Source organism: Bos indicus x Bos taurus, chromosome 5, assembly GCF_003369695.1.
Source record: "Bos indicus x Bos taurus breed Angus x Brahman F1 hybrid chromosome 5, Bos_hybrid_MaternalHap_v2.0, whole genome shotgun sequence".
Taxonomy (NCBI): Eukaryota; Metazoa; Chordata; class Mammalia; order Artiodactyla; family Bovidae; genus Bos; species Bos indicus x Bos taurus.
In genome coordinates this window covers 115261768-115318872 of record NC_040080.1, presented here as the reverse complement: position 1 = coordinate 115318872, position 57105 = coordinate 115261768, and the positions used below count along the sequence as shown (strand labels likewise).

Sequence of the window (57105 nt, the reverse complement as noted above, 5' to 3'; positions counted from 1 at the left end):
AGATTGTCGTTTTAGTTAGAGTACACTTAAAGAATTAAACATTTCAGATATTAGGTATTTTCCTTAAATGCCAGTAGTTCTCTTTAAGAGTTCCCTCAACATTATTCAGAAACAAAATGCTATTAAGGAAAGTTTCAAATAGCCTGTAATGTTATATTATGGTCATAGTAAATAGTTGGGGAAATTGATGAGAACGGTTAAACTTAAAAAGGTAGAGTTAGGAAATTTTAATCTCTTTTAGGAGATTTTATTTTTAAATATACCTTGTATACATAACAGGATGCATGTATACCTTCTAAAGTCCTGTACAAAATTATCTGTAGTGTAATTAACAACATGTCTACAAACCAAAGAACTGGTGCATTCTGGCTTTTTTTTTTTTTTTGGTCTGAAGACAAACAGAAAAAAAGAAGAAGAAAAAGAAACAAACAAAACAGATTATTCAACTAATTCAGTTTTTTAAATCACTTATGTTAAATTGTTGACTTCTATGTACTAAATAAATGATCTAGATCTTTTACTTCTCAACTAAAGCAACCACCAATTTCCCTCAGCTGTAATATTAAAAAACATAATATTTTTATGCTGTAAATGTATTTTTACATGATTGTAAAATGTAAATGTATTTTAACATGATTGAGAGTTACACTGTATATACTGCCAAATATCTAGGAATTTCCACATAGTGAAGGGATCTTAAAAGAGAAGCCAAGTGATTTTATATTTCAAATCTGCTTGTGTTACTCAAGGTTTTCCAGAGAAACAGAAGCAACAAGTAAGGAAGTAGGGTATGGGTAAAGACAGATAGAGGAGAAATTTAAGGAATTGGCTTACATGATTTTGGTGGTTAGCAAGTCCAAAATCTATAGGGCCTGCTGGCAGGATGGAGGTTCAGGACTTGCTGCTGCCTTCTTAAGTCTGACATTGGGAAATCAGGCAGAATATCTACATTGCAGTCTTCTTTGGGAAATCTGTCTGCCTTTGACTGGTTGGATGTAGCCCACCCACACTGCAGAGGGTAATCTGCTTTACTTAAAGTCAACTGACTGTAAATGTTAATCACATCTAAAAAACACCTTTGCAACAATATCTAGACTAGTGTTTGACCAAATACCAGCCACCACAGTCTAGCCACACTGAGACATAAAATTAACCATCACAGCGTTGTTCAGCATCAACATGGTATGAATACTCATTACCATTTTAGTAAAATAAATTATTGCTATTTCCCTAACTATTGCATTTTTAAATTTGAGTTCATAATTAATTACACTTGCAGTTTGAATAGGCTAAATGTAAATTGACATATATACATAGTATACTTTTCTGTTTTATTATTCTGTTTGTAGATTTTTAATTAAACTTTTTTCAATAATTAAAATATCTTTTGATTTTTAATATAATTATTCTATTACTCCTTTAGACTCCTTAATTATCCAGGAACATATAAGTTTCCTTAGGTAGATGAATTGAAATTCTACCGGCCACACTTAAAAATGAATTTTTACAGAATTATACCCTCTGAATTTGAAAAAAAATATTTGTCAGGGAGTATTACTTTAGCACTGCTACAGGAGCTTGTAAGTAATGGCAGTTCTCAGATAATGGGATTTATACATGCAGAGCTTTCCATCTATGCTGAAGCTGTGAGTAAATGTTGGGCAGGTGAAGTGCCTCTGCCTTACCAGTGGGGCTTCCCCTCATTAGCAAGAAGAGAAAATTCTGGACTGAGATATCTTTTCCTTGTGATCATAACCATAGGCTCTTGACAGGATATCTTAAAAGGCCTGGCATCACTTTAATTCTTTTACTCTGAGCAGATGTTGCTCTTAATAGTGACCATAAGTGACCCTCCAATTTTGCAGTTTGGAATTACTAGACAAACAGCTCTGTACTCAGTCTTTTCAAATTACTGAGGGCAGTTAACTCAGGGTTTGAACAGTGCATTATTCTGGGGATCGTTTTGTCCTACTAGGCTATGTTTGAAGTTTCCAGAAGTGATCAGACTCATCAGTCTTAACTGGGCCTATTGTATCCCATTGTTACCCCTTGAAGGATGGTGAAAAGATGGTTTAAACAGTAGTCTCTGTAATTTTTTGATTATGCATCCCTATTATTAAAATATTGTAGAGTAACTAATATTCCTGGTTCTCCTTGGGACTGAGGGGGGTCCCTAGGACATAGGAAAACACAATAAACCCAGGACATTCCCTTACAAATCAGGAGTTGATACCCCTAAGCTTGAGCTAAAAGTATGAGTATATCATTTAATTATATGTATCATGTGTGTTTTTACAATAGAGTATTATATGTTTTAATCCAATCCAGTGTTTTAAAATATACAAAAATTGAACCCGAAAAGGATGACATAAAAGTGAATTTTTAAAAACTACTAAAGAGAGGACTTTCCTGGTGGTCCAGTGGTTAAGAACCCGCCTTGCAAGGCAGGGCATGCGGGTTCCATCCCTGGCCAGGGAACTATGACCCCACAGGCTAAGGGGCATATGGGCCTATGTGCCATAACTGCTGAGCCCACGTGCTGCAACTAATGCCAATGCAGTCATATAAATAAATAAAAATAACTGCTAAGGAGATATTTAGGCTAGGAAGATGAGTCCAACAATCAACAGTGTGTGCTTGCCCTTGTATCTTTACAACTGTAACTGATCTGCAATATTTTCTCAGCTATTTTTGCAAGACATATGATTATCTGGTGATGGCTGGCTAGGTTAAAACTAGGTAACAATCTCTAATTAAATTCACCTCAGTTCACATACTGGCATGAAAGAAACAAGTAAATTCCATCACCATCCCTCACAGAGGAACTCCCATTTTCCCCTCAAGAAAGCTCCACACCACTTGACATTGCTGCTGCTGCTGCTAAGTCACTTCATTGCTGCTGCTGCTGCTAAGTCACTTCAGTTGTGTCCGACTCTGTGCGACCCCAGAGACGGCAGCCCACCAGGCTCCCCCATCCCTGGGATTCTCCAGGCAAGAACACTGGAGTGGGTTGCCATTTCCTTCTCCAATGCAGGAAAGTGAAAAGTGAAAGGGAAGTCTCTCAGTCGTGTCCGACTCTTCGCGACCCCATGGACTGCAGCCCATCTGGCTCCTCCATCCATGGGATTTTCTAGGCAAGACCACTTGACATTCCCCCTAGTCAAAAACCAGCAGGAACCCCTCTGGAGTTGCATACAGTGAATTTGCTCCTTGTAGCTAGTGAAACCACACTAGCTATCCTAAGAATAGCTATCACACGACTAGCATAAGAATAATTCTACAAATATGTATTAAGAATGCACACTATGTCTGGTAAAATGCTGTTAAAAATATAATTTAGTCCTTGTCCATATAACAAGTGAAAATGAAAATGAGATATTTTTATTAACAGTATTAATTTAATAATAGTAGTAACTAACGCTAAGTACTGTTTACAATGTGCCAAGCACTTAGCGACTCACATGTAATAGTTTATATAATCCTCTCAGTAATTCTGTGAGGTAGATGCTATTAATTTTCATTTCGTGAACTGCTAGTAGATTTAAACATTCTCACAACAATGTTCAGATTGACAAGTAGGTATTTTGAGAGTTATTAAGACCATCTTGGGGAATGCTGTCCTTCAGTGGAAGGATTCCTAGGAGTTGTTACACACATGCAACCATGCTAAATAAACATTAAGCTCCAGAATACAGGAGTTAATGTCAATTTAGAAGTCAAATTTTTATATCAATATTCCCAGGTTTAAACTCAATTTTAAGACTTTGACTTTTAGATAGAGGCAAGTTACACTTCCTGAGACCCAAATTCATGCTGGAATCTGGTTGCATACAGATCACCATATCAAATATGTGACAGGAATAGATGGCAGTGTGAATATTTCTACTACACAGTTTTGGCACTTTTGTGTTTTGGTCTGTTTGGTTTTGGTGGTCAGTTGCCTGTTCATCTCCTTCATTCGTTTTGCTAATGGTGCTGTTCATTTTCTTAGACATTTTAAATGATTCTTCCAAAGTGTTAGTCGCTCAGTCATGCCCAACTCTTTGCGACCCCATGCACTGCAGCCCACCAGGTTCCTCTGTCCATGGGTTTTCCCAGGCAAGAATATTGGAGTGGGTTGCCATTTCCTTCTCCAGGGGATCTTCCTGACCCAGAGATCAAACCTGGGTTCCCTGCACTACAGGCAGATTCTTTACCGACTGAGCTACCAGGGAAGCTCAAATGATAACGTGTCTTAATGGCATATCAGTGCTTTTAATCCCTTGATTTTTATGTAGCAAGTTTCTTTTTCAGTTGTCCTTTATTTACATTTTAATAAAGTCTATCTTTCCACTCTTGAACATTGGATTTTATTTGCAGCATCCTTTTGGTTTTCTCTTGTAATGCTTCTCATGCACCATTAGCATCATTTGAATTTCTGAATTATAGGAAAGATCAATCAAATGAGGACTGATAGAAAAGTGAAGAAATGTAAGAAAAAGAGTCAAAGGTAAAAACCATATATCTTCCCAATAACATTCATACAGAAAACAAAATCACACTCATTAGTACCTTTAACCTATCTTTAACCAGTCGGAATGGCCATCATTACTAAGTCTATAACTAATAAATGGTGGAGAGGGTGTGGAGAAAATGGAACCCTCTTACACTGTTGTTGGGAATGTGTATTGGTGCAGCTACAATGGGAAACAGTATGTAGATCCCTCAGAAAACTAAAAATTGAGTTGCAGTATGATCAACAATCCCACTCTTGGGCATATATCCAGATAAAACTTTAATTTGCAGACACATGCACCCCTGTGTTCACAGAGGCACTATCTGTAATAGCCAAGACATGGATTCAATCTAACTGTCCATCAACAGATGAATGGATAAGGAAGATGTGGTGTGTGTGTGTGTGTGTGTATATATATATGCAATATATGTATGAATGGAATATTACCCAACCATTAAAAGAATGAAATAATGCCATTTACAGCAACATGAATGGACCTAGAGATTACCAAACTATAAGTGAAGTACTTCAGAGAGACAAATGTCAGATGATATCACTTATATGTGGAATCTAAAATACTACAGAAACAAAAATATCTACAAAACAAAACCAAACTCCCTGATACAATAACAAATTTGTGGTTGCCAAGGGTGAGGGAGGTGTACGAGCAAAGGACTGGGAGCCTGGGATTAGCAGAGGCAAACATATACAGGACGGATAAACAAGTTCCTATTGCATAGCACAGGGAACTATAGTCAACATTCTGTGATAAGCGATAATGGAATAGAATATGAAAAAGAATATTTATGACTGAATCACTTTGCTGTATAGCAGAAATTAAACACATTACAAATCACCTATACTTCAATAATGGAGAAGGCAATGGCAACCCACTCCAGTGTTCTTGCCTGGAGAATCCCAGGGACGGGGGAGCCTGGTGGGCTGCCGTCTATGGGGTCGCACAGAGTCGGACACGACTGAAGTTACTTAGCATACTTCAATAAAATTTTTAAACATAACAATATGTGTTTCTTAAGGTTTTTATGATTTAAATGAGTTGATACTTTCTGAGCATGTAAAATTGCACCTGATAATTCTGTGAACAACACTGTGAACATAAATGCCACGAATTCTACACTAAAAATTGTTAAAATGCTAAATTTTGTTATGTATTTTTTACCCCAATAGAAAAAAAATGAAATAGTTTCTGAAATAATTTTTTAAATAAATTTTAAAATAGCATTTATTACTCTATATTACAGTTATTTGATGATTTGTCTGTATCACCTTTAACTAAGTTTGAGCAAACTCCGGGAGACAATGAAGGACAGGGAAGCCTAGTGTGCTGCAGTCCATGGGGTTGCAAAGAGTCAGACACAACTTGACAACTGAACAACAACCTCTAACTAAAAACTTCACGTGGATAGACTACACATCTCATTTGTTGAGAATTTATAGCTCTAACACCTAGCGTAGGTCTGACACATAGACGTCCTAAAGAAATGCTTTTTAAATCAATGAGTAAGATGTCCAGCAATGCAATTAGCTACCTAAGAGATAGTAACCTCCCTATCAATGATGTGTCAAAAGTATGTCTAATACATTGGGACTAAAGTCTAAAACTTCTTCCTAATCTAAGACTGCATTATTCTATATATCTTGTGCTTTAATATAGCAATTTTCTTAGTCTAACAACAGTACCAATATAATGAAGGAATTCCATCTTTCAATACTTGCTGCTTCACCCCCACAATATGCTCTGGTCATACTAAAACACTTTTAGCCTTTTTGATCTCCTGGGATATTGTATGTTTTTCCCTTTGTTTAGAAAGCACTCTTTATCTCGTGTGCTTCACTTTCTTGATGTCACATTCCCCACACAGGCTTACCTGGTCATCAAAAAGGGGGTTAGCTGTCCCACATAATGCCATAGCACTTTGGCTTTGTGTTTATCCCATGGCATAAAAGGCCCCAGTTTGCTAGTTCTCCAGACTGTAAGCTACTTGGAAGCAGGATTTGTGTCTTGTTCGTTGGCCTTTCTCACCCACCTAACACACTACCTGGTAATATATATTTAATGAAAAAAGGCATGAATGAAACCATCTTGTGAGCTCTACTGCTTTCTATTGTGTACACTATTTTTTTTTTTTTTTGACTGTGTTGGGTCTTGCTTGGACTTTCTCTTGTTGCAGAGCACAGGTTTTAGGTACCTGGTGGCATGTGGAATTTTAGTTGCCCCCTGCATTGGAAGGCAGATTCTTAACCACTGGACCATCAGGAAAGTCCTACAATAGATAATTTTTTCAAGCACGTGCATTTTTAGATATTTTTTTGTCAAGCAGTTGCAATGCTTTCTTTGTGGCAAAATTCTGTCCCTGTGTTAATGATTTTGAATATCTTCTTAACACTATCCAGGACAATATATGATATGTAAATATGTACCCCAAAACAATTTTTTTTAATGGCTACAACTTACATTCTCCAAAGCAAGTTTTCTTGAAAAAATATATGAAGCTAAAAAAAATTGCTGGGACGCTAGCCATTTTTGTCTGAAACAAATGAAAACAACAACAAAAAAAGTGTTACCTACTGTTACCATGGACAATTTATCAGAGATGATATTCATATTTCAGACTGTCTATACATGCTGGCGAAAGAAAAAAATGAAAATATTTTAACTTTATAAGAATTCAATGATCTCTAGTGAACTCCGGGAGTTGGTGATGGACAGGGAAGCCTGGCGTGCTGCCATTCATGGGGTCGCCAAGAGTCGGACACGACTGAGCGACTGAACTGAACTGAATCTAGCTTGCCACTCTTCTCATTTATCCTGCAGTTTCCGACAAAGGATCATTAAAACATTGAGATTGTGAAAATCTCAATGAGGAAGTTGGTCTAGAAGAGGATATTCTTTTGTCCACGATGAAAATAAAAGGAGCGTCTTGCACTAAGATCCCAACATAACTAGCAAGAATTTCTTTTTTTCGACTGAATTTTCATCGGAAGAATTCGGAAATTCCTCAGGTTACTTACTCAGCAATTGACATTTACTCTGCAGCCGACTCATTAATAAAGGATGACACATCATCTGCTGTCAAAAACCGACTCTGGATATTTGCCAACGTTACTTTAGTGAAAAACCTGCACTCACTTAACTCAACCGTCTGTTTCGGTTAGTTCTGCAGATGGTTTTCCCTGTTTTGCCTCTTGCTGATACTTTTCCCTCGGCTCCCGGAGAGGCGGGGCTCAGCGCGCCTGCACCGCCCCTCCCCGTTGACTGGTGGGCCGCCGGGGCGAGCGTGCGCGTGCGCACTGGCCTGTCCGCGGTAGGTGGACTATGGAGGCACTGCCCTTCTCCGTGGAGTGGTACGCCCGATGGTTTCCTTTGACGCAGACGGGCATTTGGAAGATGTGTCTGTGTGAGTTCTGGCTGCTACTGCTGGGTTCCGGTTTGAAAGGTCATCTTTTGCCTGACGAGGAGGACGTAACGTTTATCAATGAGTACGTGAACCTCCACAATGAGCTCCGGGGCAACGTCTTGCCCCGAGGGGCTAACTTGCGCTTCATGGTGAGGCCCTAAGGCGGTCGCCTAAACCTCCGACAACCCCTGTCAGGACGCGCCCCCTCAGCCGCAGAGTTTGGGCCTCTCCTCTGTTGAAGGTTGTGGGGAACCGCACTTAAGAGTTTGGATTTTAAAATACACGTAAAGTTTACACGTTCAAGAAATGAAAACCACTCTCACTCTAACGCATACTTGTGACCAAAGGTTTGCACAGGGCTGGGACTAGGGTGAGTAGAGCTCCTCGCCTGGGGTGCAAGATTTAAGAGAGCTTTCCATTTGAGAAAATGATAGTTTAATCCAGTATTTTTTTTTTTTAATTTAAAAATCAATGCAAAAGTACTCTTGATGAAAATCGTATCGATTTAAACAAAGCCAGGATTTTTAAGCTTGAACTGGGGAGAGGCACGTGTGCCACGCTCAGGATAGTGCAAGGGAGAGGACAGATTCGGTTTTTACTTAAAATTTTGAAGTTTTATTATGGATGTTTTCACACTAATTTTGCCTTTTTGAAATATTTTTTATCATGGCTATTGAGTTTTTTGGTATCCAGCCTAAATTTTGCTCTCCGGAGGGTGTTTCATTCACTTCTTCCTAGACCAGACCTGATTTTGCATTCTTACGTTCTTGCTTCTCTGTTGCACTTTCCCCCTATTTCTTTATAATATCTCATTAGCTTTTCCTTTGGTACTGTGGCATCTTCATGGTTGTCATTAAAAAGGAATGCACAATTAATTGAGTAACTATAGGGCAATTGGGAGCTTCCAATTTACATTGTAAATATTGCAAAGACTGTCTTCCTAAATGTAAGTCTTTTCTTCCTTCTGGATTAGTCTTTTAGGAAAAATTCCAGGCTTGTGAAAAGAATGATTTTTTTTCTATGTGTACGATACATAGCAAGTACTCTATTGAAGGACAGTGCCAAAGTAAGCAAAGATTAGAATTATTCTGTTTTCACCACATCTGACTGACTGGGCAGTTTAGGGAACTTTCCTTTTATGTTAATTTTAAAGCCTTATTTTGATTGGACATACTTTTTTCTTTCTTGTTCATTTTCTTTACCTTTTGCATTAAGTTTCTTCTTCTCTTTATTTATTTTCTTGTAGAAATACACTAGCATTGTATTTGCTGAAGGTAAAGTTTTTATCTTGTGAATTTAGTTAGAATTTGAGAATATTGGAGAGTGATATATATGTATTTTTCACCCTTCACACTTTGTGATCAATTTTATTTCTTTCAAGTTTGAAGATTGGCCTTCCTCCTGATAATGAATAATCACAAAATATTTTAATACAATGTTTAATAGGTTTTGTATTCTTAATCTCTAAAAATTGTATTTCAAACATAAAGCATAGAGAATAATTTGTGTCCCTACAGTATATATCTTCATATGTGAACATTTTTGAAGGAATAGTGTTTGGGGTACAGTTTAAAGCCCCAGTCTAAATTTTATCCTTCTGTTCTTTCTAAAAGTTGATGTCTATTTTTGCCATGGATTTTACTAGGATATAAATAATAACCAGTCAATAATATAGTCTATCATAATAGTACATTCTACTTAGAAATTTGCCTTGACACGTTTGGAAATCATACATTTTATTTTCATTGGTTATGCTCAACATTTTAGTGTATATAATTTATAAAGTCCAAAGTTAAGCAACATCTATAACCTCCTCCCGAATATTAAAAAGATTCTACAACACACAAATTCTGACTGTCTCCTGCCCATGTCCGTACTGTTGTTGTAACCTAGTAGTTTTGCTCTAGATTGTTTTTAAACTCAAAAATTTTATTGGTTTCTTTAATTATAAAATATACAAAATTTATGGTTTTAACCATTTTTTAATGTACATTTCTATATGCATTTACAGTGTTGTGCAATCACTACCACTATTCATCTCCAGAACATTTTCATCCTCCCCAACTGAAACTGCACCAATTAAACACTAACTCCCCATTCCCTTCTTGCTGCTGGCAACTACCATTTTGCTTTTCTGTCTGGAAACCTTGACTACTCCAGGTATGTCATATAAGAATCTGAAGTGTTTCTCTTTGAGATTGTCTTATTTCACTTAGCATGTCTTCAGGTTCATGCTGTAGCATGTGTCAGAATTTCCATCCTTTTAAAGGCTGAATAATATTTCACTTTATGGATATGTGATATTTCGTTTACCCATTCATGTGTCGATGGACACTTGAATTTCTTCCACCTTTTGGCTATTGTGGATAATGCTACTGTGGACATAGGTATGTGAATAAATATCTCTTCAATACCCTGCTTTCACTTCTATTGATTATATACCTATAAATGGAATTGCCAAAACAGGTAGAAATTCTGTTTAATTTTGAAGAACTGATATTCTCTTTCTGATAGTGGCTACACATTTCCCATTCCTACTAGCAATACACAGGGTTTCAGTTTCTCCAAATTTTTGCCAACCCTTGTTTTCTGGGTTTTTTTTAGTTCATAAGGGGTGTGAAGTTCTGTCATTATGGTTTTGATTTGCATTTCCCTAATAATGTTAGTTTGAACATCTTTATTCTTTACATAGGTAGAATTCTTTATATATTATAAACATATATATCAGTTCAGTTCAGTTGAGTTCAGTCACTCAGTCATGTCTGACTCTTTGTGTCCACATGAATTGCAGCATGCCAGGCCTCCCTGTCCATCACCAACTCCCGGAGTTCACTCAAACTCATGCCCATCGAGTCGGTGATGCCACCCAGCCATCTCATCCTCTGTCGTCCCCTTCTCCTCCTGCCCCCAATCCCTCCCAGCATCAGAGTCTTTTCCAATGAGTCAAGTCTTCACATGAGGTGGCCAAAATACTGGAGTTTCAGCTTTAGCATCATTCCTTCCAAAGAAATCCCAGGGCTGATCTCCTTTAGAATGGACTGGTTGGATCTCCTTGCAGTCCATGGGACTCTCAAGAGTCTTCTCCAACACGACAATTCAAAAGCATCAATTCTTTGGCACTCAGCTTTCTTCACAGTCCGACTCTCACATCCATACATGACTACTGGAAAAACCATAGCCTTGACTAGACGGACCTTTGTTGGCAAAGTAATATCTCTTCTTTTGAATATGCTGTCTAGGTTGGTCATAACTTTCCTTCCAAGGAGTAAGCGTCTTTTAATTTCATGGCTGCAGTCACCATCTGCAGTGATTTTGGAGCCCCAAATAATAAAGTCTGACACTGTTTCCACTGTTTCCCCATCTATTTCCCATGAAGTGATGGGATGCCATGATCTTTGTTTTCTGAATGTTGAGCTTTAAGCCAACTTTTTCACTCTCCTCTTTGATTTTCATCAAGAGGCTCTTCAGTTCCTCTTCACTTTCTGCCATAAGGGTGGTGTTATCTGCATATCTGAGGTTATTGATGTTTTTCCCGGAAATCTTGATTCCAGCTAATGCTTCCTCCAGCCCAGTGTTTCTCATGATGTACTCTGCATATATGTTAAATAAGCAGGGTGACAATATACATCCTTGACGAACTCCTTTTCCTATTTGGAACCAGTCTGTTGTTACATGTCCAATTCGAATTGTTGCTTCCTGACCTACATACAGGTTTCTCAAGAGGCAGATCAGGTGGTCTGGTATTCCCATCTCTCTCAGAATTTTCCACAGTTTATTGTGATCCACACAGTCAAAGGCTTTGGCATAGTCCATAAAGTAGAAATAAATGTTTTTCTGGAACTCTCTTGCTTTTTCGATGATCCATCAGATGTTGGCAATTTGATCTCTGGTTCCTCTGCCTTTTCTAAAACCAGCTTGAATATCTGGAAGTTCATGATTCACGTATTGCTGAAGCCTGGCTTGGAGAATTTTGAGCATGACTTTACTAGTGTGTGAGATGAGTGCAATTGTGCAGTAGTTTGAGCATTCTTTGGCATTGCCTTTCTTTGGGATTGGAATAAAAACTGACCCTTTCCAGTCCTGTGGCCACTGCTGAGTTTTCCAAATTTGCTGGCATATTGAGTGCAACACTTTCACAGCATCATCTTTCAGGATTTGAAATAGCTCCACTGGAATTCCATCACCTCCACTAGCTTTGTTCGTAGTGATGCTTTCTAAGGCCCACTTGACTTCACATTCCAGGACGTCTGGTTCTAGGTGAGTGATCACACCATCATGATTATCTGGGTCATGAAGATCTTTTTTGTACAGTTCTTCTGTGTATTCTTGCCACCTCTTCTTAATATCTTCTGCTTCTGTTAGGTCCATATCATTTTTGTCCTTTATCGAGTCCATCTTTGCATGAAGTGTTCCCTTGGTATATATACATAAATATATCTTTATATATATAAAGTAATGCCCAAAATTATCCAAGCCAGGCTTCATCAATATGTGAACCATGAACTTCCTGATGTTCAAGCTGGTTTTAGAAAGGGCAGAGGAACCAGAGATCAAATTGCAAACATCTGCTGGATCATGGAAAAAGCAAGAGAGTTCCAGAAAAACATCTATTTCTGCTTTATGGACTATGCCAAAGCCTTTGACTGAGTGGATCACAATAAACTGAGGGAAATTCTGAAAGAGATGGAAATACCAGACCACCTGATCTGCCTCTTGAGAAATTTGTGTGCAGGTCAGGAAGCAACAGTTAGAACTGGACATGGAACAACAGACTGGTTCCAAATAGGAAAAGGAGTACATCAAGGCTGTATATCGTCACCCTGTTTATTTAACTTATATGCAGAGTACATCATGAGAAACGCTGGACTGGAAGAAACACAAGCTGGAATCAAGATTTCTGGGAGAAATATCAATAACCTCAGATATGCAGATGACACCACCCTTATGGCAGAAAGTGAAGAGGAACGCAAAAGCCTCTTGATGAAAGTGAAAGAGGAGAGTGAAAAAGTTGGTTTAAAGCTCAACATTCAGAAAACGAAGATCATGGCATCCGGTCCCACCACTTCATGGGAAATAGATGGGGAAACAGTGGAAACTGTGTCAGACTTTATTTTTCTGGGCTCCAAAATCACTGCAGATGGTGACTGCAGCCATGAAATTAAAAGATGCTTACTCCTTGGAAGGAAAGTTATGACCAACCTAGATAGCATATTCAAAAGCAGAGACATTACTTTACCAACAAAGGTCCGTCTAGTCAAGGCTATGGTTATTCCAGTGGTCATGTATGGATGTGAAAGTTGGACTGTGAAGAAAGCTGAGCGCTGAAGAATTGATGCTTTTGAATTGTGGTGTTGGAGAAGACTCTGGAGAGTCCCTTGGACTGTAAGGAGATCTAACCAGTCCATTCTGAAGGAGATCAGCCCTGGGATTTCTTTGGAAGGAATGATGCTAAAGCTGAAACTCCAGTACTTTGGCCACCTCATGTGAAGACTTGACTCATTGGAAAAGACTCTAATGCTCGGAGGGATTGGGGGCAGGAGGAGAAGGGGATGAGAGGATGAGATGGCTGGATGGCATCACTGACTTGATGGACATGAGTTTCAGTGAACTCCAGGAGTTGGTGTTGGACAGGGAGGCCTGGCGTGCTGCAATTCATGGGGTCACAAAGAGTCAGACATGACTGAGTGACTGATCTGATCTGATCTGATAGAGGATTTTTTATATATTCTAGATAAAATATATTTAAAAATACATGAATTTCAACTGTTTTCTCCCTTTCCGTAGATTGTCTTTCATTCTATTAATAGTATCTTTGATACACAAAAGTTTTTAATTGTAATGAAGACTAATTCATGTATTTTTTATCGTGTTACCTATACTTTTGGTGACATATCTAAGAAATCATTGCCAAATCCAATGTCATGAAACTTCCCCCTTTGTTTCTTCTAAGAATTTTATAGCTTTAGCCAACAGGTACATAAAAAGGTCCTCAACATGACTAATCATCCAGGAAATGCAAATTAAAACTACAATAGATTATCACATTGTATCTGTTAGAATATCATCAATAAAGACAGGAGATAGAGAGACAAACAACACAATTACCAAAATTAAAAATACTCCAGAAGGAATCAACAGCAGAATATCTGAAGCAGAAGAACGGATCAAATAAAGTAAAAAAAAGAAAAGAACGTAGGATAGTCTCAGAGACCTCTGGGACAACATCAAAGTCACCAGCATTCGAATTATAGGGGTCCCAGGAGCAGAAGAGAAAAAGAAAGGGTACGGGAAAATTTTCAGCTCTAATCTTTTCAAAAATTTTCTCAAAAATAAAAAAAGAAAGGGTATGAGAAAATTTTTGAAGAGAGAAGAGTAGAAAATTTTCCTACCATGGAAAAGGAAATACTCCATCAAGTCCAAGAGGCACCAAGAGTCCCATACAAGATAAAACCAAGGAGAAACATGCCAAGACACATACTAATCAAACTAACAAAGACTAAACAGAAAGAAAGAATAGTAAAAGCAGCAAGGGAGAAGCAACAAGTAACATACAAGGGAAACCCCATATGCTTAACAGTTGCTCTTTCAGCAGAAACTCTGCGGGCCAGAAGGGAATGTCAGGATATATTTAAAGTGCTGAAAGGGAAAAATCTACAACCAAGATTACTGTACCCAGCAAGGATCTCATTCAAAATTAATGGAGAAAGCAAAAGCTTTTCAGACAAGCAAAAGTTAAGAGAATTCAGTACCACCAAACCAGCTTTACAACAAATGTTAAAGGGACTTATATAGTCAAGAAATACAAGAGAAGAAAAAAGATCTACAAAATCAACCCCAAACAATTAAGAAAATGGCAATAGGAACATATATATCAATAATTACTTTAAATGTAAACAGATTAATGCTCCAAGCAAAAGACACAGACTGGCTGAATGGATACAAAAACAAGACCCGTACATATGCTGTCTACAATAAACCCACCTCAGACCTCAAGACACATATAGACTGAAAGGGAGAGGATGGAAAAATATATTCCATGCAAATGGGAAGCAAAAGAAAGCTGTAGTAGCAATCCTCATATCAGACAAAATAGTCCTTAAAATAAAGAAGTTTACAAGAAATAAGGAAGGACACTACATAATGATCAAGGGATCAATCCAAGAGGAAGAATAAATTGTAAATACCTAGGCACCCAACATAGGAGCACCTCAATATGTAAGACAAACACTAACAGACATAAAAGGAGAAATTGATAGGAACACAATAATAGTAGGAGACTTTAACATCCCACTCACACCAGTGGACAGATCATCAAAACAGAAATTAAAAGGGAAACACAAGTCTTAAATGATACATTAAATGAGATGGATCTCATTGATATCTTCAGGACATTCCATCCAAATGCAGAAGAATACACCTTCTTCTCAAGTGCACATGGAACAGTCTCCAGGGTAGACAACATCGTGGGTCACAAATCAAACCTCAGTAAATTTAAGAAAATTGTAATCGTATCAGGCATCTTCTCTGACCACAATGCTATGAGACTAGATATCAATTATAAGAAAAAACCATAAGAAACAGGAACACGTAGAGACTAAACAACACATTTCTAAATAACCCACAGGTTACTGAAGAAATCAAAAGGGAAATCAAAAAATTTCTAGAAACAAAGGACAATGAAAACATAATAACTAAAAACCTATGGGATGCAGCAAAAGCAGGGAAGTTTATAGCAATACAATGCTACCTCAAGAAAAAAGAAAAACATTGAATAGACAACCTAACTTTACACCTAAAACAACTGGAAAAAGAAGAACAAAAAAAAAAATTAGTAGAAGGAAGCATACAAAGTCTGAGCAGAAATAAATGAAAAAGAAATGAAAGAAACAATAGTAAAGATTAATAAAACTAAAAGCAGGTTCTTTGAGAAGATATACAAAATTAACAAGCCTTTAGCCAGATGCATCAAGAAAAGAGAGAAGAATCAAATCAACAAAATTAGAAATGAAAAAGGAGAGGTTACAACAGACAATGCAGAAATACAAAGGATTATAAGAGAGTGTTATCAACAACTATATGGCAATAAAATGGATAACCTGGAAGAAATGCACAGATTCTTAGAAAAGTTCAATCTTCCAAGACTGAACCAGGAAGAAATAGATTCTGGATAATTACAGGAACTGAATTACAGGAACTGAAATAGAAGCTGTGATTTAAAAAATCTCCCAAAAAACAAAAGCCCAGGACAAGATGCCTTCATAGGAGACTTCTAACAAACATTTAGAGAAGAGCTAATGCCTAGCCTTCTAAAACTCTTTCAAAAAATTGCAGAGGAAGGAACACTTCCAAACTCATTCTACGAGGCCACCATCACCCTGATATCAAAACCAGACAAAGACAACACAAAAAAGGAAAACTACAAGCCAATATCACTGATGAACATAGATGCAAAAATCCTCAACAAAATTTTAGCAAACAGAATTCAGCAATGCATCAAAAAGCTCATACACCGTGATCAAGTTGGGTTTATTCCAGGAATGCAGGTATTTTTCAATATATGCAAATCAATCAATGTGATACACCATATTAACAAATTGAAAGATAAAAACCATATGATCATCTCAATAGATGCCAAAAAAAGCCTTTGACAAAATTCAGCACCCATTTGTGTTTAAAACTCTTCAAAAACCGACCATAGAAGGAACCTATCTCAAGAAGTAAATGGCATATATGATCAGGCTACAGGAAACATTATTCTCAATGGTGAAAAACTGAAAGCATTCCCCCTAAGATCAGGAACAAGACAAGGGTGTCCACTTTCATCACTATTATTCAACATAGTTGTGGAAGTCCTAGCTACATCAATCAAAGAAGAAAAAGAAAAGGAATCCAGATCAGAAAAGAAGTAAAACTGTCACTGTTTGCAGAAGACATGATACTGTACATATAAAACCCTAAAGATAGTATCAGAAAATTACTAGAGCTAATGAGTGAATTTAGCAAAGTTGCAGGATACAAAATCAATACACAGAAATCACTTGCATTTCTACATACTAACAATGAAAAATCAGAAAGAGAAATTAAGGAATCAATCCCATTTACCATTACAACAAAAAGAATTAAATATCTAGTAATAAAGTTAGGTAAGGAGATAAAAGAACTGTACACAGAAAATTACAAGACACTAATGAAAGAAAGCAAAGATGACATAAACAGAGGGGGAGATATTCCATGTTCCTGGTAGGAAGAATCAATATTGTGAAAATGACTATACTACTAAATGCAACCTACAGATTCAATGTGATCCCTATTAAATTATCAGTGGCATTTTTCACAGAACTAGAACAAAAAAATTCACAGTTCATATGGAAACAGAAAAGCCCCCAAATAGCCAAAGCAGTCTTGTGAAAGAAGAATGGAACTGGAGGAATCAATCTTCCTGACTTCAGATTATACTACAAAGCTACAGTCATCAAGACAGTATGGTACTGGCACAAAAACAGAAATATAGACCAATGGAACAAGACAGAAAGCCCAGAAATAAACCCTTTCACTTATGGGTACCTTATTTTTGACAAAGGAAGCAAGAACATACAATGGAGCAAAGACAGCCTCTTCAATAAACGATGCTGGGAAAACTGGTCAGCTACATGTAAAAGAATGAAATTAGAACACTTCCTAACACCATATACAAAGATAACCTCAAAATGGATGAAAGATATAAATGTAAGACCAGAAACTATAAAACTCTTAGAGGAAAACATAGGCAGAACACTCGATGATATAAATCAAAGCAAGCTCCTCTATGACCCACCTCCTAGAGTAACGGAAATAAAAACAAAAGTAAACAAGTGGGACCGGACTAAACTTAAAAGCTTTTGCACAGCAAAGAAAACTATAAGCAAGGTGAAAAGACAGCCCTCAGAATGGGAGAAAATAATAGCAAATGAAACAACTGACAAAGGATTAATTTCCAAAATATACCAGCAGCCTCATACAACTCAATGCCAGAAAAACAACCCAATCAAAAGTGGGAAAAAGACCTAAACAGACATTTCTCCAAAGAAGATAAACAGATGGCTAACAAACACATGAAAAGATGTTCAATGTCGCTCATTATTAGAGAACGGCAAATCAAAACTACAATGAGATATCACCTCACATCTGTCAGAACAGCCATCATCAAAAAGTCTACAAACAATAAATTCTGGACAGGGTGTGGAGAAAAGGGAACTCTCTTGTGCTGTTGGTGGGAAAGAAAATTGATACAGCCACTATGGAAGATGTTATGGAGATTCCTTAAAAAACTAGGAATAAAACCACCGTATGACCCAGCAATCCCACTTGTAGGCATATACCCTGAGGAAACCAAAGTTGAAAAAAACACAAGTATCCCATTGTTCACTGTAGCACTATTTACAATAGCTAGAACATGGAAGCAACCTAGATATCCATCAACAGATGAATGGATAAAGAAGTTGTGGTACATATACACAATGTAATATTACTCAGCCATAAAAAGGAATACATTTGAGTCAGTTCCAATGAGGTGGATGAATCTAGAACCTATTATACAGAGTGAAGTGAGTCAGAAAGAGAAAGATAAATATCATATTCTAACACATATATATGGAATCTAGAAAAATAGTCCTGAAGAATTTATTTACAGGAAAGCAATGGAGAAGCAGACATAGAGAATAAACTTATGGACATGTAGAGAGGGGAGGAGAGGGTGAGATGTATGGAAAGAGTAACATGGAAACTTACATTACCATATGTAAAATAGATAGCCAATGGGAATTTGCTGTATGGCTAAGGAAACTCAAACAGAGGCTCTGTATCAACCTAGAAGGGTGGAATGGAGAGGGACAAGGGAGGGAGGTACAAAAGGGAGGGGATATATGTATACCTTTGGCTGATTCATGTTCATGTTTGACAGAAAACAACAAAATTCGATACAGCAATATCTTTAAATAAAATAAAAGGACAGGAGAAAACAAATGTTTGTGAGAATGTGGAGAAAAGGGAACCTTTGTGCATTGTTAGTAGAAATGTATATTCATGCAACAATTTTGGAAAACAGTATGAAATTTCTTCAAAAAAAAAAGTTTTTTAAAGTTCTGTGTGATCCAGCAATACCACACTTAGGTAGCTGCATCCAAAGGAAATGACAACAGAATATCACAGAGATGTATGCACTCTTATGTTCATTGCAGCATTATTCACAATAGGGAATATATGGAAACAACCTACACGTCCATCAATGAGTGAATGAACAAAGAGGTAGTAGTATGTATACATACAATGGAAATCTCATGGTTCAGCCATCAGAAAGGAGGAAATCCTGCCATTTACAGTAACTTGGAGGGAACTTGAAGGCATTGTCCTAAGTGAAATATGCCAGATAAAGACAGATATTACATTTTGTTGATGTTTAGTTGAACCGTGAACTTCCAGATGTTAGAGCTGGATTTAGAAAAGGCAGAGGAACCAAAGATCAAATTACCAACATCTGCTGGATCATCTAAAAAGCAAGAGTTCCATAAAAACATCTATTTCTGATTTAATGACTATGCCACAGCCTTTGACTACATGGATCACAATAATCTGTAGAAAATTCTGAAAGAGATAGGAATACCAGACCACCTGACCTGCCTCTTGAGAAATCTGTATGCAGGTCAGGAAGCAACAGTTAGAACTGGACATGGAACAACAGATGGGTTCCAAATAGGAAAAGGAGTATGTCAAGGCTGTAAATTGTCACCCTGTTTATTTAACTTAGATGCAGAATACATCATGAGAAACGCTGGGCTGGAGGAAGCACAAGCTGGAATCAAGATTGCCGGGAGAAATACCAATAACCTCAGATATGCAGATTACACCACCTTTATGGAAGAAAGTGAAGAAGAAATAAAGAGCCTCTTGATGAAAGTGAAAGAGACTGAAAATGTTGGCTTAAAGCTCAACATTCAGAAAACTAAGATCATGGCATCCAGTCCTATCACTTCATGGCAAATAGGTGGGGAACAGTGGAAACCATGGCTGACTTTGTTTTTCTGGGCTCCAAAATCACTGCAGATGGTGATTGCAGCCATGAAATTAAAAGACGCTTACTCCTTGGAAGGAAAGTTATGACCAACCTCAATAGTATATTAAAAAGCAAAGACATTACTTTGTCAACAAAGGTCCGTCTAGTCAAGGCTATAGTTTTTCCAGTCCATGGGGGTCACAAAATGAGTCAGATACATATGAGTCAGATATGTATAGATGTGTGAGTTGGACTATAAATAAAGCTGAGCACTGAAGAATTGATGCTTTTGAACCATGGTATTGGAGAAGACTCTTGAGAGTCCCTTGGACTGCAAGGAGATACAATCTGTCCATCCTAAAGGAAATCAGTCCTGAATGTTCATTGGAAGGACTGATGTTGAAGCTGAAACTCCAATACTTTAGCCACCTGACATGAAGAGCTTGACTCATTTGAAAAGACCCTGATGCTGGGAAAGATTGAAGGCAGGAGGAGAAGGGGACGACAGAGGATGAGATGGTTGGATGGCATCACCGACTCAATGGACATGAGTTTGAGTAAACTCCAGGAGTTGGTGACGGACAGGGAGGCCTGGCTTGCTGCAGTCCATGGGGTCGCAAAGAGTCGGACACAACTTAGCAACTGAACTGAGCTGACTGAGTTGCTCAGTCATATCTGACTAATTTTGTGACCCCCGTGGACTGTAGCCTGCCAGGCTCCACTGTCCATAGGATTTCCCAGCAAGAATACTAGAGTGGGTTGCCATATCCTTCTCCAGGATATCTTCCTGACCCAGGGATTGAACTTACATCTCCTGCATTGGCAGGCAAATTGTTTACCACTCAGCCACCAGGGAAGCCCCCAATATTGCATGGTATCATTTATATGTGGAATCTGAAAAAAAAAGAAGTCAAATCATAGAACCATGACAGTAAACATTCCAGTGGCAGCAATTCCACTCCTAGGTATTTTTCCAAAGGGTGAAAAAAGGAAACACTAATTCAAAAAGGTATCTACACTCCTATGTTCATTGCAGCATTATTCACAATAGCCAAGAAATGGAAGCAACCTAAGTGGCCATGGATAGATGAATGGATAGAGAAAATGTGGTATATACAATGGAATATTACTCAGCCATAAAAAAGAATGAATTCTTGCTATTTGCGACCACATGGATGGACCTAGAAGGTATTATGCTAAGTGAAATAAGTCAAACAGAAAAAGACAAATACCATACAATTTCACTTATATGTGGAATCTTGAAAATGAAACAAACAAACCATCAAACAGAAAAAAAAAAAAACCACAGATGAAAAACCGGTGATTGATTGCCAGAGGGGAGGGCAAGGAATGAGTGAAATAGGTGAGGAAAATTAACAAAGTTACAGTGACAAAACATATGAGTAAGGGAAATTAAATGTAGAACATGAAAATATAGTCAATAGTAATGTAATATCTTTGTACAGAGACAATGTACCTAGACGTGTTGTGCTGATCATTTTGTAATGTATGAAAATGTCAAACCACTATGTTGTTCACCAATAAATTATACTTCAAAAACTATGTATATATATACCAAACTGATAGAAAAAGAGATCAGATTTGTGGTTATCGAGGGTAGGGAGGGATTGGATGAAAGTGGTAAAAAAAAAAAAAGGAACAAACTTCCAGTTATAAATAAATCCTAGGAATGTAATGTCCTAATGATTACTATAATTACTCCTGCTGATGTTACCTGAAAATGTTAAAAGAGCAAATCCTGAGTTCTCATCACAAGGGAAAAATACTTTTTTCTGTTTATTTTATATCTGTATGAGGTAATGGATGTTCATTAAACTTTTTGTGGTAATCATTTCATGATATATTATGTGACTCTTTGTGACCCCATGGACTATACAGTCCATGGAATTCTCCGGGCCAGAATCCTGGTGTGGGTAGCCGTTCCCTTGTTCAGGGTATTGTCCCAACGCAGGGATCCAACCCAGGTCTCCCACATTGCAGGCAGATTCTTTACCAGCTGAACCCCAGGGAAGCCCATGTATTGTGCTATACACCTTAAGTTTATACAGGGCTGTGTGCCAATTATATCTCAGTATGAATGGAAGGAAAAAACCCACTTAGAATAGTGATTAGTGCACTATAAGCATATGGTGTGTTGTGTAAGCAATATGCAAAATTAGGTAGTAGAAAGATGGTCCATGGAGCTTTGTTTGTAAATGGGAAAGAATCAGAAGGGCCATCAATAGCGGAATGATAACCTTTATTACATGCTCCTAGCCACACTATGTGGAGAAAGCAATGGCACCCCACTCTAGTACTTTTGCCTGGAAAATCCCATGGATGGAGGGGCCTGGTAGGCTGCAGTCCATGGGGTCGCCAAGAGTCGGACACGACTGAGCGACTTCACTTTCACTTTTCACTTTCATGCATTGGAGAAGGAAATGGCAACCCACTCCAGTGTTCTTGCCTGGAGAATCCCAGGGACGGGGGAGCCTGGTGGGCTGCCGTCTATGGGGTCACACAGAGTCGGACACGACCGAAGTGACTTAGCAGCAGCAGCAGCCACACTATGTAATACTATGAAGAGTTTTAAAAAGTTAGGTAGATCTATTTGTGGTAATAAGGAATAATCTCTCTGAGTGAAAACTGCATATGCAGGCCAATAATATTGTGAAGTTATGATTAAAACAGTGCAAGGACAAAAATCATAAAATATTCATCTAAAATACCCTAACATATCTTACTTTGGATAGTATGTACATGGAGATAGAGAAATGTATACATAAGCCATATTTTAAACAATGATTACCTTTGGGAAAGAAAATAGTGTGGGAACGGAGGGGATATGCTAAAATCCTGATTTATTTTCTATAATATATTTTCTGTTTATGAAACTAACCAAGAAAACTCTAAGGAAATCTTAGTAATGTTTTCAAAAATGTTTATTTTCAAATATACTGTAACGTACATTTTTAGCATATTGGTTTTAGAACTATTGATTTTTCTATTTGTGTATGTGTTTTTGTTGTTGTTCTTGTCCTTAACTAAACAATGAACATTATACTGAGCCTCTAAATATGACAGAAGTACACATTTTTGGATGTTTCCATTAATGGAAGATGGCAGCATCTTGTGACATTTTCTCACATTTCTGGAAACATCCATAAAGCTTTACATGTACCTCTTGTATAACGTTTACAAATTACTTCTATATGTTAAAATTATATATACATGTATATGTGTGTGTGTGTATATATATATATATATGTATGTATTATCCCATGTTGTTCTAATAACAATAAGAAGCTAGAGGACAAACTTTATGTTGACTTCATTTTATTCCTCAAAGTACAACAGTTTGCATATAATCAGTGTTCAATAAATAGTTCTTAAATATGTTAAATTATTGTATTATGTATAAAAGGCATGAGGTTAAAAATATGCATTTTCTGAATAGACTACAGGTAAGAGTATTATAATCATTTGCATCATCTAACAATCTGACTTTCTAATTACAAAATATGCATAGTCCTTCATCTCTGGGAATAGTTGTTTCATTTATAATTATCTCAAAACACTTTCCTCCTTAATAAATTCCACAAATCAGACTGATAGGCACAAAATAAGAATTGTTTTCCTTAAATCTAAATATGAGAATTCAAGGAAAATAATTTAGAGCACAAAAAAAGCCTTCATTATTATTATTATTTTGTTTTCTTTGTCTTTTGCATTTTTTTTCAGACTTGGGATGTAGCTTTGTCACGGACTGCTAGAGCATGGGGGAAAAAATGTGTGTTTGAGCGTAATACTCATTTAGAAGAACTATATATGGCCCATCCTAAATTTAATGGTATTGGTGAAAATATATGGGTCGGCCCTGAAAATGAATTTACTGCAAGTATTGCTATCAGAAGTTGGTTTGAGCAGAGGAGAAAGTACAATTTTGAAAAGAACAGTTGCTCTGGTAACTGTTCTAACTATCTACAGGTATCTAATTTTATATTATTAATTCAATAGACTCCTTAATTGCCTTACTACTAAGTTTTTATTGATTGTTTCAATTTTATAAATAAATTCAAATGGTAAAATTACTTCCTCTAATAGAATCAAAATTCTGATCAGTCCTAGATCTTCTGAATGTTCGTAATTTGTTCTGTTTACTTGAACCATACAATTAAAGCATTCCTTTAAATATAGTAAATCTAATCTCTATACCCAAAGATGAAAGGTACCTTTCTAAAATAATGCATGCTGGAAAAGGAAGTAAACAGTAAATAAAAATTAGTTCTAGTTTATTGACTATTTAAACATAAATAAGAGACTTGATTTTTTTTGCATGAATCAGTACACATTCTATGGTATATGTATGTATGAAAACATTTTAATTGCAAATACATAGTATTATTTTCCTGCCTCATATCTAACAATTCACCCTTACACTTTGTACTCCAAGAATACTGAGCCACTTTTTATTTCCTGTGCATACATTGATTATTTTACATATTACATTTTTCATAATCATTAATGTATGAATCTAATACTATGCAAAGGGCAGGGACCTTGTCTTCTCTTCCATGTATTCTCAACACATCAACATGACATTATTTAGGTCTTCAATAAGTATTTGTATGAGGAATCAATAAACTATTTTTTAAAATTTTATTTTATTTTTAAACTTTACATAATTGTATTAGTTTTGCCAAATATCAAAATGAATCCGCCTCAGGTATACATGTGTTCCCCATCCTGAACCCTCCTTCCTCCTCCCTCCCCATACCATCCCTCTGGGTCGTCCCAGTGCACCAGCCCCAAGCATCCAGTATCGTGCATCAAACCTGGACTGGCATCTCGTTTCATACATGATATTTTACATGTTTCAATGCCATTCTCCCAAATCTTCCCACCCTCTCCCTCTCCCATAGAGTCCAAAAGACTGTTCTATACATCAGTGTCTCTTTTGCTGTCTTGTACACAGGGTTATTGTTACCATCTTTCTAAATTCCATATATATGCGTTAGTATACTGTATTGGTGTTTTTCCTTCTGGCTTACTTCACTCTGTATAATAGGCTCCAGTTTCATCCACCTCATTAGAACTGATTCAAATGTATTCTTTTTAATGGCTGAGTAATACTCCATTGTGTATATGTACCACAGCTTTCTTATCCATTCATCTGCTGATGGACATCTAGGTTGCTTCCATGTCCTGGCTATTATAAACAGTGCTGCGATGAACATTGAGGTACACGTGTCTCTTTCCCTTCTGGTTTCCTCAGTGTGTATGCCCAGCAGTGGGATTGCTGGATCATAAAGCAGTTCTATTTCCAGTTTTTTAAGGAATCTCCACACTATTCTCCATAGTGGCTGTACTAGTTTGCATTCCCACCAACAGTGTAAGAGGGTTCCCTTTTCTCCACACCCTCTCCAGCATTTATTATTTGTAGACTTTTGGATCGCAGCCATTCTGACTGGTGTGAAATGGTACCTCATAGTGGTTTTGATTTGCATTTCTCTGATAATGAGTGATGTTGAGCATCTTTTCATGTGTTTGTTAGCCATCTGTATGTCTTCTGTGGAGAAATGTCTATTTAGTTCTTTGGCCCATTTTTTGATTGGATCATTTATTTTTCTGGAGTTGAGCTGTAGGAGTTGCTTGTATAGTTTTGAGATTAGTTGTTTGTCAGTTGCTTCATTTGCTATTATTTTCTCCCATTCTGAAGGCTGTCTTTTCACCTTGCTAATAGTTTCCTTTGATGTGCAGAAGCTTTTCAGGTTAATTAGGTCCCATTTGTTTATTTTTGCTTTTATTTCCAATATTCTGGGAGGTGGGTCATAGAGGATCCTGCTGGGATGTATGTCAGAGAGTGTTTTGCCTATGTTCTCCTCTAGGAGTTTTATAGTTTCTGGTCTTACATTGAGATCTTTAATCCATTTTGAGTTTATTTTTGTGTATGGTGTTAGAAAGGGTTCTAGTTTCATTCTTTTACAAGTGGTTGACCAGATTTCCCAGCACCACTTGTTAAAGAGATTGTCTTTAATCCATTGTATATTCTTGCCTCCTTTGTCAAAGATAAGGTGTCCATATGTGCGTGGATTTATCTCTGGGCTTTCTATTTTGTTCCATTGATCTATATTTCTGTCTTTGTGCCAGTACCATACTGTCTTGATAACTGTGGCTTTGTAGTAGAGCCTGAAGTCAGGTAGGTTGATTCCTCCAGTTCCATTCTTCTTTCTCAAGATCGCTTTGGCTATTCGAGGTCTTTTGTATTTCCATACAAATTGTGAAATTATTTGTTCTAGCTCTGTGAAGAATACTGTTGGTAGCTTGATAGGGATTGCATTGAATCTATAAATTGCTTTGGGTAGTATACTCATTTTCACTATATTGATTCTTCCAATCCATGAACATGGTATATTTCTCCATCTATTAGTGTCCTCTTTGAGTTCTTTCACCAGTGTTTTATAGTTTTCTATATATAGGTCTTTAGTTTCTTTAGGTAGATATATTCCTAAGTATTTTATTCTTTCCGTTGCAATGGTGAAGGGAATTGTTTCCTTAATTTCTCTTTCTGTTTTCTCATTATTAGTGTATAGAAATGCAAGGGATTTCTGTGTGTTGATTTTGTATCCTGCAACTTTACTATAGTCATTGATTAGCTCTAATAATTTTCTGGTGGAGTCTTTAGGGTTTTCTATGTAGAGGATCATGTCATCCGCAAATAGTGAGAGTTTTACTTCTTCTTTTCCAATTTGGATTCCTTTTATTTCTTTTTCTGCTCTGATTGCTGTGGCAAAAACTTCCAAAACTATGTTGAATAGTATTGGTGAAAGTGGGCACCCTTGTCTTGTTCCTGACTTTAGAGGAAATGCTTTCAATTTTTCACCATTGAGGATAATGTTTGCTGTGGGTTTGTCATATATAGGTTTTATTATGTTGAGGTATGTTCCTTCTATTCCTGCTTTCTGGAGAGTTTTTATCATAAATGGGTGTTGAATTTTGTCAAAGGCTTTCTCTGCATCTATTGAGATAATCATATGGTTTTTATTTTTCAATTTGTTAATGTGGTGTATTACATTGATTTGCGGATATTGAAGAATCCTTGCATCCCTGGGATAAAGCCCACTTGGTCATGGTGTATGATCTTTTTAATGTGTTGTTGGATTCTGATTGCTAGAATTTTGTTAAGGATTTTTGCATCTATGTTTATCAGTGATATTGGCCTGTAGTTTTCTTTTTTTGTGGGATCTTTGTCAGGTTTTGGTATTAGGGTGATAGTGGCCTCATAGAATGAGTTTGGAAGTTTACCTTCCTCTGCAATTTTCTGGAAGAGTTTGAGCAGGATAGGTGTTAGCTCTTCTCTAAATTTTTGGTAGAATTCACCTGTGAAGCCGTCTGGACCTGGGCTTTTGTTTGCTGGAAGATTTTTGATTACAGTTTCAATTTCCGTGCTTGTGATGGGTCTGTTAAGATTTTCTATTTCTTCCTGGTCGAGTTTTGGAAAGTTGTACTTTTCTAAGAATTTGTCTATTTCTTCCTCGTTGTCCATTTTATTGGCATATAATTGTTGATAGTAGTCTCTTATGATCCTTTGTATTTCTGTGTTGTCTGTTGTGATCTCTCCATTTTCGTTTCTAATTTTGTTGATTTGATTTTTCTCCCTTTGTTTCTTGATGAGTCTGGCTAATGGTTTGTCAATTTTATTTATCCTTTCAAAGAACCAGCTTTTGGCTTTGTTGATTTTTGCTATGGTCTCTTTTGTTTCTTTTGCATTTATTTCTGCTCTAATTTTTAAGATTTCTTTCCTTCTACTAACCCTGGGGTTCTTCATTTCTTCCTTTTCCAGTTGCTTTAGGTGTAGAGTTAGGTTATTTATTTGACTTTTTTCTTGTTTCTTGAGGTGTGCCTGTATTGCTATGAACTTTCCCCTTAGGACTGCTTTTACCATGTCCCACAGGTTTGGGGTTGTCGTGTTTTCATTTTCATTCGTTTCTATGCAAATTTTGATTTCTTTTTTTATTTCTTCTGTGATTTGTTGGTTATTCAGCAGCGTGTTGTTCAGCCTGCATATGTTGGAATTTTTAATAGTTTTTCTCCTGTTATTGAGATCTAATCTTACTGCATTGTCCTTAGAAAAGATGCTTGGAATGATTTCTATTTTTTTGAATTTACCAAGGCTAGCTTTATGGCCCAGGATGTGATCTAACCTGGAGAAGGTTCCATGTGCGCTTGAGAAAAAGGTGAAATTCATTGTTTTGGGATGAAATGTCCTATAGATATCAATTAGGTCTAACTGGTCTATTGTATCATTTAAAGTTTGTGTTTCCTTGTTAATTTTCTGTTTAGTTGATCTATCCATAGGTGTGAGTGGGGTATTAAAGTCTCCCACTATTATTGTGTTATTGTTAATTTCTCCTTTCATACTTGTTAGCATTTGTCTTATATACTGCGGTGCTCCCGTGTTGGGTGCATATATATTTATAATTGTTATATCTTCTTCTTGGATTGATCCTTTGATCATTATGTAGTGACCTTCTTTGTCTCTTTTCACAGCCTTTGTTTTAAAGTCTATTTTATCTGATATGAGTATTGCTACTCCTGCTTTCTTTTGGTCCCTATTTGCATGGAAAATCTTTTTCCAGCCCTTCACTTTCAGTCTGTATGTGTCCCCTGTTTTGAGGTGGGTCTCCTGTAGACAACATATGTAGGGGTCTTGTTTTTGTATCCATTCAGCCAGTCTTTGTCTTTTGGTTGGGGCATTCAACCCATTTACGTTTAAGGTAATTACTGATAAGTATGATCCCGTTGCCATTTACTTTATTGTTTTGGGTTCGAATTTATACACCATTTTTGTGTTTCCTGTCTAGAGAATATCCTTTAGTATTTGTTGGAGAGCTGGTTTGGTGGTGCAGAATTCTCTCAGCTTTTGCTTGTCTGAAAAGCTTTTGATTTCTCCTTCGTACTTGAATGAAATCCTTGCTGGGTATAATAATCTGGGCTACAGGTTATTTTCTTTCATCATTTTAAGTATGTCTTGCCATTCCTTCCTGGCTTGAAGAGTTTCTATTGAAAGATCAGCTGTTATCCTTATGGGAATTCCCTTGTGTGTTATTTGTTGTTTTTCCCTTGCTGCTTTTAATATTTGTTCTTTGTGTTTGATCTTTGTTAATTTGATTAATATGTGTCTTGGGGTGTTTCACTTTGGGTTTATCCTGTTTGGGACTCTCTGGGTTTCCTGGACTTGGGTGATTATTTCCTTCCCCATTTTAGGGAAGTTTTCAACTATTATCTCCTCAAGTATTTTCTCATGATCTTTCTTTTTGTCTTCTTCTTCTGGAACCCCTATGATTCGAATGTTGTAGCGTTTAATATTGTCCTGGAGGTCTCTGAGATTGTCCTCATTTCTTTTAATTCGTTTTTCTTTTATCCTCTCTGATTCATTTATTTCTACCATTCTATCTTCTAATTCACTAATCCTATCTTCTGCCTCTGTTATTCTACTATTTGTTGCCTCGAGTGTTTTTAATTTCATTTATTGCATTATTCATTATATATTGACTCTTTTTTATTTCTTCTAGGTCCTTGTTAAACCTTTCTTGCATCTTCTCAATCCTTGTCTCCAGGCTATTTATCTGTGATTCCATTTTGATTTCAAGATTTTGGATCAATTTCACGATCATTATTCGGAATTCTTTATCAGATAGATTCCCTATCTCTTCCTCTTTTGTTTGGTTTGGTGGGCATTTATCCTGTTCCTTTATCTGCTGGGTATTCCTCTGTCTCTTCATCTTGTTTAAATTGCTGAGTTTGGGGTGTCCTTTCTGTATTCTGGCAGTTTGTGGAGTTCTCTCTATTGTGGCTTTTCCTCGCTGTGTGTGGGTTTGTACAGGTGGCTTGTCAAGGTTTCCTGGTTAGGGAAGCTTGTGTCGGTGTTCTGGTGGGTGGAGCTGTATTTCTTCTCTCTGGAGTGCAATGAAATGTCCAATAATGAGTTATGAGATGTCTGTGGTTTTGGGGTGACTTTGGGCAGCTTGTATCTTGGAGCTCAGGGCTGTGTTCCTTTGTTGCTGGAGAATTTGCTTGGTATGTCTTGCCCTGGAACTCGTTGGCCCTTGTGTGGTGCTTGGTTTCAGTGTCAGTATGGAGGCATTTGATGAGCTCCTGTCAATTAATGTTCCTTGGAGTCAGGAGTTCCCTGGAGTCAGGGTTTAGACTTAAGCCTCCTGCTTCCAGTTATCGGTCTTATTTTTACAGAAGTTTCAAAACTTCTCCTTCTATACAGCACCATTGATAAAACTTCTACGTTAAAGATGAAAATTTTCTCTACTGTGAGGGTCACTCAGAGAGGTTCACAGCATTACATGGAGAAGAGAAGAGGGAGGAGGGAGTTAGAGGTGACCCAAATGAGATGAGGTGGAATCAATAGTGGAGAGAGTGGGGTAGCCAGTAGTCACTACCTTATGTGCACTCCACAACTGGACCACTCAGAGATGTTCACAGAGTTATACAGAGAAGAGAAGAAGGAGGAAGGAGGCAGAGGTGGCCAGAAGGATAAAAGGGGGGAGTGAAAAGGAGGGAGACAGATCCAGCCAGTAATCAGTTCCCTAAGTGTTCTCCACCATCTGGAACACACAGAAATTCACAGAGTTGGGTAGAGTAGAGAGGAGTTAGGGAGGAGACACAGGCGACCTGGTGGAGAAAAAGGAGAGTCCAAAGGGAGAGAAAGCAGTCAAACCAGTAATCTCGCTCCCTAGTGAAAAATGGGTCCTGAAGATTGGGTTCTTAAAGGTACAAAATTGGTAACAAATACATAAAAGCAAAAATTAAAAATCTAGAGTAGAGTTTGGAATTTCAAAAATACGATGTTAAAGAAAAGAAGAAGGAAAAGAAAGAAAAAATGAACAAAGAAAAACAAACAAGGTCGTGAAAATTATAAACAAAATATAGGTACAAAATTGATAACTAATACCAAAAAGCAAAAATTAAAAATCTAGAGTAGAGTTTGGAATTTCAAAAATACAATGTTAAAAAAAAGGAAGAAGAAACATAAAGGGAGAAAACAAACAAACAAACAAAAACAAACAATGTCGCAAAAATTATAAAGAAAATACAGGTACAAAATTGATATCAAATACCAAAAAGCATAAATTAAAAATCTAGAGTAGAGTTTGGAATTTCAGATATACAATGTTATATAAAAGAAGAAGAGAAAGAAACAGGGAAAAAAAGTCACAGAAATTATAAAAAAAAACTATAGGTACAAAATTGATAACATATACCAAAAAGCTAAAATTAAAAAACTAGAGTAGAGTTTGGAATTTCAAAAATACAATGTTAAAGAAAAGAAGAAAAAAAAAAAACAAGGTCAAAAAATTATAAAATATATATATGAAGTTTGCTGAAGAAGAAAAAAATAGGGTCTTTTTTTTTTTTTGCAAAGTAATAGGTTATAAAAGTGAAAATTAAAGGAACAATAGAGGACTTAAATTTTTTTTTAATTAAAAAAAAAGAAACAAAGAATGATCGTAAAAATAGTAAAAATATATCTAGGACTTTTTCTGGTTTTGTTGTGAGTATTGTGGGTTCAGTTCATTTTTGGCTGGTTCCTTGGTCCGACTTATATTTCTCAAGATCTATAGGCCCCTTCCTATGTAGTCCGTAGTAACCACAGGGTTTTAATCTCCGAGGCGTTTCCCTCTGTTGTAACTTCTTCTGTTTGCTGGTCTCTTCAGGGTCTGGTTTCCGCCCTGACACAAAGGGGATGGTGGAGGACACTTTTTTTTTTTTTTTTTTAGGCTCACTTGTTCAGTCGCGCTGTGGGGAGGGAGGGAGGGATGCTGCAAACAAATAACACTGGCGTGCGCTCGCAGTGCCTCAGCCACACTGGGTCTGCCCCTGCTCACGGCGCGTGTAGCCTCCCTGCCCACACTGCTCAGGCTCTAGGTTGTTCTGCCGGGAACAATCCGAGGCCGGCCCTGGGCTGCATGTACCTCCCAGGTCCAAGCCGCTCAGGTACAGGCACTCGGGTAGTCCTCAGAGGCGCAGACTCAGTTGGGCCTGCGTTTTGTGCTCTTCCCAGGTCCGAGCAGCTCAGGTGATGAGGTGTTTGGCGAGTGCCAATGCTGCGACTTATCGCCTCCCCGCCACTCGGTTATCTGGGTGTAAAACCGGCACACCTTCTCAGGCAGATGTTGACCGTCCAGACCCCCAAGAAGTTTTAGTTAGCAAAGAAGCCTGCTTACAGTTTTATAGATAATGTCTCTCTGGGGCTGCGATTGCCCCCTTCCGGCTCTGGCTGCCTGTCACCGGAGGGGGAAGGTCTGCAGCCAGCTATCTCTGTTCAGTCTTTTGTTCCATGCGATGGCCTAGCAGTGTCTTAGGTTGGGGCTGGCTTTTCGCGTGGTAGATATCCCACAGTCTGGTTTGCTAGCCCAAATTATTTCCCTCAGATAGCGCTCAGGGTATTCAGGCCAGATTCTTACTCTCAGCGATGCAGCCCGCGCAGCGCCTCCCTGCCCAGCCCCTGCTTGCTAATGGCGTGTGCAGGCATCTGCGCTGCTTCTCCGCTGGGGGAGTTACCGTAGGGCTCGCAGTCTGTGAGTTTTAATTGTTTATTTTTTCTCCCTGTTATGTTGCCCTCTGTGCTTCCAAAGCTCAGCACAGATTCGGCAGTGAGAAGGTTTCCTGGTGTTTGGAAACTTCTTTCTTTTTAAGACTCCCTTCCCAAGACGGAACTCCGTCCCTCCCTCTTTTGTCTCTTTTTTTGTCTTTTATATTTCTTCCTACCTCCTTTCGTAGAGTTGGGTTGCTTTTCTGGGTGCCTGATGTCCTCTGCCGGCATTCAGAAGTTGTTTTGTGGAATTTACTCGACGTTTAAATGCTCTTTTGATGAATTTGTGGGGGAGAAAGTGTTGTCCCCGTCCTACTCCTCCACCATCTTGGCTCCTCCTCTCAGTAAACTATTGAATTAACTTCCAAGCTCATTTAAAAGATGATTATTTTTCAATGAGTCGATTCTGATGTAGAACTTAAAATTTTGGAATTTTTTCATGTTGAACTAGTGTCTTTCTGTTCCATTAAATGAATCATGTTTCAAAAATTTTTTGATCAGTTCTTTCTTCTAGAAAATGAGAGCCTCTCTATTATCTTACTCATGTCAAAGCTAAACTCCTTTATATGACTTCAGTACTTTGAGCAAACTAACCAAGTCTCCTCCCTGACCTACTCCTCTGTATTTTTTCCTCCTTAAATCTAGTTTCCTAGACACTTTCATCTCCTGGATTTGACTTAACTTCAACTGCTGCAGACATTCTATTCTCTATTCTTTTAATGCATTGGTCTATTTCTTTTGGAGTCACACATTTTTAAAATCGCTAAGAGTTATAGAGAAAAGGAAAACAAATGGTTTCTTCCTGTCCCACAGAGGTTAACAAAACAGTTTTTTTCTTTCTTCACTTAAGAGTATTGGGACAATTAAATACACTCAGGAATTATTTTCTAGAATATCTTTAATTGTTTTCCTATTTTCATTCCAAGACCTGTCTTGCAAGAAATTATTTTATAGGAACCAGCTCTTTTACTCATTTTTTTTTAATGAAAAGCCCAGACTTTATTTTACTTTATAATAGAATTTCCTCAATAAAAGAAAAAAAAATTCTGCAACATTCAATTACTTTCTACTCTTGTATTTCTTTTCCTTCTCTTCTATAATCTTACTGTCCCCTCTTTTTCTTCTTTCTATTCACAGCTTCCATTCTCCCAAGGCTTTTTCTCTTCTCATTTCCCTCTTCCTCTCTGCCAATAACCTGGAACTCTCAGATTTAACAAAATGTTGAAAATTGATTCTTCCTTCCTTATTCTGGATCAGTTTTTCTCAGACTTTTTATCCTAAGAGTACAGTATTGGTAGAACCTATTGAAATGTTTCTCTAATTACAGTTTTGTAAATGCTTAACTAAATTCATGATAATTTTCTTCCTGCAGCCAAATGAAGAATAGTTCATTCTTGAATTGGCTTGGTTAAAGTTCTATGTGTATTGAATATACTATTGATTATACTATGGCAGAGTAAATGTTTAGAATTAAATTTTATGTTTTCTTTGAAAATTTTATTTTAGCTTGTTTGGGACAGGTCTTACAAAGTTGGTTGTGCTGTTACTCCATGTTCAAGAATTGGACGTATTAAACATGCAGCACTTTTCATATGCAACTATGCACCAGGGTAAGTTTCTTTACATTTTTTAAAGAGTACTAAAATGAATTGGGGATTTTTAAAGGATTCCAGCCTCCCTAGAAGTTTGGTTACACCATATGACTGAGCTTTCAACATATTCTTCTAAATGTCTTTGTGAACTATAAAAGGATTAATTATAAGATAGCAATTAAAGAGTTTTTATTGAAATATTTTTAATTCTATAATAAAATGAGTCATAATTTAGACATACTAATTTTACCTGTAGATAGCCAAATATTACTTCCAAAGGGAGTTTTAAGCTTGGTATTATTTCATAGTACCTAGGCTAATTAAGATTTAAATTATTTTCTAAAATTGTTTCCATATTTTTATAAAAAGAAAATAAGATATGTTGGAATGTATGTTGTAAAAATGACATCAGGAGCACCTAAGTTTTATAACATGAAGGACTCTTTTAATTGACTATCCTCCAGAGGTTGCATTATTAATTGGTGCTAGTCGCATAAATATAAGGAATCATAACTCAAAGGTGGAAAAGTACTTCAGAAGTCTTCTAGTCAAGCTATCCATATGAAACTTGAACTCTTAACACTTACCATGTAATTATGTACCTATACCCAAAAACTTTCCAATGATGGGAAATAACTACCTTCCAAAATAGCCTCTATTTCTGGAGAACTTTATTGGAAAGCCTCAAGTTTTCCTACAGGTCAATAGGATCCTATAAATAATGTTGTTAAAATGAATAATTGAAGTGAGAAAATATCCTAATCAACAGGCCAAGAAAAATTAACTACATGCTAGGATTGAGAAGGAGCTTCTTAATACATAAATAAAATGCTTCTGAGACTAAGCCAAAAAAAGAAAGGAAAACAGAACAATGATTGCTAATTGATGATTGTATTCCCCTAGAAAGGAAAAACAACAGAACTGTGAAAGCAGGTCGAATTAAATTCAGAAAGCCACTTCCTAAATGGAAGCTTTGCTGACTTTGAACATAGGCATGAAAAGCAAATTTTGAATGTACAGTAATGGCAAAAGTTTTTAGGCTTCTTTCAGTCCTACAAAGTGGAAGCATTGGGATGTTATCAACTACATGGAATAGCTTTTAAAAGTTGGTGTATCCACTAACAAGAACAATAAAGACCGACCATGCTTAGTTTGTAGTCTTGGAAGAGACTTACAAGTGAACATATTAAACAAGTGATATTTAACTAATAGTGAAATATGCCGTAGAAACAGCACAATAAGCAAATGGGGAATAACTACTATAGAATATAAATAGTGTTGTTAGTTGCTCAGTCATGTCTGATTCTTCACAACCCTTCAGACTGCAGCCCACCAGGCTCCTCTGTCCATGGAATTCTCCAGACAAGAATACTGAAGTGGGTTGCCATTTCCTTCTCCAGAATATAGATAGGATATCTGTGAAAGGAGGTGACATTTGAGCTGAAAGCCAAAAGATAACAGATGGCTAAAAAATATTTCAGGTAGAAGTGAGAGCACGTATTATAAAATCTCTGAGCTTGAAATGAGTTTAGCATGTTTCAAAAATGAATAATTGTGGTTAGAGGTAGAAAGTTAGGTGACAACAAAACCAAATAGAATATCACTGGCCAGGTTAGGATTTGGGGGTTTATTCTACACAATGGCAAAACCATGGGAAAGTTTTAAACAAGTAAGTGGCATGATCTCAAACTAAGATTTGAAAAGAAAAGTAAAAGTGAAAATTGCTCAGTCATGTCCAACTCTTTGTGACCTCATGGACTATGCAGTCCATCGAATTCTCCAGGTGAGAATACTGGAGTGGGTAGCCTTTCCCTTCTCCAGAGGGTCTTCCCAACCCAGAGATCCAACGCAGGTTTCCCACATTTCAGGCAGATTCTTTACCAGCTAAGCCACAAGAGAAGTCCTTTGAAAAGAAAACTTAACAATAAAAGATTGCTCTTGCTATTATGGTGAAAATGCAGTATAGGAAAACAAGGGTACAAAGAGAAACAAGCACAATTGGAGACTGTTTCTGTAGTACAGGCTATAGACTTGTATCTTGGGTTAGACTTTCAGTATGTGGATTGGTTTTTATTCAGTTCAGTTCAGCTGCTCAGTCATGTCTGACTCTGCAAGCTCATGGACTGCTGCTGCACGCCAGACTTCCCTGTCCTTCACCAACTCCTGGAGTTTGCTCAAACTCATATCCATTGAGTCAATGATGCCATGCAACCATCTCATCCTCTGTCATCCCCTTCTCCTCCTGCCTTCAATCTTTCCCAGCATCCAGTGAGTCAGTTCTTCACATCAGGTGGCCATAGTATTGGAGCTTCAGCTTCAGCATCAGTCCTTCCAATCAATATTCAGGACTGATGACCTTTAGGATTGGCTGGTTTGATCTCCTTGCAGTCCAAGGGACTCTCAAGAGTCTTATGCAACACCACAGTTCAAAATCATCAATGGCATGTGAGATATGTACAATTTGATCTGGGAATGGTTTGAAGTAAACTGCTGCTATAAAGGCCCTGACATAGAAATGAATTGCAGTCCTGAATGATATCACCTTATGGAAGAGGAAGTTTGGTGAGTTAATTTAAGTACTAAGATCTAGAGTAATACAGTATTTCAACCTAAGGCAAAAGAGCTGACAAAGGAAAGTACAGAGGCTAATAAGAAAAGAGGGAAACCCAAACAATGCTAAGGATAAGGATACTTGGAATCCACGTGAAGAACATGAGTCATGATGCCCAAAGTGGTTAACTGTATGAGATACTCCTCAAAGAATTAGAAAGAAAGATGAGGAAGGAAAGATGACATTTCCATTTGATAAGATGAAGGTATTTGTTAACCTTAATAACAGGAGTGACCTATAGACGCAGTAGGAGAAGGAGAATAGTGGGATGAACTGAGAGAGAAGCATTGACATAGATATATATTACTATGTGTAAAAAAGATAGCTAGTGCCGTGACTATAGTGATAAGATTAACCTACTAGATGTTGCTGCTGCTGCTGCTGCTCCTAAGTCACTACAGTCGTGTCCGAATCTGTGCGACCCCATAGACGGCAGCCCACCAGGCTCCCCTGTCCCTGGGATTCTCCAGGCAAGAACACTGGAGTGGGTTGCCATTTCCTTCTCCAGACTAGATGTTAGGATTACTCTTCTTTCCACCCATTTGTCCCATAGGCTTCTTTGTCTTGAAATTTTTACAACTATTTTCTTCTTTGATACAGACTTTGGAAAATCTACTTATGAAGGATCTAGGTTGGCTCATATATCAGGCACCTCACCCCAAGGTTTATTTGATATGCACTCAAAATAGGCAGTCATAGCTATCTTTCTTAACAATAGTTGGTAGAAAAATCAGTTCATCGCAGTCTTATAAAATACTTAGTAGGAGTGAAAATAAGAAAGCCAAATTGAAAATTAGAATGTGTAGTGGACTGAATGGTGACCTGCCCCCCCCCCGCCCCCCACTAAAGGATGTATCCAGGTCCTAATTCACAGAACTTGTGAATATTAACTTATTGATACATGGCAAGAGTGAATAGTGACTTATAAAAAAAATATGATATGTTTAAGATAAGGATCTTGAGAGGAGGCACTTGTCTTATTCAGGTAGGACCTAAATGCAATTACTCGTACCCTCATAAGCGAGAGGGAGAAGGGGATTCAGCACTAGACACACAAAAGAGAAAAAGGCAATGTACTGTGGAGGGAGAGGTTGAAGTGATACATTCAGAAATCAAGGAACTCCTGGAGCCACCGGGAGCTGGGAGAGTCAAGGAATTTTCTCTGTGAGCCTTTGAAGGGAGCAAAGTCCTGACAGCACCTTGATTTTGGACTTCAGACCTCCAGAACTGAGAAAACAAATTTCTATTGTTTTAAACCACCCAGTTTGTGGCAATTTGTTAAAGTAGCAACAGCAAGCTAGTACAGAATGGAAGAATAAAATAGATTTGGCAATAGGGAAAATATGAGTCAATGACAATCTTGAAAATTTTCATAACACAAAGATGGAGAATAGAAGTAAAAATATATGTAAAAAGAAAGGAACCATGTAGGGTAATAAATCTATAAATTAGTGCTCCTAAAGAACAGAAAATAAATGGAACAGAAATAATAATCAGAGAAAAGAAAATTATAAGCAAAAGAAAAGAATCTATAGAGAGTAAAATCTATAGAGAATATATCAGTCAGTCAGTCAGTCAGTTCAGTCGCTCAGTCGTGTCCAACTCTTTGCGACCCCATGAATCGCAGCACGCCAGGCCTCCCTGTCCATCACCAACTCCCGGAGTTCACTCAGACTCACGTCCATCGAGTCAGTGATGCCATCCAGCCATCTCATCCTTTGTCATCCCCTTCTCCTCCTGCCCTCAATCGCTCCCAGCATCAGAGTCTTTTCCAATGAGTCAACTCTTCACATGAGGTGGCCAAAGTACTGGAGTTTCAGCTTTAGCATCATTCCTTCCAAAGAACACCCAGGACTGATCTCCTTCAGAATGGACTGGTTGGATCTCCCTGCAGTCCAAGGGACTCTCATATAGAGAATATATAGAGCTTAAGATAGCTTATAATGCATCAGAAAAAGTGAACTGAAGCAGTATTTACATATGTCATTTCCTAGTGATTATTTTCAATTTCAAAGGTAAAAACTTATACATTTCTGGGAATTCCCTGGTGCTCCAGTTAAGATTCCACACTTTCACTGCTAAGAGCACAGGTTCTGTCCCTGTTAGGGGAAATGAGATCCCACAAGCCTTGTGGTGTGATCAAAAAATAATAAAATTTTAAAATTATACATTTCTAAGCAAAACACACTAAAGTAAAATAAAACAGCATTAATTAGATTAGCCTTGAATTTAGATATTGAAGGGGGTACAGTAAAAGATGAGCATTAGAATTTAAACTTAAGTGATAATTTTATTAACAGCACTAGGAAAAGATGTAGGGTGGAGGGAAAAAAATTGGTTGTTATTAGACATGTTGCATCTGCCTACAGGATCTTTTATTTATTTAAATACATTTGTAGTAAGTGTATTTAAACAATAACTAAGCAATAGAATTCCACATTATTTACATTGTGTCTATCCTGAAAACACTTGTAGACCATTGGGAAAGAAATTTTTAAAAAAATACACACCATTAACCAAATACACCCAATATCTGTATTTTAAATAGAAAAGAGTTGCTGTAAAAGCAGGTATGAAATCATGGGCTGGGAAAAAAGACTTTAACAAGAGATGTCTAGGTTGAGATTGGAGAAGTTTCAAGAAATTTCTAGAAGGTGTAAATAATAAGATTTGTAATTTATTGCTTTAAATAATCCAAGAGAGGAAATAGTCAAGGAATATTCTCAAATTTATGACTCAGCCACGAATGGTATTGGCATTAACTCCAAAGAGGAACAAGGAACTTTTTGGGAGGAAATGATGAGTTCCATTTTATACATAATGACTTTGGGTTGGCTGTGAAATACTCATCTTGAGATGTTTAGTAAGCAGGTGGTTATTTAGGTCAGAAACTCATGAGTGAGGAATGGCATAGAACAAATATTTGGAGTGCTAGAATACATAGGGTAATTTAAACCATGGGAATAGATGAGACTGCTTAGCAAGAAAGCATAGACTGAGAAGAGAGGAGGCCCTGGGGAATGTCATGCCAACATTTAAGGGTGGATAGTGAAGCATGAATGGGAGAGGTGACCAAAGAAGTGTAGCCAGACAGGTAGGAGAAAAGGCCAAAGAGTATGGGATCAGTTAAGATGTGGGGAAAGAATATTTTTAAAGGGATGAATTTATCCATAATTTCAAATTCTAAGAGGTCAGGCAAAGTCAGGACTTAAAAATATCAGATCTGAAGAATTCATTGGTGAACACAGGAGAAGCTGTTTCTGTGGAGCAGAGGAAATTGGTACTAGGATGGAATGAACTTAGAACTGTTTGTTATTTTTATTTTGTCTCATTTTTAAAATGCAGAAGATGTGAACATACTTAAATATTGACATGAAGGCTCTAATACAGAATAAAAGTAATTCTTTATGAAGAATAAAAGCAGTGTATATGTAAAGATACAAGTCCCTGAGAAAGCAGAAGTTTAAAAGAGATTAGCCTTAGAAAGAATGAGGAGCAATTCTTCAGTTGTACCAGAAAGGAAAGAAAGAAGGAAAAGGTATATTTCTCAAATTTAGTGACAGAAAACTTCTCAAGTTCCAGTCTAAGGGCTGTTATGTCTCTTTGTGAAGTAGAATACATCATGTCCTAAGAATAAAGGGGAAGACAGTGAAATGAGAATTTTGAGGACTGGGAAGATTTGAAATAGTTATTATGGATAATGAGAGAGGAAGCTGAATAGAGAATGATAGAAATATTCTCTACCTAATTTAATGATTTCCCTCCAGCAGCACCCAGCAGCCCTGAAGCAGGTATGGAACATGCAGACAGTAAGATTCCTTCATTTTCCCCAACTCTGGGGTTTTGTCAGGTGGCTGTAAAGGAAAATAGTGCAAGAGAGTTTCAGGTTTTTAGCTAAAGAGTATGCAAACTGATGAATCTAAACTGGATCAAGAAGAGATAACATGATGGATAGGGAGAAAAATAGGAAAGAAAGTAGACTTGTGGAACCAGTGAAATTAATGGACAAATGTTACAGGAGTAAATGACTTAACAACCTGGAAGGATAGGATGTTGCAGTCAACGAGTGGAATATGTAACTTTTGTGAGTTCAGAAGTAGAGACATTTTAGGAGATTACAAGATCTAGAATGTGGCTACAAAAGTGACAGTTTGGGAACATTATGATGGTAAAGATATCCAGTAACACAGAGACCAAGTTATTGGATACTGTAATCATCTAGGTCCCAAATTTGTAGATGATGGCAAAATTTTGACTGAAAAGCAAACTGTGAGTCAGATACCAATGTGAGTAAGGAGGCCTGATTAGAGGAAGATGGTATCCTGGGGAAGATGAGAGGATTGGTACAGCTACATAATATCAGCCTCAAAGAAGCATTGATGGTGTTTGTGGTTCCTAGTCCTTTAAGTGCAAGATGTGAAAGTGAAGGGAAGAGACCAACTGATTTTCACAGGAAGAGATATAAATTGAGATAGCTTTGCACATACAGGGATAATCTGAGGCAGGAAACAACAGAGTCCTTGATCTTGACCTTGACCTTGAATACGTCCAAGAAGTAGTCATGAAGTTTTTGGCAAAGACAAATAGGTGAAGCAGAAGGAGTGCCAGATAGAACCTCTAAAAGATAATCTTCTTTGCTGCTTATTGCATTGTAGTTTTCTCTAGCTTATTGGGATAGGCTCTTTAAGTCTACTTGGAAATCTGTAGATGTCTGGATATGAATCAGAAGCCAGAACTATGACATTTCTCAATGTTATAGATCAGATCAGATCACATCAGTCACTCAGTCGTGTCCGACTCTTTGCGACCCCATGCATCGGAGCACGCCAGGCCTCCCTGTCCATCATCAACTCCCAGAGTTCACTGAGACTCACATCCATCGAGTCAGTGATGCCATCCAGCCATGTCATCCTCTGTCATCCCCTTCTCCTCCTGCCCCCAATCCCTCCCAGCATCAGGGTCTTTTCCAATGAATCAACTCTTCGCATGAGGTGGCCAAAGTACTGGAGTTTCAGTTTTAGCATCATTCCTTCCAAAGAAATCCCAGGGCTGATCTCCTTCAGAATGGACTGGTTGGATCTCCTTGCAGTCCATGGGACTCTCAAGAATCTTCTCCAACACCACAGTTCAAAAACATCAATTCTTCGGCGCTCAGCCTTCTTCACAGTCCAACTCACATCCATATATGACCACAGGAAAAACCATAGCATTGACTAGACGAACCTTTTTTGGCAAAGAAATGTCTCTGCTTTTGAATATGCTATCTAGGTTGGTCATAACTTCCCTTCCAAGGAGTAAGCGTCTTTTAATTTCATGGCTGCAGTCACCATCTGTAGTGATTTTGGAGCCCAGAAAAATAAAGTGTCAATGTTAAAAGGATGGAGTAAAAGTGAAAGGAGTTATTATAGGTGGCCTAGCTATTCTGGTTGTATAATATAGAAAAATCAACATCCATTTGATGCACTCTGGCCATTGTTCCATGGACAATATACAGACTATATGAGTCTGCATATGGAGAACTTTGAAGAGAAGAATCTACCTATAAGCTGTAATTGCTTGATTGTCAGTCCATGGAGCTGGAGTCCCTCCTTTATGAGCAAAGTGGCAGGCATTGAAAGTTTACATCACACTGGAACAGTATAGATCTCTCATAAAATTTGAATAATGGTCTTCTAATGGACTTCAAGTTGGGCATGGGAGTAGTTTACCCATTGGACCACCCAGGCAACATGGGTGGAAGGTAAAAGTGAAGTCACTCAGTCGTGTCCAACTCTTTGCAACCCCATGGACTGTAGTCTACCAGGTTCCTTCGTCTATGGGATTTTCCAGGCAAGAATGGACACATATCCTGTCAGTAGCAATAAACTAAAGATATGACCAGATGTGAGTCTAACAAAAGCTCCAGAGGTCAGTGTTCAGAGTCATAACTTTGTCTCAGAGAATCACTGGGCTGCTTCTCAGCAAAGGCAGGTGTCTAAAGTCTCTACTATCATCTATTTCTTCAGGCATTGCCAGGAAACCTATGAAATTTCAATGTACTTTGCTAATTATACTTATCTGTTGTTTTCTTCTAATCCAGTCTAGTAATTCCAATTGCAATTGTGGACTTGTACAGAAGGAGTGCCAGATAGAATCTCTAAAAGATAATCTTTGCTACTTATTGCATTGTGTTTTTCTCTAGTTTATTGGGATAGTCTGTAGATTCAGACTCAGACTGCTTTAGGTTAAACTTTTTAGAAACTCAGAACAAGGGGAAGATTAACATGAAAGCTTGGCATTTCTGACTACGTAATATAAATATCTTTATAATCTTATCTTCAAAAAAGGAGGCCCACTGTATTCTAGCACAGTGTGAATTTATTTATTTTGATTAAATAATATGTTTATTTACATATTTATTTGCCTTTTCAGAGTTATTCCAAGCCAGAGTTATCAGACATTATGGTCACAGGGTCATTGGCCTATGCTCCAGGTGTTTTGTGTGTGTGTGTGTGTGTGTGTGTGTGTGTGTGTGTAATAAAGTTTTATTAAAGTATAAAGGAGATAGAGAAAGCTTCTGACATAGGCATCAGAAGGGGGTAGAAAGAGTACCCCGCTCCAGGTGTTTAAAGGCCATCTTTATAGCGAGTAGCTCTGCACTGGTACAGGAAAAAAGCTTCCCCCATCCCTGGTTTTACAACAGGATAAGCTCTTTTGTGTTGGAGGCATCTGTTTCAGTGCAAAAGGATTAACACAATAAAAGTAGTGGAGGATATTAGGTAAAGGTGATTAGATCAATTCTTGGATTTCTTGAAGGCTAGTATTCTGGCTGGGATCCAGACAAAATCCATTTCCTCCTTGAAATGGTTTGACTGTAGAACAGTCTTTTGCAACTGCATGGACTGGAGCCTGCCAGGCTCCTCTGTCTGAATTCTCCAGGCAAAAATACTGGAGTGGGTTGCCATGCTGTTCTCCAAGGGATCTTCCTGAACCAGGGATTGAAACCAGGTCTCCCGCACTGCAGGGAGATTCTTTACTGTTTGAGCTATCAGAGAAGCCCTAGAGCCCTACATGATCTGCAAATAACAACAGATCTCTGTATATCCTTGATGGACTTGAAAGTTTGCCATCAAAAGATATCAGATAGTTTTTGAATGTCTATTTCCAAGGTTTGTCCTTCTTCTAAATGGCCCAGATGGCCAAGGACTTAAATGCCTAATGTTTGTTTTTATGACTTGCAACTATACACTGAGTAAATAGCCTTGTTTAAATAGCCACAAATAATGACCCTCTCCTCACTCAAAAACGTATTTTCCCCATTTATCTTCTACTTTTTATTTTAAATATTTTAAACTATGCTTCCCAATTCATACCTGTTTCAGGCTGCCATCCTAACTTGGGCTTCCCTGGTGGCTCAGATGGCAAAGAATCTGCCTGCATTGCAGAAGACCTGGGTTCAATCCCTGGGTCCGGAAGATCCCCTCGAAGAGGAAATGGCAACCCACTCCAATATTCTTGCCTGGAGAATCTCATGGTCAGAGGAACCTGGCAGGCTATGGTCCATAGGGTTGCAGAGTCGGACACGACTAAAGCGACTTAGCAGTTTCCTAACCTAGCTCTGGGCAATTGATGTAATATTTTTTTAACTTCTCCCCTGTGCTCTGTACAATGGATTAAACCAACTTTCTAAAATCCCATTTTCCTTTATTGCTTGTTTATACACTTATATATTTTTCATGATTACCTCAAAATAATCCATGTAGCTGGATCTTTGGAATAATAGGCATTTCAGGATTTTTCAAATGCTCCAAAAAATTAATATATCATTCATACATAGCTTTTTGTATATTTATGCCAACCAGAAAGCAATTAGTTATGAAGCATTCTATAACATCCACTTTTTAAAGGAAAATTTTGCTACAAACTAAAATGAAAGAAGCTTTAAAACTCCCTCAAATTTAAATTACAACACTTTGTTTAAGAGTCATGGGAATTAGTTTCAGAAGAGACTATTTCTAGGGAGAAAAAGGGGGAAGATTATATATCCAATTTAAGTACTTTCTTGAGTCCCTTTTTTAAATGAAATCACCTTTATAAATTAACTAAAAGTCCAGTAACCATATTATTTAGATAACATGAAACTTGAGACTTTTTCTAATAAGATGTTTCTGCTTTCTTGTAGAAGAGGTCTGTCAAGAAGGCCTTATCAACGAGGATTAATGTGTTCTCAATGTGACGGCTATGACAGATGCACAGATTTTCTATGCAGTAAGCTAAAGAAAATAACTGAAACATGAAAAAAATCCATAATGCATTGAATGACAAGAAAATGAAGTGGTGAACACTAGTCTTTCATTGTCATGTTAATATTGTTCCTTAGATCAGAAAGGTTTTGTTATATTATCAAAGGTGGTATCAAACTGTATCATCTTTAGACTTTTTTAAACTGCACAGCCTTTTCTGCCCTCTCTAACTCTTATTCCTGCCCCTAAGGACATACTAGAATATCTGAAAGAAGGAATGAGAACTAACAGTTTTACTCTGAAGACAAGCTTTGCATCTAATTCCTGAAATATCAGCCTGTTTGAGAATGACTGCTCTAAAGAATAGGATATTCTAAAACATTTATTAAAAAGAGAAAAGAAGTAAAATAGCAAATGGTTAATATAATAGCCTTTTACTTTTGTTTTTCCCCCAAAATATTCAGAAGATAAAACTAGAAAATGTTTTATTAATGAATTTTTCTTTTCATTTTTCTAAATATAAGAGCATATAACCCAAGATGCTTACAGGAATGTAGTAGGGAGTAAATTCAGACAGAGGCATATTATCTTTTGTGTTAAAGAAACTAGTGCTGGAGTTACCCACTGTAACATTTCTTCCCTTGCTTCATCTGAATCAAGATGCAAAACCTTGCCTTTCCTCTTCCCTTTTTCTTTCTCTTCCTGGGAATATCCAGACCTAAAACCGTTGCATAGGTCAGAAAGGGGTAGGCATCCACACAGAGGGAGACATGTTAGCACCTAAGCAAGAAGGCAGGGAATCCATACATGATGCAGCGGGCATGAGGAGAGAGCCGAAGCGGGGTGAGGACACATGGGGTAGCAAGAAGACAAGGAATTCATACATGATACAGTGGGCATGAAGAGAGAGCCTAAGTGGGGTGAGAACACATGGGGTATGGCCATGTGTGGAGAGCTAGAGCCCTCAAGGGCTGAGGTGAGTGTGCCTGCTGGAGATCAGGCTTGGAGCCCCTCATCAGAGTAATGGCATGTCCATGCAGAGTGGCTCACTCTGCGGTGTCACAGTCCAGGCATGGTGGGGACAGATCCACCCGGGGTGGGAGGGAGATGCCTGGCAGTGTGTCAGAGTCTGACCAGGTGAGGAAGGCATCCCTGGAGGTCTGGGCTGGACCTGTGTGGGAGCCCAGGCAGAATGGGGAGAAGATTCACATCTAGGGCTGACCTGAAGAGAGGTGTTAAAAAGGAAGCAGCTAAGGGGGCCTCCGCATTTGAGGGCAATCCCCTCACACTAGGTATCAGAGTCCAAACTAGGTGAGGAAGCTTTTAATGTTGGGGGAGGTGGCTTGGCATGGGAGGGGTCAGAGTCCTAGTGGTGTAAGAAAGGAATCCATATGTTGGAGAAGCCCAAAGCTAACTTTCAGAGTCTGAGCAGGGTGGGAGAAGGATCCAAGTAGAGGATCAGCCTGCCCATTGCCAGATTAAATGCTGGGCATCCAGAGGAGGAGGGAGAGAGATGGACTGAGTGTTTGAGGTTAGTAGGTGGAAGCTATACATTTGAAATAGATAAACAACAAGGTCCCAATGTATAGCACAGGAAACTGTATTGAATATCCTGTGATAAACCATAATGGAAAATAATTTATATATGTGTTTAACTGAGACACTTTGCTGTACCACAGAGATTGGCACAACATTTAAAATCAACTGCATTTCAATTAAAAAATTTTGAAATGCTAGGCATCCAGTTAAATTTGAATTTCAGAAAAATAAAAGTATTTTTAGTATAAATATATCCCAAATATTACATAGGCTATTCTTATACTAAAATATGTCTGTTTTTTTCTGAAATTTGAATATAACTAGGCATCCTATATTTTTATTTGCTGAATCTGGCAACTCTACCACCCCAAGGTGGAGTATCAGAGTCCAAGCAAGAAGAGGGAGTAGAAGCAGTGATGGGAGATTAGAAGCATTTTGGAAAGTGAAAGTGAAAAAAAAAGAAAGTGAAAGTGAAAGTCTCTCAGTCGTGTCTAACTCTTTGCGACCCCATATGGACTGTAGCCTGCCAGAATCCTCTGTCCATGGAATTCTCCAGGCCAGAATACTGGAGTGGCTAGCCCTTCCCTTCTCCAGGGGATCTTCCCAACCCCGAGTCAAACCCAGATCTCCCACATTGCAATCGGATTCTTTACCATCTGAGCTACCAGGGAAGCCCAGAAGCAATTGGAGGATAGATCAAATAAGCAAATAGATTAAGGATAATGGAGCAGATTTTCTCACTGTCAGAGGATGGCATATGAATATGTAAAGGAGGAAAACAAGCCCAAATCTTTTGGTGATGATTTGGATGATTTAGAGTTACTGGAACTTAAGAGTTTCAATAAATATAAATAAACATAGACATAAATATTTATATATGTATGTATCAACATACATTTATTGCCTAGCTCTGAGACAGCCTTGGAACAGTGTCCTCTCAGCCCTAAAGCAACGGGGGCTTCCAAGGTGGCGCTAGTGGTAAGGAACTTGCCTGCCAATGCAGGAGATGTAAGAGATGCAAGTTTGATCCCTGGGTGACGAAGATCCCCTGGAGAAGGGCATGGCAACCCACTTCAGTATTCTTGCCTGAAGAATTCCATGGACAGAAGAGCCTGGTGGGCTACAGTCTGTGGGGTTGCAAAGAGTCGGACATGACTGAGTGATGCAATGAGCACAATAGTACTCAGACCTTGGTTTCTAAATTCCAGTCCACACTAAAGGGAGCCAGGACTCTCTGGAGAAAGGTCAAATTCCAGGGCTGGGGCAGGAGAAACATTAAATAAACCCCAAACATCTTTTTCTACCTGAAAGCAAGGAAGTGCTCAAAGAATGGTGGAGACATGTAACATAAAGGACACAGAAGCCATCTTAAAGGGCTTTTACTGGTCAAACTGGGACAATTTGAGCACCAAAATAAGGATAATAGTAGTCAATTATAACTCACTGGATAAAACAGGACACTATAATTCATACTGATATAAATTAATAAGTGACTAAAAGTTGTATGAGAAACAGTTTATTTGCATAGTTCAGAAGTAACTCCTCATAGAAGTACTTCATTAGGGGTAAAGACTAACTTCACGATGGAGGAGCCTGGCAGACACAACCTAACACAATGGTCAAAGTGAATATCACCAGCAACAGGAAGTATCAAAAACAAAACCCTCCACCACCTAAGAGAATTCAATGAGGAGAGCATGTCATCCATCACCTGTGTGGTATTCCTACCAAAGATGCACAACCTAATCCAGCCACAACGAAGCACCAAATAAATCAAAATCCAGATTTGTTTAAAAACTGGGGATAGATAGATACATAGATATCTAAATAAATCAAAATCCAGATTTATTTAAAAACTGAGAATAGATAGATATATAGATATTTAAAGAAATAACTAAAAACTTCAGAAATAGAAATTCTTGAATGTGCATACTATAGAATGTAAATTGAGATAGCCACTATGGAAAATAATATGGAAGTTCCTCCAAAATTAAAAATACAACTAATGTGTGTGTGTGTGTGTACACATGCACACTCAGTCATGTCTGACTCTTTGTGGCCCCGTGGACTATAGCCTGTCACTCTCCCCTGCCTGTGGAATTTTCTAGGCCAGAATAGTAGAGTAGGTTACCATTTCCTACTCCAGAGGCTTTTCCTAACCCAGGAATTGAACCTGCATCTCATGCATGTCCTGTATTGGCAGGCAGATTCTTTACCACTGCACCACCCGGGAAGCCCTACAACTACCATCAGTTCAGTTCAGTTCAGTCTCTCAGTCGTGTCCAACTCTTTGCAACCCCATGAACTGCAGCACGCCAGGCCTCCCTGTCCATCACCAACTCCCTCTATTGAGTCGGTGATGCCATCCAGCCATCTCATCCTCTGTCGTCCCCTTCTCCTCCTGCCCCCAATCCCTCCCAGCATCAGAGTCTTTTCCAATGAGTCAACTCTTCGCATGAGGTGGCCAAAGTACTGGAGTTTCAGCTTTAGCATCATTCCTTCCAAAGAACACCCAGGACTGATCTCCTTTAGAATGGACCGGTTGGATCTCCTTGCAGTCCAAGGGACTCTCATATGATCCAGCAATTCCACTTGTAGGTATTTATCCAAAGAAAATGAAAACACTAATTTGAAAAGATACATACACTGCCATGTTTATTGCAGCATTATTTATACTAGTCAAGATATGGAAACAACCTCAGTGTCCATTAGTGGATAAATGGATAAAGAAAATGTGATATATATGCACAATGCAGTATTATTTATCCATGAAAAAGAAGGAAATCTTGCCACTTGTGACAATATGAATGGACTCTGAGAGCATTACATAAAGTGATTTAAGTCCGAGAAAGACAAATACCATATGAGCTCACTTGTATGTGGAATTAAAAACAAAACAAAACAAAAACTTGCAGCTATGAATAGATTAATGGTTGCCAGAGGTAAGTGAATGAAATGGATGAAGGGGGTCAAAAGTACGAAATTCCATCTCCACTTATAAATAAGTCATAAGGATGTAATAATGAACATCATGGTGACTATAGTTTATAATACTGTATTACATATTTGAAAGTTGTTCAGAAAGTATATATTAAAAGTTCTTAAGGAAAAAATTGTGTAACTATGTATACTAATGAATGTAAACTGGACTTATTGTGGTGATCATGTCACAAAATATACAAATGTCAAATCATTATGTTGTGTGTTGTAACAAATGATTTATGTCACTTATACTTCAATTTTAAATAAAATAAAATAAAACCCTTGTAAAGAAAAAAGGTATATACTACGTGCCAGAAAAAGTGACAGAAGGTAGTCACCATCTGGACATTGCCTAGTAAGTAAGAAGAAAAAAAGAATCCTTTAAGCATCTAAGCAAAAATGTAAAATCATTTATTAAAGAGTTTAACAGTCAAACTCTTTTTTGAAGAAAAGAGAAAAAATAGCCACTCTAAGTATTCTGAAAATACAGTGTTCAGAATGAGAAATATGCTGTAAACTCTCAGGTAGTGAAAATAAGAGAAGGTGCCACGAAAAAGCAGAGGAAAATAGCTAAAATGTCAGGGAAGCAGACTCTGAAGACCTCTTAGCCTGGGACACCAAAATAGGTGATTCTCAAAAGCTCACCAGAAAATTGCTGCAATTCTCAAGAATCTTTGAGAAAGTTCCCACAAACTGTCTCAGTGTTCAGCAGCAAAGCAAAACTTTCCCATTCTACCGAAGAGGTAACTGAATCTCAAATCCATTCAGGTCTCTGGCCAGCAGCCACTTCTGAAGAATAATGGTCTCTCCTTCTTTCAAATAGTCCAAATTTCACTAGCAGTCTTGTCTTTGGCAAACTCAAACCTAAAGCTTTGGAGCTTTCCCAGTGGCTTAGCAGCAAAGAATCTGCCAGCAGTGCAGGAGATGCGGTCAGGAAGATGCCCTGGAGGAGGAAATGGCAACCCACTCCAGTATTCCTGCTGGGAAAATGCCATGGACAGAGAAGCCTGGTGGGCTGCAGTCCATGGATTGCAAAGAGTCAGACACGACTGATATACTTATGTGATAGTAATGCCATACTGGCAACTGACAATCCTGCAGAGAGGAGAAACATCCAGACCAGCCTCAAATTTTTCTACAATAACAGTAAAACCTAAGGGTCAGTGGAGTGATGCCTACATTGTCCTTAGTACAAGTGTCAACCAGGAATTTGTATAGAGCCCAAACTTTCATATATAAGCAAATAGACATACTGTGGGAATATGCAGTAACTTGTGGCATATAGTTCTCATAAGCACTTCAATAAACTACTAGAGAATGACTTTCACCAAAAAAGATAAAATGGTAAAGCAAAACACTGCACTGAAAGAACTGTCCTCAAGCACTGAATCTTAATTGATAGACAAAGATTAAAACAAACCTGAAGGTTATAATGATAAAACAAACTGTATGGGTAATAAAATCTGGTGATATACAAATAATATAATTCATAAAACTTGGCAAGAGAAGAGAGAGGTAGAAAAAATGTGCTTAATTTCATCATCTTTTATAGCCAGGGGTCAAAACATATTATTTACAGATGATAAATCAAACAATAGCAATGTTAGTAAATTTAAATGTATTTAAATCAAGTACAAAAGTAAAAGAAGAATGTAATCAATGAAAATTAGTGATGAGAACTAAAGATACAAAGAAATGTACTAATTGCATCATTGCTCAAAATAAGCAATAAATACACATACACCAAAGGGCTTCCCTCATAGCTCAGTTAGTAAAGAATCCGCCTGCAATGCAGGAAACCCGGTTCAATTCCTGGGTCGGGAAGATCCCATGAAGAAGGGATAGGCTACCCACTCCAGTATTATTGGGCATCCTTTGTGGCTCAGCTGGTAAAGAATCTGTCTGCAATGCAGGAGACCTGGGTTCGATCCTTGGGTTGGAAAGATCCCCTGGGAAAGGGAAAGGCTACCCACTCCAGTATTCTGGCCTGGAGAATTCCATGGACTATATGGGGTCACAAAGAGTTGAACACGACTGAGCGGCTTTGACTTTCACTTTCACACAAAAGGAAGTAGAGAAAATACATACAGACTGTACTGTAAAAAGGGTTTTTTTTGTATTTTGGCCACACTGTGTAGCATGTGAGATCTTACATGCTGCCCTACCAGGGACTGAACCTTCAGTAAAGTGTGGAGTCTTAACCACTGGACTGCGAGGGAAGTCCCAGTAAAAGATTTTCTAAAATAGAAATTAGTTCATAAAATATGAAGTAATAAATAATACCAAACACAGAAAGCTAACATAGCTTCAGAAATCCAACAGATAACTTCAGTTCATCTCCAAGGTGCCTGAGGAGTGATTTCTAAATTTTCCTCTAAGATTTGCATCATTGCAAGACAAAGCCCTGGTTGACATTAAGGTTCAGTTCAGTTCAGTCGCTCAGTCATGTCCAACTCTTTGCGACCCCATGAATCGCAGCACGCCAGGCCTCCCTGAGTTCACTCAGACCCACGTCCATCGAGTCAGTGATGCCATCCAGCCATCTCATCCTCTGTGGTCCCCTTCTCCTCCTGCCCCCAATCCCTCCCAGCATCAGAGTCTTTTCCAATGAGTCAACTCTTCGCATGAGGTGGCCAAAGTACTGGAGTTTCAGCTTTAGCATCATTCCTTCCAAAGAAATCCCAGGGCTGATCTCCTTCAGAATGGACTGGTTGGATCTCCTTGCAGTCCAAGGGACTCTCAAGAGTCTTCTCCAACACCACAGTTCAAAAGCATCAATTCTTTGGCACTCGGCCTTCTTCACAGTCCAACTGTCACATCCATACATGACCACAGGAAAAAGCATAGCCTTGACTAGACGGACCTTAATTGGCAAAGTAATGTCTCTGCTTTTGAATATGCTATCTAGGTTGGTCATAACTTTCCTTCCAAGGAGTAAGCGTCTTTTAATTTCATGGCTGCAGTCTCCATCTGCAGTGATTTTGGAGCCCCAAAAAATAAAGTCTGACACTGTTTCTACTGTTTCCCCATCTATTTCCCATGAAGTGATGGGACCGGATGCCATGATCTTCGTTTTCTGAATGTTGAGCTTTAAGCCAACTTTTTCACTCTCCACTTTCACCTTCATCAAGAGGCTTTTGAGTTCCTCTTCACTTTCTGCCATAAGGTATCTATGGGTAAAACTGCATTTGTCCTTCCAGTCTCCTTCCTAGTGGAATCTGGGAGTGATTGTTTGAACTTCTCTGCCCAAATGAGCAAAGGAAAAGAAATTTATTTCCTGAAACACATTGTGATAGCACTGGGCTAGATAGCAAAAACAAGGAGTACCAGGCTCTGCAGTTAACCTTGCCATCTGTGAGATGAAGAGCAACCAAAAGCTTCTGAAAATAAGAATTAAATGAGGAAAATGAATAGATTCAGAGGACTAATTTTGAATGATATTGGGGGGTGTGGGGACAAGAAAGATTAAAAATAAGATAACAATATTAAATTAACTGTACTTCATTTTTTAAAAAGGATGTTATGGAATTCTAGAATGTTGAAGCTGGAACAGTCTTTGGAAAGAAGAAGTGAAGTGCTTTATATAAGCTGACAGGATGATTAAGAAACAGAATAAGTACTGGAATCCATACCTCTTCTTCCTATACTTCCATGCTTTCTCTAGCAGACCAGGAGAATCTACTGAAAGAAATATGTTGTACCTTACAATTGGCTACTGGTTGAAGGGGGGACATCAAAGATGAGGGTATGGTACCTGAAAACTAGAAGAATAACATTATTATTGTTGGGGAAAATATCTTATATTCTAGAAAAATAAGAAATTTTATGTAATTCTTTATGAACTTTCTTTTTCTTTCTAGGCAATGCAGATCGTGACCAAGCCATATGTATGTATTGTTGTCCTTTATTTCTTGAACGATTCAACTACTTCATGTGAAATCCAGCTTTCAATTACTTCTTTATTTACAGATTACCGATATTGGTATCCAAGATGGGAAGTACCCCGGCCAATTGTGTGTAATCCACTGTGCTTATTGATTTTATTTCTAAGAATGATGTGTTTTTCACTGAGTGCCACAATTGTCTTGATAATACAGTCTTATTTTCCAAATATATTAGTGGAAGAAGAGATGGTTTTTACCCCTGTGGAAACTGGGCCAGCAAAAGAGAAGGGAAAGAAAGAGAAGCAGGTGGAGGAGGAAGAAGAGAAAGAAGAGGAGGAGGAGGAGGAGGAAGAGGAGGGAGAAGAGGAGAAAGAGGAGGAGGGGGGAGAAGAGGAAGAGGAGGAGGAAGAGGAGGAGGAGGAGGGAGAGGAGGGGGAGGAGGAGGAGGGAGAGGAGGGGGAGGAGGAGGGGGGAGAGGAGGAGGCAGAAGAGGAAGAGGAGGAGGAGGAAAAAGAGGAGGGATAAGACTTACCACTGTCATAGGATAAAATTGTAATATAAAAAAAGACAAAAATTAAAAAATGAAATAAAAAACACTGGGGAAAAAACCCACTGAGCTTTAACAAAAAATAATATGCACAAATCACTACTGTAATACCTTTTATCCCCTTCTCTTTCCCATATTTATTGAAAAAATTTAAATTTGAAAAACAAACAAAAAAACATGTATTTTGTAATAAGCACTATAAACCAAGTTCTTGCACACGAAGAACAAATAAAGACATGATGACAGAAAATACTAAAAAAGATTTGACCAGTCTAATTAATCTTAAGCTTTCACTGTATTATTCTGATAAAAGATGAAATTTCTACTTTCTAAATATGTTTCTATCTCTGTATTTTAAATATTTTTAAATGGGTTAAAAAATTTCTCAAGTATTAAATAAGATTATACATGTAATGTGCTTAGGACCATTCCAAGTTCAGGACAACCATTTGATAACTTTTGATTGTGTTGTTTTTATCACTCCTATCATAATTGTTACTCGTGGTGGTGATGGTGGCGATACTTTCCATGTGTTATCAAGACTTCTAATATCATTATTTATCTTTGTAGTACATGTGTTTAGAATGGTGTAAGTGGTATTTGTACATGCTATTAGCAGACAAATTTTTTATTTCTACTTCATGCTCAGTATTTCAAAAGCTTAACTGTAATTCTTTACTAGACTATATAATTTGTTGACACCAAGGGCTAATAAATGTCAAAAGTTTAATTAGTTGTATCAAAGCAATCTGCCTGCTTCCAAATTTGTGTTAAAAATAAAATAAAATTTTTATAATAGTTATCTACTTATTATATATAGTAAAAGTTCATAAGTTAGTAATATAAATTAATTACTTACCACTTGTAGTACTAATAAATGAACTGAGTAAAAATACCAAACATAAGCAAAATACATCAAATGGTGTAAACTTTTTATTTATTAACTGTATTATATTAAAAGTGAAAGTGAAAGTCGCTCAGTTGTTTCCGACTCTTTGTGACCCCACAGACTATACAGTCCATGTAATTCTCCAGGCCAGGATACTGGAGTGGGTACCCTTTCCCTTCTCCATGGGATTTTCCCAACCCAGGAATCAAACCCAGATATCCCACATTGCAGGAGGATTCTTTACCAGCTGAGTCACAAGGGAAGCCCATTATATTAAAAACCTGTTCTTAAATGGGACTTGAGAATTATACAAAAAAGCAATGAATTTGCTTGTTGTATTTGATAGTTTGTATTTAATAGTTTCTGCTTTTTTGCTTATTCGTTTCATTTGCTTTTTTTTGTTATATAAGAATTCAGCATTATATACATAATTTATATATATTATAATATATACTAGTTAATAAACAATTATGTATATATATGTTTATATATAGTTTTATATATATATATGTATATATAATTTCCATTAAGTCAGCATCTTTTCTACCCAGCCTCCTGAGAAAAAGCCTAAGGTAGGAAAAAGAACTGGTTCTCCACAGTGATTTTCAGTTCAGTTCAGTTTAGTCACTCAGTCGGGTCCAACTATTTGAAACCCCATGGACTACAGCACACCAGCTGCGCTGTTCTACACCAAATCCCAGAGCTTACTTAAACTCATGTCCATCAAGTCAATGATGCCATCCAACTATCTCATCCTCTGTCATTCCCTTCTCCTCCCACCTTCAATCTTTCCCAGCAACAGGATCTTTTCCAATGAGTCAGTTCTTCCCATCAGCTGGCCAAAATATTGGAGCTTCAGCATTAGTCCTTCCAATGAATATTCAGGAATGGCTTCCTTTGGGATTGACTGATTGGATCTCCTTGCAGTCCAAGGAACTCTCAATAGTCTCCAACACCTCAGTTCAAAAGCATCGATTCTTTCGCGCCCAGCTTTCTTCATAGTCCAACTCTGATATCCATACATGACTACTGGAAAAACCATAGCTTTGACTAGATGGACCTTTGTTGGCAAAATAATGTCTCTGCTTTTTAATATGCTGTCTAGGTTGGTCATAGCTTTTCTTCCAAGGAGCAAGCATGGTTTAGTTTCATGGCTATAGTCACCATCTGCAGTGATTTTGGAGCCCAAAAAATAAAGACTGTCACTGTTTCCATTGTTTCCCCATCTATTTGCCATGAAGCGATGGGACCAGATGCCATGATCTTAGCTTTTTGAATGGTGAGTTTTAAGCCAACTTTTTCAGTCTCCTCTTTCACTTTCATCAAGAGGCTCTTTAGTTCCTCTTTGCTTTTCTGCTATAAGGGTGGTGTCATCTGCATATCTGAGGTTATTGATATTTCTCCCAGCAGTCTTAATTCCAGCTGATGCTTCATCCAGCCCGGCATTTCAGATGATGTCCTCTGTATATAAGTTAAATAAGCAAGATGGCAATATACAACCTTGACGAACTCCTTTCCCAATTTGGAACCAGTCTGTTGTTCCATGTCCAGTTATAACTGTTGCTTCTTGACCTGCGTACAGATTTCTCAGGAGGCAAGTTAGGTGGTCTGGTATTCCTATCTTGAAGAATTTTCCACAGTTTGTTGTGATCCACGCAGTCAAAGGCTTTGGCATAGACAATAAAGCAGAAGTAGGCATTTTTAGGGGAACTTTCTTGCTTTTTCGATGATCCAACAGATGTTGGCAATTTGATCTCTAGTTCCTCTGCCTTTTCTAAATCCAGCTTGAACATTTGGAAGTTCACAGTTCACATACTTTCGAAGCGTAGCTTGGACAATTTTGAGCATTACTTTGCTGGTGTATGGGACGAGTGCAATTCTGCAGTAATTTGAACATTCTTTGGCATTGCAATTTTTTAGGATTGGAATGAAAACTAATCTTTTCTAGTCCTGTGGCCACTGTGGAGTTTTCCAAATTTGCTGGTATATTGAGTGCAGCACTTTTCACAGCATCATCTTTTAGGATTTGAAATAGCTGGAATTCCATCACCTCCACTAGCTTTGTTCATAGTGATGCTTCCTAAGGCCCACTTGACTTTGCATTCCAGGATGTCTGGCTCTAGATGAGTGATCACACCATCGTGGTTATCTGGGTCATGAAGATCCTTTTTGTATAGTCTTCTGGTATCTTGCCACCTCTTAACTTCTTCTGCTTCTGTTAGGTCGATACCATTTCTGTCCTTTATTGAGCCCATCTTTGCATGAAATTCTCCCTTGGTATCTCTAATTT

General features: G+C 37.8%; 1 protein-coding gene across 1 annotated transcript; it reads left to right on the top strand.

Moving 5' to 3' along the window:
- Nucleotides 1-7830: 7830 nt before the first annotated feature.
- Nucleotides 7831-53838, top strand: GLIPR1L2 (GLIPR1 like 2; the record flags this gene model as incomplete). The annotated part of the gene is made up of 6 exons (XM_027543327.1): nucleotides 7831-8063; nucleotides 23684-23929; nucleotides 34056-34159; nucleotides 44914-44999; nucleotides 53356-53382; nucleotides 53465-53838. Coding segments are annotated over exons 1-6 (1068 nt in total), but the record flags the coding sequence as incomplete, so codon positions are not given.
- Nucleotides 53839-57105: the final 3267 nt, after the last annotated feature.